Source organism: Silene latifolia, chromosome 4 (genome assembly GCF_048544455.1).
Source record: "Silene latifolia isolate original U9 population chromosome 4, ASM4854445v1, whole genome shotgun sequence".
NCBI lineage: Eukaryota > Viridiplantae > Streptophyta > Magnoliopsida > Caryophyllales > Caryophyllaceae > Silene > Silene latifolia.
Window position 1 is genome coordinate 53218305 of NC_133529.1, and position 72089 is coordinate 53290393.

The window sequence follows — 72089 nt, forward strand, 5'->3', positions numbered from 1 at the left end:
AGTGTTGAGAAGAGAATTGCAACTCCCGAGGGACATGCGCAGATCACGTAGCAAGGAAAAGCATTCTGTAAAACAATTCGCTCGTCCCGAGTGAAAAAACGCACAACCTGAGACTCAACCCGAGCGGGTTGATATTGTCCCGACCGGGTTGAGCTGTAACTCGCTCTACTTGAGCTCGACCCGCGCGGGTTGAGCTGTTGTTCCTCTTTTTCTTGCTTCTAAGCCTATGATTCTTTATATACTCTTTATTCCTACATCCTTGGTCATCACTTTTGCCTCCTCTTCATACTTAGTCCATCCAAGATCGTCAACAAGCTTCCGAATATGCGCGAGACACGGGAATTCCGCCTCATTATCTCCATTCCTATAAGACATATAAAATGCACTAGGAAAGCAAAATAGGAAGGAATTAACGGATAAAATGCCCATGAAATGCTATAATTGTATGCAAAATAAATTCAATTAGGGGACTAAATATGCACAATTAAGAGATACATCACCAGAACAGGTGCGACATCTGCTTCGTCCTCTGGAAGAGGCGCAGCACTTCCTGCGTCTGTTCTTGAGTTGGGTTCTGGCTGTGAAGTCAGAATTGCACATCGTTATCGTTCATTAGTAGATTTAGAATGGATTATAAATATTAGACTCGACTTGAAGTGCTTTAATTGATTACATGCATATGGACAAGTCCTAAAACGAATAAAAAACTAGAATTTACAACGGTTTACATAATTATGATGAACTCGTATCGGAAATACAAAGGAGAAACTTGAAGTTAGATTAACGAAACTGGACAAATAAGAAAACTTATATATCAAATTAGGGCTTTCAGAACCTCGACATGAACAATTCGAAACCCCGAAGAATCGATTTGAATTAGAACGGCGAAAACCCGCAAGTATTGAATTACTTGGAATTAAGGACAAATTAAGCATTGCAATTAAAAAAGGGAATTTGTTAAAGTACAATTTATATACTAGAACAACAACAAAGAGAACGAAATAATAAGAGAAAAGGAAAATTGCAGGAAGTCGAGGAAGAAGAAGAGCAGGAGCAGCAAGCAGCCTCTGGAAGAGGCGTAGCAGCTGCGACCCTTCGAAGAGGCGCAGTTGCTACTGCGTTTCTTCTCGACGTCTGACCTCTGCTGTTTTATAAATACGGTTTTTAAAAAATGGATTTTAAATCGGTTTTTGAACTTGCTCTTGATATAAATCTACATTAACTGATACAAAATAAAAGTACAATAATAAAATGGGATTTTACACCTTCAGACTTACATGTTTGACGAAACGAGATTGACTAAAGTTAAAGTTAGTGATTGCTCGACTCGAATATGCGTTGAAAGTGCCCTCGTTAGAGGATTTAAAGATTGATTAGATTGATTAAAAGTGGAGTTGGTCAAATTGGTCGGTCTATGCAACGTGACTGGGACTCAGAATGATCTAAGCTTACGTGGTCAATTGATCAAGCACGTAGGCCTCGAAAGCAATAGCGTAGTCTAAAATGCAAAGAAAGAGAAAGAAGGGGCGGAACACTCGTGTGCCAAATATGGGGGCCGAAGGTCTCCATTTATACTAAACATACGGAAGAGTTTAGGAATGACACGGATATGCAAACAAATCACGGAAATATTCTGAAAAGCGTGAAAAGAGGGCTTGAGAAGAGGCACAGCAACCGCTGTGATCCTTCGAAGAGGCGCAGCACTTGTTGTGTCATTTCCCCGGAGGTTTCTTCCTCAGCAAGAAAGAGTTCCGCGTTTTATTATGGAATTTCGGTAGATCTATACTTCCTTATTCCACAAAACACAAAATACGAGAGATATTTAGTTAAAAATATTAATTTAAATTAGGAATAAATATCCAGAGAATTCTAGAACATTCCAGAATATTCCGACTCGGTATTTAAACGGTATTTAGAAAATGAAGCGGTTTTTATCCCGGACTTCAAATGAACTCTAATTACTGTCAAAACGACCGTATCAGTGCGTAGATGATGACCAAGGGGTTGACTCGAGTTTTGGAGCTATCACTTGTCGATGAACTTATGGACTGTCATAAAATCGTTCCGCGTATCAAACATGCGGCCCAATCATGACTGGGTGGTTGACGGGAGGTGTAGAAATGAGGTATCTACATATGGATCGACACAGGCCGCCCCAAAAGAGACAGGTAACAAATACACAGACACAACAAACGTCAGTTTCAATAAACAAATAAAGTGCAACACGACTCAGGTGTGTGAATATGCAACATGACTACTAATATGAATACACCACTATCAACAACCACCACCACGGTATCGGGACACGTCCAGACATACCGACAACCACACTGGTACCGGGACACGCCTAGACCTACCGGGTCCGGAAGCCAACCGGATCCCTTGCCAGACGTTGTGTCTCAACCACACGAGTCCCTCCGTAACCTAAGCCATTAATGTGCACATCCCTCTTGGAGTAGGAAGCTCCAAGAGGCGACTTAAGCGCAAGACGGTCTCCCAACCGTCTTACGTCTCCTCAATAACCAAGTAACACCACCAATGATCCCCAGCACAACACAAAAATGACCATACATGGAAAATGCAACATAATACCAATTATATGACTTATCATGAACTCAATCCCAACATGTCATGGATAAAACTTCCTCAAAGACCAACATGGTATCCCAATCGACTCATATATAAAAATGATGATGCAAGACACATAAATATGTACACAACAATATTGAAATCGAGTAGGATAAACCTACCTTTTAGCATACTCCATAAGCTAATCCAAGACAACAAGAATCCATCTCATAAAACCGTCTCATCCAACAATAATCACATAACAACTATCATAATACATCCTAATCTATTATAAAATATAAAACCCCTTATTACTACCCTCTAGTTACCCATGAACACATACTAATTGCTAATTAATCAACCCAATTGAAAAACCCCCAAAAGTTAAGGTTCATAAGACTAGAAAAGGGTAGATCTTAACTTACAAATCAAGAGGAAGGAAGGAAAGGTGAGCAATCCACTAAACCAAGCTTGAATCCCCTAATATGGTGTTTGTGAAGGTTTTAGAGAGAAGGGAAAGAGTTTGGAGAGATAAGGAGGAAGGTGGAAATGATTTTAGGGTTAGGGGAGAAAGGGATTAATACCGTATTTTGAAAACAGCGGCACTCTGTAACAACCCGGATTTTCAAATATGGAAAAACAATATATAAATAAGTGAATAAGTCAATAATATTACTAAAAATTCTTTCGATGGCGGAAACACCGAGACAAAACCGGTTTGTTACTAACTCGAATATAAATCTTTACTACGACTTGGAATGGGAGTAAATACCCACACGATAAACAACTAAATGAAATGTAATTATATCTTAAATTATCATAACTAATTTTTTCCCTAGCTCGGAGTTCTCACTCGATTATCCCAACCAGCAACAGTAAATCATAAACCACTTGCAATCATCACCTAAAAGGGGGGGCGACAATCATTCGGGAGTAACTAGGTGCTCCCCAGTTATATTTTACCCATTAGAACATAAATTGTAAAATATTAAACATGCACAACATAAAAGCACATGTAGGACTGTTTGTAGAAATGTCCCTTCAAGTCCAGAGTCAAAAAGTCAAATAGAACTGTCCGGAGGACTATTTTAATGAGTTCGCAAACATAATTAATAACACATTTGATCAACCAACATGTGATATTAGATAAATAGCATTTATACAAATTATCAACAGAATAACGTTAACAAGTGAATAATGAGTAAATACGGTCAAGTATTACAAATGTAGTAACAAGTGTTAACAGTTAAGTCAAATATGAGAACGGTGGAACGCCCGTGAATCAACAATATGACACACTCAAGATGCTCAGACGATGCTCAGACAATACTGACACCCTATTCCCAATGGTAGGACGGCGATCATAATAAGGTCCTAGTCTATGTTTGGCCAAACTCTCGAGTACCAATTATACCCGATTCAACAACCGGTAAACCTAAACGGTAAACCAATCCCATAGTCTCAAATCAAGTAACTGCGGCTACTCGATGGAGCGACCTCGTGGACCTAGTACCAACAATATGGCACGAGGATCTGCCCACGAAGTGGTAACCCATCAACGGGTGGCACATGTTCCAAAACAAGGGGGGTCAAAACACCCGTCTTGCTACCTCTCAACTAGACTCAAATATAATTACTTGTAACCATACAAGAAAAGAGGTGAATCAATTCATTTTTAAGTTCGTTATTCACAAGTCACCAAAATATTTACAAGTTTGAATCGTCAATTTCACTCGGAAATAATCCATACTATGTGGGTTTATAATTAATACAACAAATGAACACTTAGATAACCGGACACAATTCAAGTCAGACCTCATTCTTACCATATGAGCACACTATTTACGAGTTAATTTCAACACATTCTATGCATTACCACCACAAATGAGTGCACGCATAAGTAGTGGTACGAGTAGCAAAGTTAACAATCAAAGAATAGCTAATCAAGACGAAAACGAGAGGCCCAATTCGGGCAGAATAAGTCAGGCGAGCTGTTGTACTTTCAGATGATCAGACCATGTCTGTAGCAGAAGAACAAAGCCTCTATATTCGTAAGGCTATACCAACAGGAACTCAATTCAAGCAATATTACCGTAACTTACATGATAAAATTTGTCGTACTTAATAGTTCATTATCGACCCACGTTAATGGAAAACTAGCAACTTAAGAGTTCACTGCAAACCTATTACCACACTCGCGTGTATTTAATTTTCCAATAATCCATCAGAACATCAATAAAATTAATCCAGTCAACAACTTTAAATATCAATATACAAACAAGGAGGCATCCAGATCAAGCTAAACACATCCAACATCATACAATCATGGCTTAAAGACTAAAATACAATTAAGGGTTAGCCAAGTTACCTCATCATAATGCTTCCCAAGTCGTCCATAATTATATATGGGTCCGTATCACCGTGCCGTAGTAAACCCAATTAGAATTAAGGAATAAGTGACAAATATGCATGACAGATACACCGAGGGAGGCGCAATGATGATGGCGAGATGCTGATGAGTGTGTCGGGAGGATTAGAAGAAGCAAAACATGGAGGAGGAATGAGGAGGAGCACTAAAGAGGGATAGTCGGACTGGACAAGGCGCAAGGCAAGGCAGAGCAATTTAGTGTTAGGTATAGGTTTAGTCTTATCTCCTTTATTTGGGTTAATGTGGGCTCTTGGGTCTATTATTCCATAATTAGGATGATCCGATCGTAAAACGGGTTAAGCGTTTATCACTTAATAAGAATATCGAGATTGATAAAAATAGTTGTTAGGCTAAAAATAGTAGGATTAATTGATAAGAATACTCTGAACTATGGGGGGTCCTGCTCAAAATACACTAAACTATGTTTTAACTACCAATATACCGTACTATTAGACACCTTCGCCTATATTAGAATAGAGTGACTGGTGATCTGATAAGCAGGTCACCTTTATTTTAAAACCACTTTTAACATCTTGACTGCTTCTTTTAACCTATCTCCCATCTCTTTTTTACCTTTCAACTTCTCCTAATTCAAGCTTCTTCAAGACGCCATTAGGGTTTAATTGATCTTTTATTTGTAGCTTAATCTAATATATTGTTAATTGGTTTTTTTATTTAATTGGTAATTTATGGTGATAAGTTAAACATTGTGACATTGAAATTATGGTATGGTGACTACTTTAAAAGGGATGAATATTCCTTGGTATATACGGGTAGGACTTTTAGGACAGTGAATGTTGATCCTGATGAGATGGGGTGGTTTACCTTGATTGAAGAAGCTGAAAAATCTGGTGAGTTTAAGAGGGATGTAGATGGTATATTCTTCATGAATGAAAGTAAGGGGTTGAGGAGAGCATTTGATGATAGAGATGTACAAATTATATGTAATTTGGCTGGGAGTCCAAAGAGTGGTTAAATGTTATGTTATACCTCTGAAAGATGTTGGTCAGTTAATGGTTTGGATAGAAGAAGTTGGTAATGGTAGTGTTGTTAATAAACCAGCAAAATACACACCTAGAAGAAAGGTAGATGCCAAAAGTGTTCTTAATACTTTTCAAAAGGAGGGACCACCTGAGTCATCCCCTTCATTTATAACCCTAAAACAGCAACCCCAGTCACTCATAAAGCAACTGCTCATAAACCAACCTCAGCTGCTCGTAAAAAAACCACAGCTACTCCTAAAAATTCTAAAAAAACAGCATTCAAATCTCCCAAAAAATGCTCTATTACAAGCTCATCTGTTGTTAGAACCTCACCCAGATTTTCTTCTAAACAAAAAAAGCCTGAAAAAGCCTCTGAAAAAACATCTCCAACTGTTGAAGATCTACAACCACACCAAACATTAGTAATTGACATTCCTGGACCATCTTATGATTTAAATGACATTACAATAGCAGATCTGTTTAATGATTATGAAGAAAGAGCTGATGAAGCAGGTTTGAAATTTAATGAGTGGTTTGATGATTTAAGTGAGGGTGACGAAGAGGATCCAGGTTATGTTCCTAAAGGGGATATAGGAGATAGTGATGATGATGATTTAAGTGAGGGTGTAGAAAAATAATTAGCTGAGGAGGAAGCACTACTTGATGTTTTGAATAATGTGGATGATGATGATGATGATGATGATGAACTGCTTGAAGCAAGAGTAAAACTAAAAGCTTGGAATGCAAATGCCCTAAAGATTGCACATCAACTACAAACTGAAGCTGCATTTGGTAAGCTTATTGGACATAAAACTTTGAATAAAATCAATTCTTCAAACAAATCTGAGGTGCACCTCAGTGATTATGATGATAATGGAGATGAGGAGGACACTCTTGGTGAGAGTGATGAGGAGAGTGTGCCTGGTGAAAGAAAGAGTTGTATTGTCCCTGTGGTTAATGATAGCACTGACTAGCTACTCAAAGCTGAAATGGTGTGTAGGAATTAGATTCCCAACTAGTGATTTGTTCAAGGAATCTGTGACAAGGTATGCAGTAGCTCAAGGTAGGGATCTCACTTTTGATATAAGTGATAAAACACATGGAAAAAAACTTAGGGTTAGATGCAAAAAAGGTTGTCCATTCAAACTATATGGTAGTTGGGATAATAAATCAGCTTGTTTTCTTGTGAAGACAGTGGATTATCACCACACTTGTCGTAGGACAATGGAAAGTAACAGACAACTTAAATCTACTTGGCTAGTAAAACAGTTTCTTGATGTATTTAAACCCAATCCACATTGGTCTGCCAAAGATATCATAGAAACTGTGAGAAAAGCATATAAGGTTATAAGATTATAATTAAGAAAGACTTTGCTTACAAATTGAAGTACTATGCACACAAACTGCTTCATGGTTCAATGAAAGAACATTATAGCAGGAGAGGGAGTTACATAGCAGCTCTTGCACAAGGCAACCCTACTAGTACCTTCCCTTTGTTTATCAACCCTACTATAACATCAAACTCTGCAGTATTTCAGAGATTTTTTGTATGTTTTGATGCTCTCAAAAAAGGGTGGCTACTTAGTTGTAGGAAGATATTATGTGTTGATGCATGTTTTTTGAAGACTTTCTTGGGAGGGCAACTAATATCTGCTATTGGAAGGGATGGTAATGAGCAAATGTACCCTCTAGCTTGGGCAGTTGTTGAGGGTGAGAATAATGAGAGCTATGAGTGGTTTTTTCAACAGTTAAAAGCCAGTTTGGGAGAATAAAATAGTGAGGGGAGGACAATTATTTCAGATCAGCATCAGGTTTGTCCATTAACAGTTACCATTTTGATGTTATTATTTATAGTTTATTAGTACAAATCTAATGATCTCTTTGTTTACATAACAGAGTATTGTGACAATGGTTGCTAAGGAGTTCCCTAGGGCAGAACATAGGCATTGTGCTAGGTATATTTTTGCTAATTGGCACAAAACCTATAGGGGTGAGGAAATGAAGCTCCATTTCTGGAGTTGTGCTAAGGCATACAATGAGGCTGATTTTGAGGATGCATTACAAGCTCTTAAGGAGACTGACCATAAGGCTGCTGAAGCCTTCATAGCATGTAGACCTCAATTGTTTTGTAAGGCATTTATTCAGACACACACAAAAAATGACGTCATAGTAAGCAATATGGCAAAGACATTTAATGCTTTCATCATTGATGCTAGAGTAAAACATGTTATTTACATGCTTGAAGAGATAAGGTCATCCTTGATGAAGAGACTGGTGGAAAAGACAGAAATGGAGAGAAGCACCCATGTTGTTTGTCCAAGGGTGCAAGAAAGACTAGAATTGGTGAAGGACAAAGCTGCACAATGTAAAGTTTTACCATCTAGTCCAACAATCTTTCAGGTAACGTATGGAATAGAAGCCTTCACTGTTGACATAGAGGCAAGGACTTGTACATGTAGAAAATGGGATTTAACAAGTATCCCATGCTTTTATGATGTGGCAGCTATTTTTGATATATCATGTGAGGTAGAGGATTATGTGCATGACAAGTATAAAGAAGAAGCATATCTAAGGTCTTACAATCTGTCAATTAGTCCATGTCTAGGCCAGAGGTATTGGCCAAAGGTTTAGTTGCCACTGAATCCTCCACCCATTAAGATAGGACCTGGTAGACCTAGGAGAAAAAGAAGAAGGGACCCATTTGAGAACCCTAAAAAATCAGGTAAGTTGACCAAACATGGTATAGAGATGACTTGCTCTGTTTGCAAGTCCAAATCTCATAACAAAAGAAAGTGCTCTGACAAGGACAAGCAACTACCACCCCCTCCCAAGAGGCCAATGGGAAGACCTAGGAAATCAGTTGGGCCATATGTGAATGAGACACCACAACCAGCCTCTGAAGATCGCCATAGAGCAACAGCACAACCAACAAGAACTGGTAGAGGAGGAAGAACTATAAGGACAGGAAGAGGTGCTTCTGCAGGAGGAGGAAGAACTGCTGCCAGGGGTGGAGGAAGAACAGGAAGAGGTGGAGGAAGATCAGGAAGAGGTGGAGGGAGAAGGGTAAGTACTTGTATTTGAATAAGATAAGTACTTTTATTTGAATAGGATAATTACTTGTGAATTGAGAGCTTGTTATTTTGTCATTGCAGGCTCCACAAGGACTTGGAGTTCTTATTGATGAATCAGGAAACGCTTATACAAATGTAAGTGGATAATATAGCTATTTTCATTAATAACCATTTGTGAATATATTATGTTAAGAATGGATAATTAGCTTTTTCATTGATTTTTTTGACAGGTTGTGGGCAGTACAACTGGTCCAAGGAGCATTTTGGATGGAATCACTACTCAACAATCAGTGAACCAGTAAAATAAATGAAGAATAGATGTGGTTATGTAACTGATAAGAACAGTAGTCTATGTAATATTACCATGTTTTAGGACTTGATTTTCTTGTGAGGAATGTAGTAGAAAGAGACTTGTTTTGGTGAATGCTATCAGACAAGGATTAAGTAATGTAATCAGACAAGTTGTTTGCCATGAAATGAAATTGCATTACTTCAAGAGATTGTTTTCACTTTCATACATTCATTATTGCTTGAATACATTCAACTCCTAACCAAGGATTATTGCTTGAATACATTCAACTCCTAAACAACCAACTAAATGCAAATATAATCCAAGAAGCTATTAATCCAAACATTACAATTTTCTCTCCTTTGGCATGTTTATCTACTTCAACCTTCAACTTCATCACCTCAAATTTCAATTTTTCATTCTTCTTTTTCAGTTTCTTCAATTTTGCCTCACAAATCTTGATTTCATCTTCAATTTCCAGATGCAATTCCTCCTCCAAGTGAAAAAAACCACAAGTATTCTGCTTCAACAAATTAAATGGCAGAAAAAAATTACCAAAACATAGTCGCACAAAACAGCACCCAAGTTATGAACAATGACAACAAAAGAGATTAAATAATTGAACTTACAGGCCATAATAGACATCCATAAAACTTCTTTCCGGTATTTGGTCCCTTATTTGTCGTCTTCAAAACAGCACCCAAGTTATGATTGCACAAAACGACATTTGAAGTTTTCGAACAAGTTGAATTTGATGAAGAGGATGATGGCCGCTTCATTTGAGCCACAATTCAGAGGGGAAGTAATAAGGGGAGAGATAAATTACCGTTGGCAACAGAGGAGAGAGTAAGAGAGAGACAAAGCTTTGAATTTTATTTTTTTTGTAGTGAATAAGAATAGAAGAGGGGAAAGATGAATTAGATTTAAGGGGCTAATAGTGGGCCCCATGAACAATAACCTGCTACAACAAGTTTTAAAGACGCCAATTATATTCAAAGAGAAGGTGTCTAATAGTACGGTATATTGGTAGTTAAAACATAGTTTAGTGTATTTTGAGCAGGACCCCTATAGTTCAGAGTATTCTTATCAATTAAACCAAATAGTATGATGGTATACACATGTTTCAACCCGTATAAAAAGTACGTAAATTAAGAAAATAAATAAAATTGAGGTCGAAGGCTAAAGTATAAACTTTAAATCACGATATAACATTATAATTTAATATTTAACTATTTAAAAACATGGGGTGTTACATTCTCCCCACCTGTTAAAAAGTTTCGTCCTTAAAACTTAAAAATCCTAAAGCCTGAGAACGAGGACGAACAAATCCAACAATTAAAAACGAAAACAAATTGAAGTTCACAAAATTTTTAATTAAAATTAATGATATAGAAAGTAGTTTAATTTCAAAGCGATAACTTATAAACCGGCTAGTAACTCTTTCGATGTAAAAGTGTCACAAATAACGGTTGAAAGTGAAAGACAAGTTGTTGGTGACTATAGAAGAAAATAGAGGTAGAAATCCGAATACTCTAGAAACCCAAGTACCGGAGATATTAAGCTACAACTCGAAAATTGACCTCAAGTTTAGAGCTCAATGAATGTTAAGACGCAGATAAATAGAAAGAGAAAAAAGGACAAATTTGAATCATTAGAAAGATGAAAAGAAGGGGAGAAACTATCACATACAAATATCAAACTCGGAGAAGAATGTGAACACTAAAACAAAGGTAGAGTTTTACACACGTGTTAAGCCGTTTATAGGTGGGTGAATGAGAAACATAGTAAAGTAAGGTTCAAAGACTAACAATATAAGTTTTACATTTAGATATGATATCATAAATTAATATTTAATTATAGAAAATTACGGTGCGTTATATTCTCCCCGCCTTTTAAAACGTTTGGCCTCAAAAACTTCAGAGTTGAAAAACACTAATTGACAAGGGTTAGTAAGGTAATATATTACACAATAATGTATAGCCAAAGTTAAGGGAAGCGTTCTTTGCACCCATTAACAGTTAATGCACCATTAACCAAGTTCAAGCACGTAAGAACATTTGAGATCAAGAAGAACAAGCTCACTGGCCACAACCCACAACATCATACACGGGTGCATATAATTAGTAAGCTACTCCATGTAAACATCATCAATCATTAAATACTCATGGTCAAACATGTTTATGTTTCATCTATTCACACATGTAAAACCAACTTATTTACAGTTATAAGAGATAAGCCATTTAGTTTCGAATAGTTACAAGGCTTATTCAAGGATTATTCCAAATGAGGTCATGGGGGTATTAATTATCATCAAAACAAACTCAAATTAACCAAGTTTAAGTCATGGTCAATAATCTATTTTTACAATGAACAACTTCAATTGCCGTAGCTAAGTATCATAGAATGTACAGTAAACACATTATCAAGCTAAATAAAAATCCATGTTATATACTTAGCATTGTAACATGTACGAGACCAAGTATGGTAGCTAAATGAACAAACTTACATAAACACAAACTAATGCTAAATAAATCAAATTTCAACCATGGGGTAAAAGAAACACAGGAATGATCATAACATGATTATACACAATTATTAGTCATAAAGAAACAAAGCCAAAGATAACTTTTAACATGTTTAGCATTCATAATAAAAGCTAACACCACTACCTAAGTATAAAGGGGACTAATATAGTAATAAAGATCTGATGAAATAAATGACCTACAAATTTACAAGCTTATCTAACTAAAAAGACAATGCTTAATTCATGCCGTATTCAAATAACACAAACTCTCTTTTAAGAAGGGTGTATCCGTCTTAAACCTAATACGGATGAAGTAGCAGGGATAAGGCAAAAACAGAATGGATAGGGGAGAAGAGTCTATTTGTCTTATATATTCAAGTGAAATGATATTTGATCAGTTTTAGTATTAAAGGGAAACTATTTGTTCAAACAAAGTAAACAATTAAAACAAAACTTCAAGATGCAGCAATCATGGTACTTAAAATTATTACAGTCGTATGGTTTAGCATTACATATTTACATACCAAACCTTTTTTTTTTTTTTTTTTTTTTTTGGCAACGGTAAAAAAAGTGTTTTACATTGTGGTGGTACGGCTCACTAAACCATACCTATAAACAACAGCATAAAACACGAAAATACTACCAATAACATAATCTAAAACAACAAGGTAAATGCATCGGCTGGCAATAATGTGTTGGTGGCGTACGACGGTAGGCAGGCCACAGACTTGGACTTCAAAAACATCCTTTACACTCTTCGATAGACAAGCACCGTTGGCCAAAGGAAGACATCCATCTTTGTTTGTCTTGATTGATGAAGCTTCGGAGAAATACCTACAACAAAACCCAATGAAGAGTCTCGGAGATTCATCTCCTTGGCTGTGATATACTTCCTCAGTAGACCAAAGAGCCCCCATAATCTCGTCTTTACTCGTCTTAAACGGTACAGCTTCAGAGAAATACCTACAACAAGACCCAAAGAAGCGTCTTGGAGATTCATCTCCTTGGCTGTGATAAACGTCATCAAGAAACCAACGAACCCCTTGACCCAACGAGAGAGAACAAAGTGCACTTACGCCCCAAGGACGTAAAAAGAAAAGGCGGGAAACAGACCATGAAAATCTGTCTCCAGAGGAGAACAAACTCCTACACTTTGGAACACCTCCCCCGCTAATCAGAACCTCGTGACCAAGACAAATGAGTAAATAGGTGGGAAATAACTTAGAAACCCACTTGAACTTTTCCATTACCAAAACCCTCCCGTAAAACCGCGGAGAGCTATGTGCAACACAAACCCGATGCAAAGTACCAGAAAGCCTAGTTAACCCGTGGATAAGGGGACAGGACACCCCAAACCATAAGGAGTTTATTATTTGGAAAAACAGAAAAAACGATAAAAAAGACTTAGACATCAGCTTGATGAGGATTCCACCGCATCCGACCCGAACCAACAACACAGCCAAGAAACCCGACATCACCATACCACACACATCTCAAGATATAAAACCCCGAACCATGACCTCAGACACAAAGAATGACGGAACCAACGGACCCACCAAAACCAAGACCGATTAATCAGACCGAGCTGACACAACGACATCAACGACAACACCCGGCACCAAACCCAAAACTCCCCAGGACCATCGGCCCTACATGCAACTAGATCAATCCAACTGAACTCACATAATGCCACAAAAAAACGACACACTTTTAACTGTTTCACTTGAAATCCGTTTTATACAGAAATTAGATGAACCCATTTGATGATACACTTATTAATAAACTCGTTTCACATTTATGCATTAAATTATTTTTAGTTGTTCATTCAGAAACTTTGGAGGTTATAAAAACCTTACTATACCTGTTTCAAATTACAAGTTTATGTAGTTTTCTTTGTATTCCAATTGGATTGGAAGTTTGAACAAAGCAACAAGAAGATTTGGAAAAGGAAAAGTCAAACCGCATCCCCAAAGGCAAAGATTGCAAGCAGGCAATCAAACAACATATCCCACAACACGACAACAAAGACCCCAAAACCAAAACAAGATGAGTTAACTCATCGACACCAAGACGACATAAAAAGGACGATTTCTACCAAGGGTGGGGGGAGGGGCGGAGGGAAGGGGAGACACCCAAGGGTTGCATGCAGGACTTTCGATGACAGGACGGAGAATCGGAGGACCGGAAAAGGCACGAGATCAAACCAGGAAAGCAGCCGGTAGGACAATCGGACGGTCAGCGCAGCAACCGAACGCCGTCAAGGGGGCAAGAGGCCAAATCATAGCGGAAGGGAGTGAACACGGACTGAGATGCGATAAATCGCCGGAGATAGGCCTTGGAATGACCCCATCTCCGGCGATTGGGTAGGGGAGACGGGGAAGGCGATGTGTGGTCAGAGGAGGCGGTGGAGCAGGCGGTTTTGAATTGGGGGTTTTTTTTTGGGGAAATTAGAGAGAGAATATTTTAGTCAGAGAAATTAAAGCATTTATATGAATATGGGTATTAAACTATTAGCCGTCATTGCAACACCACCCTCACAAATCAACCTAACTGCAAAATTAAGTAAGCGTAGGGCTGCACACACTATAGCAGATTTCAGATGTATCACTTCTTGTTTCAGGACAACAATCAATTATAATATGACTGCATTGTTTCCGGCATAGACGAACCATGTTAAGATTATAGAGGGGAGACGATAATAAGGGAGAATGTATTATTGATTGATGTTGTTTTACATCGATATGGTGAGGTATTTATAATACCTCCCAACTTAATGGCAAACCTAATGGTAGCCGGGCCTAGTATAAGCCCAATCTCCTAATTGTTTTGCTTCCAAATGATTGCCCATCATCGAATTGTTAATTACAATAGATCCAAAAATAAAGAAATAATTTCTTTCTTTTTCTTTGAAATTTGTTAATCGTCTTTTACTTCGTTTAAGGTGGTACTTTAATTATTTGTTTGGAGTTCGAAAAGCTTAGCGTTCTCCAAATCTTGACATTGACGGATAATTTTCCGTTTTATTGAAATTTGTCAGGTTCGATTAGGGTTCCTGCAAATTAACTCATACTTTCGACAAGTCCGAAAAAATTAACGTTCTTGTTCGAAAAAATTTCTAGCGAGTCATTATACTCGTTTATCTTACCACTTTTCGAAGACGAAGATGATTGATGAAGATAAAAAAAGATGAAGATTGAAGATTTCATTTTTTTCTTTTTATATTTTCTTTGTATTTCTCCAATCGTAAAGTTCGTACTATTTACTGCCTTTACGATTGCGGGAGGGTATTAGGAGATTGGGCTTATACTAGGCCCGGCTACCATTAGGGTTTGCCATTAGGGTTAGAGTTTGCCATTAAGTTGGGAGGTATTATAAATACCTCACCATATCGATGTAAAACAACATCAATCAATAATACATTCTCCCTTATTATCGTCTCCCCTCTATAATCTTAACAAACCACAACGAAGTTTCATACATACTACTTCATACAACAAATAAATTAACAATACAAGACATAGGTAGCATACAAATCATATCAAACACATTCAACATTTTATAATATATATTCTAAAGGTTATGATGAGTCCCTATCCAACACAACTAGGCTATAACAGAACTTTCATACAAAAGTCACCACTTACCAAAAATAGTATAACAAAGTATAAGTCGCAACTAATAATAAAACTATAAGAGTAGCTATATGGAATAACCAGAGTTAGAATCAACAGAATAATATAATAAACAAAATACTCAAAAATATAGCACGCAATTTCTTAATTGTTTCTACCCATCTCTCGTTTCTTATTAGGGTGATCTAGGTTTCTAATCCATTTTAAATTTTGGGTTATCGAGTGAGCGTTGGGAGCTACAGAGCTCGGATACCAACTGTAACAACCCGGATTTTCAAATATGGAAAAACAATATATAAATAAGTCAATAAGTCAATAACATTACGAAAAATTCTTTCGGTGGCGGAATTATCGAGATAAAACCGGTTTGTTACTAACTCGAATATAAATCTTTACTACAACTTGGAATGGGAGTAAATACCCACCCGATAAACAACTAAATGAAATATAAATATATCTTAAATTATCATAACTAATTTTTCCCTAGGTCGGAGTTCTCACTCGATTATCCCAGCCAGCAACAGTAAATCATAAACCACTTGCAATCATCACCTGAAACGGAGGGCGACAATCAGTCGGGAATAACTAGGTGTTCCCCAGTCATATTTTACCCAATAGAACAGAAATTGTAAAATATTAAACATACCCAACATGAAAGCACATATAGGACTGTTTGTAGAACTGTCCCTTCAAGTCCAGAGTCAAAGAGTCAAATAGAACTGTCCAGAGGACTGTTTTAATGGGTTCTCAAACATAATTAGTAACACATTTGATCAACCAACAAGTGATATCAGATAAATAGCATTTATACAAATTATCAACAGAATAACGTTAACAAGTGATAATGAGTAAATACGGTCAAGTATTACAAATGTTGTAACAAGTGTCAACAGTTAAGTCAAATAAGAGAACGGTGGAACGCACGTGAATCAACAATATGACACACTCAAGATGCTCAGACGATGCTCAGACAATACTGACACCCCATTCCCTATGGTAGGACGACGATCATAATATGGTCATATTCTAAGTTTGGCCAAACTCTCGAGTACCAATTATACCCGATTCAACAACCGGTAAACCTAAACGGTAAACCAATCCCATAGTCTCAAATCAAGTAACCGCGGCTACTCGATGGAGCACCTCGCGACCTAGTACCAACAATATGGCACGAGGATCTGCCCACGAAGTGGTAACCCATCAACGGGTGGCACATGTTCCAAAACAAGAGGGATCAAAACACCCGCCTTGCTACCTCTCAACTAGACTCAAATACAATTACTTGTAACCATACAAGAAAAGAGGTGAATCAATTCATTTTTAAGTTCGTCATTCACAAGTCAACAAAATATTTACAAGTTTGAATCGTCAATTTCTCTCGGAAACAATCCATATTACGTGGCTTTATAATTAATAAAGCAAATGAACACTTAGATAACCGGACACAATACAAGTCAGACCTCATTCTTATCATATGAGCACACTATTTACGAGTTAATTCCAACACATTCCATGCATTACCACCACTAATGAGTGCGCGCATAAGTAGTGGTACAATTAGCTCAGTTAACAATCAAAGAATAGCTAAACAAGACGAAAACGAGAGGCCCAAGTCGGGCAGAATAAGTTAGGCGAGCTGTTGTACCTTCAGATGGTCACACCATGTCTGTAACAGAAGAACAAACCTCTATGTTCATAAGGTTATACCAACCTAGGTTGTACGAAAAATGGAAACGGACACGGATATTAATACGTATATTACACACGACACGGCACTTCAAAATATTTAGGACACGGACACGACAAAAAAAAAATCAATATACATATTAAAATAAAGGGATGAAGAACATTATAACCAACATCTAAACTTTGGTCATCTAAAGGCCACAAAATCTTAAAATGACAACCAATATTAATGTCTTATACGTCAAAATCAACATGTCTTAAAAACTACATATTTTCAAATTACAAACCCAAATTTAAATAAGCATTTAAGTCTTACAAAATTAAATAAAAAGTATCAAAGGCTCCAAATTACAAACCCAAATTCGAGTCTTAAAATAATATTCGCCATAGTTATCAAACCGAATATTTTCCGTAAAATATATTAACATTAAAAGGCACCAAAAATAAGTTGGACAAACAATGCTCACCAAAAGCTGGAAAAAAAAAAGAGTTTACGGATCATCCTTTGCACCACTGTAATTATTCATTAAACTTCTTTCGGTAAGTGGGAAATAACAACTCAGTTATTCGCTTCCGAAAATTACCCCTAAATCAAACAAACCCTAACTTCTGAAAAATCAACAATCTCCAAATTTAAAACCCCTAAATTTAATAACAACAATAATAATCATTATAACGATTTATTTTAATTATTTTAATTATTTAGAAACTTATTATTATGTATAATATATATAGAGATTAATATAGAAATAAAACATAGATTGAGAAATTAGGGGAAAACGAAAAGGCAAGATACGTGGCAAGCAAAGGTTGCCAGCGGCGAAGGGGAGGGTGACGGCGGCCGGACTGAGGCGAGGGGAGGCTGGAAGGCGTCGCAATGCAAGATAAAAAGGGGGAGAAGTGAGATGTAAGGGGAAAATGGAAAACTGAGATGTCGTGATGATTGATAAAGTGAGATTTTGATTTCAAAACTGCTTATTTGGTGTGTCCAGCGGACACGGGCCGTGTCCAACCATGTTGGACCGTGTCCGACACGTTTTCTTTTAACATAAAAACCGAGGACACGGTTCAAGGCGTGTCCAGAACGTTTCCAGGCGTTTACTAGGAGTGTCGGTGTCCGTCACGAATTTCCAGGCGTGTCCTAGGAGTGTCGGTGTCCGACACGGGAACGCTCAAAACTAGGCGTGTCCGTGAAACCTAGATACGAACAGGAACTTGTAGATACCCAGTATCTGCTGAGACTCCAACAAACACCTGATGATTATCGGACTACAACATGTTTTGGGATCGCAGCGTTTGATCGACAGTTCGTGTACAACTTTACGTCGGAAAACTTAAAACGATTTCAAAAACAAAACATTTCAAAACATTTCAAAAATATCTGGAGTGTTTAATGCACAACGACGGGGTCGCGATGACACTAACTAGAGTCAAAACCGACACCGAGCCAAAAACCGACTCGAAAATTCAAAATCCCGACTCCAACAACGAGTCAAACCGAGTCAACCACAAAAACAAAATATCTTCAAGCCTTCTATACTAAGTTTTCCCGGATTCATGAATGGTCAAGTACCAAACATGTGACTACAAAACCTAGGATAGAACAAATCATGATTGCGTTTGTTGTGATAGTGACAACACAACTCGAAGTGCCGCGACTTGGCTCGCGCCTCTTTGACCAGCCCAGGTGGCCACGTCGCTCAAAACTCACACAACCACTAATTCTCCTATAAATACCCCTCAAATGCCACCCATTTGAGACTTACGCGAGTGTCCGCCCCCTCTTTTCTCCCTTAAAATTCTCGACTCGACTTCTAAAGTCATAATCCGACGCGTGTTTACGACCTACCGATCGTAAACACGAGCCTTACACATTGTTTGGTACCGTCATCGTGCATTAAACTACTTGTCCGACCACTTTGACCACTACACCATCACTAAACTCTTAAAACACTCTTTTACTTACCAAAACGGTTTTAAACCGAGTTTTTTCCGATCAAACAAGTTGTTACACTTACGTCGGTCACTCGCCACAACCAAACATGTAAGTATGAGGGTGTAAAAATCCTCTTTTATTATGTTTTCTTTCGTTTCATGACTTTAACATGCTAAAACATGCATAACATGAATCAAAACATGGAATAAACGAGCCAAAACTGATTTTTGGTCTGAGACAGAAGCCCCTTAGGTCGCCAACTGGCTCGCGCCTAAATGGGGTGTTCAGACCAGAGATCAACCGTGTTTGTTCTCGTCATTTCCCTTAATCCATTTTCATATTTGTAATCGGTTTTTACCATTTCAAGTATTTTCGAAACCACTTGTTTCATTTCACATGTTTTAACCATAAAGCATTTTTCACCCTTGGTTCTTCATACCATGACGGTTAAATCCGTGTTTCGGTGATAATATTTGGTTAATGACATTTAAGAGGTATTTTAAAGCCTTTTATTTCATTTCTTTACATTTGCAAAACATGCATATTAGTCACTGATACCCGTCGTTGTGAGTACCAAAAATAAAATTTATAATTCCTATTAAAACTAATCTAGGCTAGTGGTAACAGGGTCGAACAACAAGGAGGCAGACGTAATTTCTAGCTGTCTAATAAAAGTCTAAGGTAACAATTGTGGGGGTTGATTTGATTTGATCTAAGACTAAGAATGAATAAAGACAATAAACTAAAAAGACGGATTTAACAGATAAAGAAGGGGTACTAGGATGGTCGGTTCATTATAGCTTCGGCGGCAGCAAACTAAGTCGGTCTAATTCAAACACATGTGAGGCGGGAAATAAAGAGGTCCTCTCGGTCCACTCTTAACAGACAACATCTTTCGATCTCGCTAAAGGTCCCTAATATCACTAATACTAACTTTCGTCCTGAAAAGTGACTAACGGTCTAAACTATACCTATCTTTCGATCTCAGCACAGTTTAGTCGATTTAATTGATGGTCTAACAACTTCCCCTATCTTTCGATCTAATGGGTCAGTCACAAATTAGGTATCTAACTGGTCGCATGCATTCGATTCGTTAAATACAACATTAAAACAATTAAAACGAGAATAAAACCCCACGGGGTCAGTCGATCGACCAAGAATGTCAGTCGATCGACTGACACGCGAATCAGTCCACGTTCAATCTATTGCCGCCTATGCCATAAATCGCCTACATCCTAATACAAACTATTTAGCTACTCATACCTATGATGATAACAACAATAAAACTCATAAAGATTACTGAATTCATGCTTAAAGTAGATAACAAATAGCGATAAAACGATAATTGGCTTTTGGGATACTAACTAGCAAATCTATTCTAACAGCGAAAATAAAGATGACTAAATAATAGGGCCGAAGAGTACCGAGTTGCAGAGGAAAGATTAGGCAAAAACAAAGATCCAATGCTTAACAATAGTCCCAAACCCTAACTATGATATTCTAAAAACTCAATGTAAACTTCCTGATAATAAAACTTGATGATAAACTAAGTATTCTCAGTTACGTTATATAGAAAGTATACGTAACAATTATTCCAAAACCTAAACTTAATGGGCTTCAAGTTCCTCGGTCTTTTAATTCTCGTCTGGAACAGCAGTGTGGTCGATCGACTAGGCGTGGTGGTCGATCGACTGGCATAGCAATGAACAGTTGCTTCTGTAACCCGATAGTTGGTCGATCGACTAAGGGAGGTGGTCGGTCGACTGCTTGAGCTGCTACTTGACTCTTATAAACTCGTGGATTTATCTTTTGGGCCTTGAAATGCGCACCAAGCTCGTTCCTTAAGCAAATACTTCTCGTCACATGCAATGTAGGATACTCGGGGACGGATTTAGCTCGATTTCCGCTGGATTCTTCACATTTCTGCAATAATGTACAAAACACGGAAGTAGATGGAAATAGGGAGAAATGTAGCATAAACTACATGAATGAGCTCTGAAATGCGTGTAAAATGGGATGTAAAACATCATATAAAAGGCACGCATCAAACTTCCCCAAACCGAACCCTTGCTTGTCCCCAAGCAAGAACTAGACTCGATCTAATTACCTAATGGAACGAGTTCAATCTCAGAGCGAAATGCAACATGTAAAGCCTAAACCAATTTAATGCAATAACCAACAATTAATTAGCAATGTGAATCATGCAAACGAGTTATGGAGTCGTTAAAAACTGCCGAACCGTTAACCATAGAGACTTATCAAATCGGACTCTCACGGGTCGCTCATATCACACATAAGCACAGGTGAATATATAGGAGAATAGGAAGAATTCATTTTGTAAAGACTCTCACATAACTGCGACCTATGAAGACATGCCAGCAATAAAATATGAAAATGATCTCTATGACCGTACATATGCATTCCAACCAAACAGATGACCAATGACGCATGCCGAGGTATATATGGGATATGTGAGGTATGGGTAAGAAGAGGCAAAGATAATTATGGAAAAGTGGAAGTACAGGTGATCAAGCTAGTACCAGAACGGAACCATATGGCAACATCCAACTTCTTGCTCAAAAACAAATGGAACGGTGCTACAACAAGCACAAAACTCACAATCTCCAAAATACTAAATCAATAAACTCCCCATAGGATATGAATGAATCATGGGAGCAAAAATCGCCAAATAAAAAAGACTGAATCATGCGAATTGATTTTTCCTTTTTCTTTCTTTCGAACTCCAGTCGATCGACCTATTGGGGCAGTCGATCGACTGCTGAAACAGTACAAAACTCTTTTTATCTTCTTTTTCGAATCATTTTTCTTTTTTCTTTTTTTTTTCTCTATTTCCTTTCTTTCATTTTCCAATCATCATCTCAACATGAGCGTATGCCACCAAAAACGTAGTAACAATCCCAACAACTAAACTACTAGCTTGACAAAGGACAGGCTAAATGTAGGATGTAGTTAACGGGACAAAAAGGCTATTTTTGGCAGTGTGGAGCTTATGGGTAAAATAAGAAAAGGGAACCTCTACCACATGTGTCAACTAACCACAGACCGAATGCATACAGGTATTTAAGTAGATCAAGTTCATATTTATGCAAATTAAGGAAACATGCCTCGTAAGGAGTACTACTCACATTCCTAGATAAACCGGTCATGAATGTCACCAGTTATAGGCTCTAAATCTCAGAAATATGATGTAGGTTGCCAAAAATCTAAGTCAAGTCTCAAGTTCAGCAAATAATTAACGAAAACTCGTAGATATGCATATAATTCTACTAATAACATGTTAATCAAGCAAGGCTTAGGCAAAACAGGTGCAAAATGCAATATCATCCTTGAAATATTACCATTCCGCCTCGACCTATATGCTAAAATAAACGTGCATTTTTCGAAATTTTTGAAATTTTTCAATTTTTGTATTTTGTATATGTGAGAAATGAAATAAACAATGCAAGGCAGAACTGTAAACGTGAATGCAAGCAAATGATATGCGACGCAAAACCCTTCCCCAAACCAAATTGCACAATGTCCCCATTGTGCAAAATCATGTAATGAAATAAAAGGAAAACGGGAATTTGCGAGAAAATGAAGTAAAATAAAATGACATGAAGTAGAGAAATCAGGAACTCACAAGACTTTAAGCGCAGCAAAGGAAACCTCCCCAAACCAGCGTGAGCTAGGAGGTTTCAGTAGCTAGCAGTGCTACCAATAAGTACCTGAAAGACAGAAAATACCACGCATAAGACTGAGAGAAATAATTTTGAGGCGGTAAAATCGTGCATAAATGAGAAAATTAGAAGAAATAAATAATATGACGGAAAGTAAAGCGGAGTAGAAAACTCCCTTAAGTCCGCATATCGACCAAACACAGCAGGGGAGAGGTCGTGAACAGGTACAGCAGTGTCTTCGGTCGATCGACCACTTAACCCAGTCGATCGACCAGGTAGACATGAACAGTAACGCCTGGAACCTGTAGATCAGTCGATCGACTACTGGAGCCGGTCGATCGACTGGAAACACTGCTGCAACCTCTTATTTCTTCGTATTTACTCAATGATTCGAGCTAACAAGCTCTAAAAACATGCAAGTGCACAATAATACGCGCCTAAAATTGCGCAAAACCCAAAACAAGGTCTAAAGTACTTAAAAATCCTAAACAAATAAAATAAAAGAGAAGTTTCGCGCACACAAAAGCAATAAAAATTGTCTTAACAAAAGCAAATAAAATGAAGTTTATAAAGAGCTCGATCAACTAATAGTTGATCAAGAAGGACCACGGTATGGCCCACTTCGTCGGCTTCTGGCTACTAGAGGTAGCCTCAATGGTGCTTATCTTAGCAGCTGCACCCTTCTCAGCTTCCATGTCTGTATGGCTCAACGGATCAATAGTCTCATCATCTCCCCAATCAATGACCTCTTCGGGCTTGTCAGAATCCAAATCAGACTCTCTGGCTTTAACCGGCTCGTCATCAACTACCTCATCAATTCCATAGCTCAGGCAACCAAGACCTCCTCTTTGAATGATCGGCTTCTTTGCAGCGGAAGCAACAAGCGGCTCGCCCTTCCCCAAACCAGCTCCTGCAATGTCTAAAACAACAGATTCTTCCTCCTTCTTGCTCCCAGTTTGGGGCGGAGGGGTTAACACATAAGTAGTAATAGAGACAGGTAATTCAGGAAGCACAAAGTACGCTTTCTTTTCAGAAACCGTATTACAAGTCACAGGCCACATGGGGTCCTTTTTCTTAGCCGGTTGGGCAAAGACAATAGAATGCTTGCCCACTTTGAAAGTCAAGGTCCCTAGACCGACATCTATGATCGCACCAAGAAGTGTGCGAGAAATGGCCTACCCAAAATAATGGGTATATGAGCATCCTCAGGCATGTCAAGTACAACAAAGTCGACGGGGAAAAAGAACTTCCCTATTTGGACAGGAATGTCCTCTAAGACCCCTATTGGCTGGACCGCAGATCGGTCAGCCATCTGAACTGTCATGTCTGTCACCGCGAACCTAGTCAATTTAAGCTTCCTAGCTAGACTCAAGGGCATGACACTTATGCTGGCTCCTAGATCACATAAGGCTTTCTCAATAGGAAAGGTGCCAATATTACACGGAACAGAAAAACTTCCCGGGTCTTCTAGCTTAGGGGGTGCAGTGTGAGATAAATAGGAGCATGACTCCTCAGTGAGTGCTACAGTGTGCACTGTTTCAAGTGACTTTTTCTTTGACAATAATTGTTTCATGAACTTAGTATATGCAGGCACTTGATTGACCAACTCGAGAAAAGGAACTTGTACATTCAGACTACGAATAACTTTTTCAAATTTACTGAAAGATACCTGTTCCTTCGTCGGCACGAGTCTCTCCGGATATGGGGCTGTAAGAAGTACCTTAGCCCTCTCCTCTAAGTTGCGCATGCCGGCATCCGTGGACTTAGGCTGGAAGTCCGTCACCTTCTCCTTGTTGAAACTTGACCCTTCTTCAGACCGTCTCAAATGTGAGCCATTAACCGTCATTGGGTCAAACTTCGGAACCGGGACTGACCCATCAGCTCTCGGGTCTGGTCCTAACACCTTCGGAGTTGTCGAACCCCGGAACAAATGGTCTCTCAAATTGTCGGGCATTGAAGGACGAAATTCCTCGCTATCAGCAGTGACCTTGGTCGATCGACCACTGTCCTCAGTCGATCGACCGTTATGCACGATTCGAGCTCCTCAGAACCCGTATGTCGGTCGATCGACAAGGGTGTATCAGTCGATCGACTGATATACCTGGTAGACGGCTGTTTCTTTGATTTATTCGTTGAAGCTTTCTTTTGACTTGTTTCCGGCTCATCTTTTTCAACAGCGTCCTCGACCATGGCAGGACCCTCAAGGGTGGACCCGCTCCTCAAAGTGATGGCATTTAAGGTATCCTTTTGGTCAGTTTGGGTCGGCAAGTGTCCCGGAGCTCGAGTGTTACTTTTGCTAGCCAATTGAGCAATTTGGCTTTCTAGTAGCTTCATCCCAGCCTCTCTTGCTTGGGACTCCTTTACCAACAAGTTCTTAAGCTCGGAAAATTTGAACTGCGATTGTTTCGCTTTGCGCACATAGGGAGATTTCTGATATTGTTGTTGCTTTTGATGAGGAGGTACATAAGGTTGCTGCTGCGGCGGAGGTTGAGTTGGATTCAGGACATTTTGGCTCCTCCAACTCAAGTTGGGATGAACATTAGGCTCATAGTAGGTGTTTGTCTGCCTATAATGTTGAAAGGCAGCGCAAGACTCGAAGGGACTAGGACAATTCTTCGAAACATGTCCCTCAGCTCCGCACCTCTCACAGACGAAAGGACCGTCTGAAACAGCATTGACATGGTACATCCCTCCTTTTGAAGCTCCTCCTAGTTCATATTTGTCAAACCTTGCAGTGAGGGCTTCCAGTGCAGCAACAGAGGAAGATTCAGCAGCTCTCCTCTGGTTTCCTCTTGAATTTTCATACTCAGCCTTGTGGGTAGCTAGATCGTCAATGATCTTCCACCCCTTGGTTGCTCCCAAATTCTCAGCAAATCGGCCATTGGCTGCAGCATCCAAAATGGCCCTCTGATCGTCGTACAACCCATTATAGAAATGATTGCACAAGCTCCATTTTTCGAACCCATGGTGCGGTATGGTTCGCACCAACTTCTTAAAACGGACCCATGCTTTGTGGAAATTCTCATCCGGCCCTTGTTTAAAGCCCGTAATTTGAGCTCTAATAGCAATCGTCCTTGAAGCAGAAAAGTACTTCTTGTAGAATGCCAATGCCAAGGAATTCCAGTCGGTGATCCCATGAACGGCTCGGTCCAGATCTCTATACCATTCCCTTGCAGCATCACGAAGGGAGAAGATGAACATGGTCTCCTTGATCTGGTCTTAGGTCACGCCAACTGGTGGGGGTATGGAACAGCAGTAGTCAATAAAGGTCTCCATATGTTTAGCTGCATCTTCATTTGCAGCTCCCCCGAACTGGTTTTTCTCAACCATGCTAATGTATGAAGGCTTTGGTTCGAACTTCCGACAACTCGGTAATTCGAACCCCTTATATAAGTTTTCAATTTGTCGGCTCGCTAATGACTAGCTATACTTGCTTCCTCGGCCATGTCTGGAATTTCTGGAGAAGTAACTGTCTCGGCTGAAGAAGTGGAAACGGGAGAAGACGGTGGATTTTCCTCGAACAGCTCGTTCTCGTAAAAGCTAGAACGAGAACTAGGCTCTTCCTCTGACTGTTGGTCTTGAAATAATCTCCTCTTTGCGTGCAAGCTTCTTTCAATCTCAGGATTGAATGGTAGTAGTGGACCACCCTGCGACCTGCGCATAAGAAGAAACTACAAACAAAATATAAGAAAAGTTTAAGGAACGGATGTTCCTTAAACTAAGAAAGACTAAATTAAAGCAACTAAAAATTAGAACTATTGCGTCCCCGGCAACGGCGCCAAAATTTGATACCCGTCGTTGTGAGTACCAAAAATAAAATTTATAATTCCTATTAAAACTAACCTAGGCTAGTGGTAACAGGGTCGAACCACAAGGAGGCAGACGTAATTTCTAGCTGTCTAATAAAAGTCTAAGGTAACAATTGTGGGGGTTGATTTGATTTGATCTAAGACTAAGAATGAATAAAGACAATAAACTAAAAAGACGGATTTAATAGATAAAGAAGGGGTACTAGGATGGTCAGTTCATTATAGCTTCGGCGGCAGCAAACTAAGTCGGTCTAATTCAAACACATGTGAGGCGGGAAATAAAGAGGTCCTCTCGGTCCACTCTTAACAGACAGCATCTTTCGATCTCGCTAAAGGTCCCTAATATCACTAATACTAACTTTCGTCCTGAAAAGTGACTAACGGTCTAAACTATACCTATCTTTCGATCTCAGCACAGTTTAGTCGATTTAATTGATGGTCTAACAACTTCCCCTATCTTTCGATCTAATGGGTCAGTCACAAATTAGGTATCTAACTGGTCGCATGCATTCGATTCGTTAAATACAACATTAAAACAATTAAAACGAGAATAAAACCCCACGAGGTCAGTCGATCGACCAAGAATGTCAGTCGATCGACTGACACGCGAATCAGTCCACGTTCAATCTATTGCCGCCTATGCCATAAATCGCCTACATCCTAATACAAACTATTTAGCTACTCATACCTATGATGATAACAACAATAAAACTCATAAAGATTACTGAATTCATGCTTAAAGTAGATAACAAATAGCGATAAAACGATAATTGGCTTTTGGGATACTAACTAGCAAATCTATTCTAACAGCGAAAATAAAGATGACTAAATAATAGGGCCGAAGAGTACCGAGTTGCAGAGGAAAGATTAGGCAAAAACAAAGATCCAATGCTTAACAATAGTCCCAAACCCTAACTATGATATTCTAAAAACTCAATGTAAACTTCCTGATAATAAAACTTGATGATAAACTAGGTATTCTCAGTTACGTTATATAGAAAGTATACGTAACAATTATTCCAAAACCTAAACTTAATGGGCTTCAAGTTTCTCGGTCTTTTAATTCTCGTCTGGAACAGCAGTGTGGTCGATCGACTAGGCGTGGTGGTCGATCGACTGGCATAGCAATGAACAGTAGCTTCTGTAACCCGATAGTTGGTCGATCGACTAAGGGAGGTGGTCGGTCGACTGCTTGAGCTGCTACTTGACTCTTATAAACTCGTGGATTTATCTTTTGGGCCTTGAAATGCGCACCAAGCTCGTTCCTTAAGCAAATACTTCTCGTCACATGCAATGCAGGATACTCGGGGACGGATTTAGCTCGATTTCCGCTGGATTCTTCACATTTCTGCAATAATGTACAAAACACGGAAGTGGATGGAAATAGGGAGAAATGTAGCATAAACTACATGAATGAGCTCTGAAATGCGTGTAAAATGGGATGTAAAACATCATATAAAAGGCACGCATCAGTCACCAACACGAAATCATCCTTGGTTCTATATACCATGCCGGATTTTAACCCGGGTACGATGATGAGTAACGACTAATTACATTCAAAATGGACTTAAAACAATTAGTCCATAATCATTTTCAAAACTATTCATGTCAAGCTTGTCAAAATCGAACCCGACATCGAATATTATCAAACAATGATGATTATTCGAGTCTAGTTCCCCAAATCAACAAATGCGGTTTAAACGACCCTTTCAAAATCAAACCGGGTCCAAATACCCATTTTCAACACGTTTTATAACGTTTTCTAAATAGCCAGAACACGGCATACAGCCGTTGGCTAACCCGCGCCTCAAGCAGGCCTTTTCTTTCTCATTTTCAAAACCAGAGGGAGGCCCCTTACACCGCCGGCTGGCTCGCGCCTCTTATAGCCGTCTGGTACAGGGCCTGTTCCCTTCCAGCATTAGTCTCGGACGATCCCGACTCCGGCTAACCCGGATATAGGACGGATCAGATGACTATTCAAACCATATTTGCCAAATGCCTTACTAAGACAAATGGATCATGTTATGCACCCTAAACCTAATACGGTAAATGGATGTTTAATTTCCGTCTTGCATGCAAATCAATCATTAATCCAACTCAACATCTTATACTTGATACTTGGATTAAATCAACCGACTTAGAAAGCTCTCACATGTTAGGTTTAAATTATTGGATGCGCATTCATGCATTTAAACCGTTTTATCAACTTTTACATTCAACCAACCAAGATCGATCAGTAGAGGCCGCTAAACGCGGGCGGGATTAGGTGTCTGATTAAAGGGCTTCCCAATACGTACCTTCACCTCTTACTCAGAAACTTTGGATATTGGACGACCTTATCCAGGGTGTACGAGAGTCATTCTAGAGATAGGATGCTAAAGAGAGACGATTTCCTTATCTTTAGTACCTATGTCAAAACGCTGCTTTGTGCTTCGATTTGACCGAGGTATAAAGTGGAATTCGAACGGGTTCCAGGCATCCCACAAATGCTTGGTGGCGACTCCGAACATCTCTAATCGTTTCGAGACCCTTACCGAGACGAAACCGACCGATCTAAAACGATCCGGTCGAAAGCACCTTTACGCCGCCGAGCGTGGCTTTCAAAAAGACCGCTGCCGTTGTCCACAGATCGGCTGGGCATACGCAGGTGGGCCCATGTCCACAGATTGGCGACTCCGTTGAGGATAACTAGGACACTTACGTCTTTGTGATCCCTAGATGGTGAGACTCGAACGAGGTCTTGGTTGGAATGCATTAATTGATATTACGGTCACGGTCGGGTTCCTTGTCCGGGCCCACAACCTAACCCTTTTCGACCAATTGGCTCCTCTCGTCGGCATGAGTTTTCTCATCCCCGCGGTTCGAATCCCGATTGAGTCAAGCATACCATTGACGTTACACATTTCTGTTTCGTCAAAGAGCTTTCATCACTTTCGAGCACGAGGCTAGGGCACCCTCCTTACAAATTTTGTTTAGATTGGTATCCTTCTCGCAAATCGGGGTTTGATTGCTTGGTGTGTGACCCACCCTTTTAAGCCAAAACCCGTGTCAGCATGATGCATAATATAATGAAACTGTGAGTGCTTATGTGCTACTTGATCATAAGTCCTTCCGTGTCATTTTGCAAACTTTCAAAACACCTTTTTGCGCCGTTATAATGGCCATTTCAAACCTCGGTCTTTTGCCGACCGATGCACGCCTTTCTAGGCCGTCGTAATGACGATTTTCAAACCCGGTTTTGCATAACCATTTCAACACGCCTTTCTAGGCCGTCGTAATGACGATTTTCAAACTCGGTTTTGTATAACCATTCCAACACGCCTTTCTAGGCCATCGTAATGACGATTTTCAAACCCGGTTTTGGATAACCATTTCAAACCACCTTTTTACGCCTTTATAATCGCCGCGTCTAGACACGGATTTTAACCCGTTTCGCGCCGACAATGGCTCTTTCAAAACCCGAGAAAAGCACACACTCTTTTCTCGAGACACTTTCGGGATCCCGAGGACCATGCACCGTCCCCGAGACCTTTTCAAACATTTCAAACTCGATTTTCAAAATATACAATTTTGAATTTCAAAACCGTCTTGGGAAGCAACACACCGTTTTCCGAGCCGGCTCACACTCAAACCGTCTTTTGCAAATAAACTTAAGACAACCATTTTCAACTGATCGACTTGCGGAGATTTCTATCTTCGGAAGCCGCCCTTTAAAGCGACAAATGAATCTTTTTGAAAATTCCTATTTTCGAAAACTTCAGTCCACCATTCCAATTCCGCCTCGTGTCTATCGAGTCAAAGCAAACGTACTTATGGGTCTTTACTTATGAGTCGTCTCGCCACGAGACCCGTCCAATGGCGTCACGCCGTCATGTTGGACTCGTGTCAAAGGTTCGGTCAAACACCGTCACGTCACAAATCGAGTCAGCACCGAGGGACCACACACGGTCACCTCGTCTTGTTGAGTCGATCTTGGTCTCGTCCTCTGTGTTGTCTGCGTTCAGTCTTGGAACCGTGTCGGATTGAGTTGTAATGTGAGCCGTTTTTCTGCCTCAGAGCCATGGCCCCGTCTTCAGCTTCGTCCAACAACAACAATGATAACAACAGAGATGTCACAACTGATCAGCTAGCCAGCCTACTTACCGCTCTTAAGGTCACCCTGGATCGCGTCGAGACTCGTATCGACGCCCTGAAAAATAAGGAAATTGGAGAACATAATACCCCACCTCTGACTGAGACTGAAAAGAGGCTGAAACTCTTGGAAGAGAAACTCCTAGCCCGGGGTAACAACATCCACCTTGAAAATAACCGAAGGTTCGAACCTGTTGGGGACCAGTTACCTGACAACTTCACCCTGACTGATGTGCCTAAATTCAAGGGAGTGGAGGACTCACTCAACCACATCCGTGCTTTCAAAGACTACATGGCCATTAAGGGGGTCAAACAGAAACTTTTTACCAGGATCTTCCCATCCTCTTTGGAGCCGATACCTCGCCAATGGTACTACTCCTTGGACCCGAAGAACCTTACCACTTGGGATGAGATCGCAGTTGAGTTTGCCAAACAGTATGCCGACAATGTCGAGATCCAGGCCAACACCCGTACTCTCGAGGTGTTAACCCAAAACGACAAAGAGGGTTTCACTGAGTTCCTAACCCGTTGGAGGAGGGTGAGTACTCAGTTGGTTAGTAAGCCGAGTGAATCAACTCTGGTGGAAAAATTTGTCAACAACCTCCGCCCGGTTTATGCCAACCTGCTGAGGTATCAGAACATCAAAACTTTTCAAGATCTGCAGATTCTGGGGACACGTATTGAGGACGACCTCCGAAAGGGTGTCTTAGCAAAGACCACAGGCAGGGGTTATCAAGGATCCACCTCAACCGGATCTCACCCTTACGGTCAGACAAACAAGATTGATGAGGTCAACCTCGTCGAACCATCTGCCAAGAAAATTGAACGCCCCTAGAGAGTGTTCACCAACATAGGGTCAACTTATGCAAGTGCCTTGAAAAGGCTCATGGACCAAGGGAAGCTACAACCGATCGGGCCCACCCCGGACCCGGCCGACGCCAAGAAATCCCGATTTTGGAATCCCAATGCCTACTGCCAATATCATCGAGGGAAAGGGCATGATACCGAAAATTGCTTCAAACTCAAGCACCTCATTCAAGACATGATTGAGAAGGGAGATTTGCCTATACCCCCACCAACTAAGCCAAACAACAAGACGAATCCTCTGGGAATTCACGCCATCTCTGACGATCAGCCGACCCTAGACTGCTCTCATCTCATCTTGCCAATTGACGATGAGGTAAATGCTCTGGAAAAGGACCCTTCAGACGGAGTGTTCGTGTTCAGTGCTGCCACTATGCTCACTATGTTTCAGCAAGTTGAGGAGGCCATTGCCAGCCTCTCTGAGAGAATCACCCGACTCGACGACGCCTACCGTTGACTCATCTTCAATCCCCCGGCACCACGCCCGCGGGAGAATTCCCCAAGCATTCAAAACTACCCACCCCAGGATGGATTGCTCCCGCGACCATTCTGGCACATGCCCCACGAAAACCACTTTCACGAGAACTACCCTCAAAATAACTACCCTCACAAAAATCGCCCTCACAAAAATATTCCCCACAAGAACTACCCACCGAGGATTACCCCTCCGAGGTATCCTCGAGACCCTGAAATTAACGGCATATGGCGGGATGATGTTGAGGATGTCTATGTCGTCCCAGGAAAGGAGAAGCGGACAAAGGAAATCGGACATCTCACCCGGTCCGGACGTCCCTATCAGAATCCGAGCAACCCAGCGGTCGTTCCAACAACGAATGACCAAATCGTCCCAGAAGTGGACACTCAACCAAAGGCTCCCGAGAACTCAATCCTGAAACAGCTCAAGAAAGCGAAAGCCGAGATCTCTATCTGGAAACTGATCGCAACGTCTTTTGAGCATCGACAGGCCTTACTGCAGGCCTTGGGAAAATTAACTGTGCCCTCCACCTCTTCCCCAGAAGAAATAGTGGCACACATGACAAGAGACGCCCCTGATCTGAGCAATCCGGTCATCTTCTCCGACGAGGATATCCCCCTGTTCGGAGCCAACCATAACCTGGCCCTATACATCACTGTGCAATGCCTCCAAAAGAACATACCAATGGTCCTCGTGGATGACGGTTCCGCCGTGAATGTCATTCCTCTCAAAACTGCCCACAGGCTGGGTATTAAGGAATCTGATTTAATCCCAACAAATCAAGGAGTACGCGCCTACGACGGCACTCGTCGCAAGGTCGCTGGGCTTATCACTCTAGCCGTCGCAACCGGGCCACTAGAAAGACAAACCAGTTTCCAAGTGGTCGACATCGACGCGTCCTTCAACATGCTCCTCGGACGTCCCTGGATTCACGCCGTCAAGGCAGTCATATCAACGCTTCACCAAAAGATCAGGGTCCCCTTTAACGGGAAAACGATCACGATCCCCGCTTCCCCAATCAAATCAGTCATGAGAAGAGGGGTAGCCTCCGAAGCCATTGAGGAGGACGACAATGAAATGTGGGGTTTCCAAGCCGTGAACGCCATAACTGATGAGCTAACAACCTCTGAATGTGACCCGTTCGCCAGCCTCACGATCAACCGTATCATGATGCGCCAGGGTTATTTCCCGGGTTTGCCGCTCAATCCGCTAAAGGACCCATTGCCTCCCTTGAAACAGGCTAAGGTCCCCAACATTCCCTTTGGGCTGGGATACGAACCTACCAATGAAGACATCCAGGAGATGAACCTCCTAATCCGAAAACGCAAGAAGCACGGAGTCATCCTCCGTCCCTACTACCCGACTCTCAACGGATACTTTGTCCCCGAGGGAGAGTCCGAACTTTACCACGGCTTTCCGAAGCCTATCTATGACTCTGTGGCAAAAGCTAGATACCCGGGAGTGGAAGTCTTCCAGGACTGCTACTTTATTCCCGACAACATCGAAGCTGCATCAACCGAGTCCAAACCGTCACCATGCCTCGACGGACAAGCTGTCACACTACTCTTTGGGGAAGATAACATCAAACGCCTCGACTATGAGGACATCATTAACATCGCCCGAAAGACAATCGTTTGATCCAACCGCCTTGATCTCCGATGCATCGACCGGAGAAAGCCACCCAAGGCCGGAGGAAAACCATCAAGTGGACCGATCGCAAGGCCGCATTCTCAAGATCACAACTGGAGAAGGCCCTATGTTCAAGGAGGAAAGTCTTTGAAGGATCCGAGTCCGAGTCCGAGTCGGAGTCGAGTCCGTTATAGCTCCTAACACTCCGAAGTCCCGGTCAAGGTCCCCTTCCCCTTTGTTTTATCACAAAGTCGTGGGCCGATTCGAGAGGTCTGCGTCTACTAAGGTCACCCCCACTCCCATGAAAGGTGACAACGTGGAGCCTGTTCCGGGGCCACTTCTCTGTCGTGTCGCCCGACCGACCACGAGATGTCTGTCCTTTCCGAGCTTTTCGCTCGTGTCAACTTAATGAACGCTAAGTTTCCTTATGACTCGTCTCATTTTAACTGCAATGCAATTTTGAATGATCATGAGGAATTTGACTTGAGTAACTACCCACCTCACTTAGCCAAAGAACTTGACAAACGGGAAACCAGAACCCCCATCATTGAGGAAACCGAGCCTATTAACGTAGGAACCGATAGTACACCTCAAGAACTTAGGATAGGGACAACCCTGGACCCCTCGGAAAGACAACAGTTCATTGACCTCCCCCACGAATACAAGGACGTGTTCGCCTGGTCTTACAGAGACATGCCTGGGATTGACCGAGAAATTGCGGAGCACCGGATACCCATCAAACCCGGGGCTAAACCTGTGAAACAGAAGCTACGCCGGATGTGTCCTGAGTGGGCCTTAAAAATCAAAGAAGAGGTGGACAAACAGTTCAAGGCTGGGTTCATCAAAGTGTCTGAATACTCGGATTGGGTGGCCAACATTGTGCCGGTACCAAAGAAAGACGGACGAATTCGGGTTTGCGTCGACTTCAGGGATCTGAACAAGGCAAGTCCAAAGGACGACTTCCCTTTTCCGCATGTTGACATTCTGGTAGACAACACCGCCGAACATGCTCTCCTATCATTCATGGACGGGTATGCCGGGTACAACCAGATTAAAATGGCTGAGGAGGACATGAACAAAACTGCGTTCACTACATAGTGGGGTACATATTGCTACACGGTCATGCCTTTCGGCCTCATCAACGCCGGAGCGACCTATCAAAGAACCGCTACCACTCTCCAACATGATATGATGCACAAGGAGGTAGAGGTATATGTCGATGACATGATCGTCAAATCAAAAGAACGGGACGGCCACAACAATGCCCTCCGAAAATTCTTCGCTCGTCTGCGGAAGTATAACATGAGACTAAATCCTCAGAAGTGTGCATTCGGGGTCACCTCCGGAAAACTCTTGGGACATGTCGTCAGCAAAAGAGGCATTGAGATTGATCCAACCAAAATCAAAGCCCTTCAACAAATGCCTCGGCCTAAGAACGAGAAGGAGATTCGGGGATTTCTCAGTCAGGTCCAGTACATCAGCCGGTTCATCGCCAAGCTCACTATGATTTGTGAACCCATATTCAAGAAGCTTCGCGCCTCCGATCACACCGATTGGGACGACGACTGTCAGAAGGCATTCGACAGGATAAAGGAAATCCTATCCAAACCTCCTGTTCTCATGCCACCTCAACCGGGGATTCCTCTGTCCCTATACCTGACTGTAACCAACATAGCCATGGGAGCAATGCTAGCACAAACAATTGGCAACGAGGAGCGAGCCATCTACTACGTCAGCAAAAAGTTCATTGAGTACGAGACAAGGTATACCCAGCTGGAAAAGACATGCCTTGCCCTAGTATGGTCAACAAAGAAGCTGCGGCATTACATGCTCAGCTACTCGGTCCACATCTACTCCAAGATGGAGCCCGTCAAATACATCTTCGAAAAACCCGTACTAAACGGAAGGCTGTCTAGGTGGACACTCATGCTGTCTGAATTCGATCTCAAGTTTGTACCTCTCAAGGTTATCAAGGGAAGAGCGGTCGCCGATTTCCTAGCAGAAAATCCCGTCAACGAGGATCCAACGACCGACACTTGGTCACTTCTTGGCGAAGACATCCTTTGTGCCGACTCCAACGCATGGGACCTATACTTTGATGGCGCATCTAATCTGAGAGGTTTCGGGGTAGGAATCCTTTTAATATCACCAGAAGGAGAACATGTTCCGATCTCGGTCAAGCTAGACTTCGCCGTCACAAACAACGCCGCTGAATATGAAGCATGTCTCATCGGCCTACAAGCAGCCATCACACTTGGCATCAAGAGACTGAGGGTCCATGGCGATTCCTCACTCATCATCAATCAGGTATCCGGATCATGGAAAATCCGATCTGACAGCCTAGCTCCCTACCGAGCAAAGATCAATCAAGAGGCCGAATTCTTCGACCAAATCGACTACTTCCACTTGCCGCGAGAGGAAAATCAATTTGCTGATGCCCTGGCAAAACTTGCCGCGCTCGTCAACATACCTGACAACATGACGTCGATGCCCCTATGTGTCGAGAGAAGGAGCGAGCCAGCTCACATTTGTGCCATTATCGACGACGAGGAAAGCCATGATGAACCGTGGTACCAAGCCATCCTCAATTACAAAACCAAAAACGAATTCCCTCCCAACTCTGATCAAAGAGGACAAAGAGCCATCCGTTTACTTGCATCACAATTCATGATAAACCAAAATCAACTCTACAAAAGAACACCCCAAGGAATTCTCCTCCTTTGCATTGACCATCACAAAGCCAAAAAAGTCATGGGAGAGGTCCACGACGGAGAATGTGGCCCTCACATGAGTGCAATGATGCTTACATGGAAAATCATGCGGCTAGGTTACTACTGGACAACCATGGAAGCCGATTGCCGTAACTACGTCAAACGTTGCCACAATTGCCACATCTTCGCCAACATACAACACATACCACCGTCCCTTTTATACACCATGACATCACCCTGGCCATTCTCAACCTGGGGCATCGACATCATCGGGAAAGTCAATCCGGTAGGCACCAAGGGGCATTGCTTCGTCCTCGTCGCCATCGACTACTTCACCAAATGGGTGGAAGCACAGTCATATGCAGTCTTGACCGCCAAACAAGTAACCAAGTTCATTCAAAACAACATCATCTGCCGATATGGGGTACCCCATGAAATCATCAGCGATCAAGGCTCTCACTTCCGGGCGGAAACTCAAGCTTTGCTGGACAAATACAATATCAAACGACATCGATCATCCCCCTACCGTCCCCAAACCAACGGAGCGGTGGAGGCAGCGAACAAAACTCTTGTTACCATTATCAAGAAAATGCAAGACAACTACCGCGATTGGCCGAGCAAACTCCCATTCGCACTCTGGGGATACCGAACCTCCATTCGAACACCGACAGGCGCCACACCCTTCTACTTAGCATACGGTATGGAGGCGGTTCAACCAAAGAGAGTTAGAGGTCCCTTCTCTACGCATCCTCTCGGAGAGTCAAGTCCCCGAGGCGGAATGGACCCGTCGAAGGTACGAAAACGACTCACTCTTCTAGATGAACGGCGACTCAACGCCTTGCACAACGTCCAGCTATACCAACGACGTATACAACGGGCATTCAACAAGAAGGTCAAACCCAGAAACATCCGGGAGGGCGACTTGGTCCTCAAGTCAGTCCGGGCACCATTACCCGTCGATCCGAGGGGAAAATTCAAACCCAACTGGGCCGGGCCATACCTGGTCAAGAAAATACTTTCGGGGGGCGCAGTGAGACTGAGTGACCTAGATGGGGAGGACTTTACAAACCCGACCAACCAAGACCAACTCAAGAAATACTACCCTTGAACCCTATCAACCAACAACCTAGCCTAGTTTTACAACTAGCATCGACCTCAACCCTTTTCAAGTCAAGTTCCTCAATACATTCTGATTTGAAATTGCATGTTTTATCGAGTCTAAGCTGCGGCACCTTGTCCGTTTCGAATGTCCTTTGATCCGTCAAAGGCAACGTCCATTTGCACTACAAAAAACAAACCCCCTGAACTACGAGCATGGTTTGATTTCACCTCTTCAGGTGAATACGTAGGCAGTCCCTCTTATGCTTGAGGGATACAACCACAAAACCCAATTCAAATCCACAAATCATCCTGAACTACGATCATGGTTTGATTTCACCTCTTCAGGTGGATACGTAGGCAGTCCTTTCTTACACAAGAAGGATACAACCATTCCCACAATCAAAAAACATCCCAAAAAAAAAGGGAAAACCATTCCCTTTCCCATAAAAATACAAAAATGAGCCTTTCTCCCTTTCCACAAAATATCACTTTCCCAAGTGCAATTGTTTAGGACGATTCAAATCGAATTGCCTTTACAAAATGGATGGAAGAAACAAGCGTTCACAATTTTCGACACGAGCAATCCTCTTATTTAATTAATAATGGGAGGGATTACAATTTCGACAACAAATGAAGCACGATGAGTCTACAACTTGTCAAAGCTAAGGTGTCCACTAACGCACCTCACGTAGTAAAACTAGCACAAAACACACAATAACTAGCTAGTACAACATAATAAAAACTCACAACAATATACAACATAATAATAAAGTGGGTAATGGAGGTCTTCACTCTTCCATTCTACCCTTGCCTTTTCCTTCGGGGTACATCTTCCCCTTGTTCTTCTTGTTGGCCCGCCTAGCATGGACTTCCTCCTCGGAACGGATCCTAAACGGATCTAAGACGGCGACGGCCTCCGGTCTAGCACAAGACCCCATGTTCGACCCAAGACGAGCCAATGCACGGCCCACCATACTCTTGGGGCCGGAGTTCCTCCTCTTCGGTGGTCTCATCACATCGGGAGTAGCTCCATCAACATACTATTCAAAGAAGGCACGGTTGGCCTTGCCAACCTCTCGTTACTTCAAGTCGACAACCTCGTCCTTACGGAATTTGGATCTCTCTTCCAAGGACGGAGCACGTGACAACTTGACATAAGCGGGAGTCACCCATGTCGTGGCAACGGGGTTTGGCACCTCCCAAAGTGGCCGAGTGGCCCACCACCTTTCGAAGAATTCCACAAGCTCGGAGTTCCAGAAAACATTCTCTTGGACAAGAGTATCTTGAGCGGGCACCTTTTGTTGATGCCCCATTTGCCTCATGAGCCTTTCGGGATAAATGAAGGAAACAACCTTTAAACCCACCACCATCAAAGAACGAGGACTAGCACCCGAAGTGGGCAACCCCGTGAAGGACCTCAAGTGCCACCACGGCACCACCCAACGGATATGAGGACCACCCTCCTCCGCCAATCTTGCGGCCCAATAGGCCTCGGTGCAAGCAAAACTATCCGGGTACAACTTCTTCCTCATGGTAAGGTGACGGAAGGAGTAAGAAGAAGGATTAACCGGAGGCTCTACATACCTTAGCCTCTCCAATAGCCACACTTGGAGGATCCTTGGCGATCCAAAAGAGGGAGCTTCTCCACAAGAGCCTTCCTTGTCCAAAGCTTGGATAATCTCTCCAAGCACCAACCACGATGGATCTCTACCATGCTCCATTTGCTCAATCACATGGATAAGGGTCATGCTACCATGGCATCTTGGCCCCTCCTTCTTCAAGACATCAACAAAGAGGTACACATGGACAAGGCAAAATGCAAGAGCCCTTCTCCTAGCAACCTCCGAGACATTAGCATCTAACCGATTCGAGAAGATATTGATAAGAGCCAACATATCCACACCATGTGGAGCAAGAAGAAAGTTGACTTGGCTTGTTGATAAGCCCAACATGGAACGGAATTTCTCCTTGTAGCACAACCGAGTCGGAGGAAGCACCGGAGTACAACCCGGCCACCCACCAATGGCTCCAACTTCTTCAACAAGAGGACAAATCTCGCCCTTCGGGAAAACGAAAACATGATGTTTCGAATCCCAAAACCGAGAACATGCTTCAAGAAACAAAGGTTGCACCTTGACTTGACGAAGCACCAACAATTGACCAGAGTTGATACTTCTCGGGAGGTGACAAATCCCGGCACCATTGTCGCAATGCATTCTCAAAAGCATCCATGAAATATTTTTGTGGAAGAGGAGGAGGTTTTGTAGAGATGTTTTTGTGTTTCGGATGCTGAAACAATGAAGAGCAAACGTCTCTATTTATACAAAATGATCAGCGCATTTTTCAGAAAAAGAGGAGAGTCGGCTTCCATCGCCAAGACGCTCGCGCCTCTTTGAGTCTTCCCCAGGATTCCCGCTGTTGACTTGTCTCTTTCAACATGTGTTTTCTCCTGACACCTCAAACCTCCCGCCAGGAACCTCGCGCCTCTTCGGAATGATCCGGGAAATTTTGTGTTTCTTCGCACTCACATTTCCTTGTTTTCGCGTTTTACGAAATCCGACACGGTTTCCATGGCGCAGCTTTAAACATACGGGTTTTTCTTTCTTTTTTTAAAAGGGGGAAGGGCTAGTCGCCCCGATCCGCGGACGGATCGTTTCCATGTCAGTCGAAATTCCGAAAATTTTTCGCTTTTTCGCAAATCAAAAACCAAAAATCGAAAATTGATAACACGACATCAATTTTCCTCCAAAATTCAAGCACTCACAAATTCGAGTCTTGACATCAAAAGCTAAATGATCTCGCAAAAATTCATTTCCAAAATTCTTTCCTGACGGTCTGAGTTTTTTTTTATTTTAGAGTCATTTTCAAATTTTCGATGCAATCTAATTCACGACACGAGTTAATTGCTCAAATTTTCAAATCAATTCCTTTTGAATTCCGAACGTGGCGATTCTGTCACGGAATTTTCAAAATTTCAACTTTAACTTCAAGTCATCTTGCTTAATTTTGATTTACAAATGCTTTACGTGATCAAATGCTTCTATGTGTTTGCGTTCATGCGTATATGCTATCTGTCGCCTGTTTTCTACACTAACGATGCAGGAACTGGTGCAAAGCAAAAGGAGAATCAACAGCCGACAAGCGCTCCTCCGAAACACAACACAAAAAAGCCAAGAATCACAAAACAAACCACAATCCAAAAACACATATATACAAACCGCCTCACGCAAAATGTAAATATGTACAGACAAGAGTCCAAGATACGGACAAACTACAACAACTACTCGACGTCTCCCGTCGGACCAGTCCTGGTCTCGCTAGGAGTCGCCGCCAACGCAGACACCACCACCAATTCAGACTCCCTCTCCGAGGAACTCTCCAGCGTCTCACGCTCCATCTCGACGTGAAGCTCCTTCGCTGCAGCCAACTGAGCCTTCAAAGAGGCAATCTCCGCGTCTCGACTCCGCAGCTCGTCCTCGTGACGCCTCAACTCCTGGTCTCGACGGGTAATCCCCAACCCCGGGCCTCGATCATCGACCTGGCCGCCTCCAACTCAAGACGGACCCGAGCAAGCTCACGGATCCCGTGCAGTGTCTGTCAAACACAATACTAGATCCTCAAGATCTAAAAACGTGAAATACAACACCAAATATACAAAAACAACACACAAAACGTACACGAGAAAGCCGAGCCTCACTCGTAGCAGTGTCACTAGCAGCGCCCTCCGGCGGTTAGCCATCCGCCACAAGTTCGTGACTAACGTCGTCACCTACAACACAAAAATGTCCTTCAAAACAATGTAAGGCAAAGTATAAATGGAGAAACGTTCAATACAGAACTCACCCTCGTAACGATCAACCTCCACTCCATGCCAAGATCGGCCACCTCGGCCACCGCGGGCTCCGAAGCGCAGAATCAAGCTCCTCGCCACTCGGCCCCCGAAAAGTGGTCTCCGTCGGAAAGCGGGGGCCGAGTCCTCATCAGCCGGTCGACTCCCTGCCATTTGGATCCACATCAAAAATGACGAACCCTCCTATCAAGGGAGGCAATGAAAGCAAAGAAAAGAGGAAAACATACCTCGATCGGGTACCAAGCGAGCCTCGACAACCGGAAGGTTTCGTAGTCAGCGTCCCGCAACAGCAGATCCTCACCGCCTCGACCGTGAAGGTGCTCCTCAACCTCATCAGGAGTCGACTCCTGGAACAACACCCCAGGCGGGTCAACCGGCACAACGAAAGTCTCGGTAAGGCACTGGCGAACTAGGCGCTCGCCCAGGTACCAAACCGGCTCACCGCCGTCTCAAGTACGGCGCAGGAGCTGCGAGGTCGCAAACGCTCCGTGACAGTAGCCGACACACCCGTGTAGTGCTCCCAAGGCCGCCCAACAAACTGCACTCGAAACAAAGCTACTCAGCTAACTCGGGGCTTCCTAAGCTGCCTAATCATCCTATCTCTAGCTACTGCTATAAAGGAGAAGGGAAAGCAGAAAACTTACATCAGCAACCCGGAGCTTGTTCACGCGACGCCTGCAGTCCTCGTAAGTCGACTTAGTCGACTTCTTCCGACCAACCGTCTAACCCCTCACAGCAGGGTAAGCCGAGGGAACGCCGTCTGTAGTCCCCGGACGCAGAGGAGTGAAGTAAGCATACAACCAAGCCTGTAATCAGACACAGCAAACACAAATTAGCCAATTTCTCAAAAATTGCCAAAGACAAAATCAAAATCAAAATAAAAAAAAAAAACTATTACAAAAAAAAAAAACGCTCGTACCTCAAAGATGAGACCGGGACCAACCAGAGCAGGAGCACTACCCGCTCCCACTGTCTCCGGACGCACCGCCGCGTGCAAGTACCGGGTAAAACTCGCCAAAGCCGGCGAACCTACCAAACCGACCCAAAGCGTCAAGGTCGGCAAGAAGAGGAAGCACCTTGGTCGACAAGCGCTCGCCCTTGTCGCCAAAGTACGTGGCACCCAGGAAGTACCACAACCACGGCCGCGCCTCCTTCTCATCGGCCTCGGCCCACCGCCTCCGGACTCGCCAACGGCGCCGGAGCAACACCTGCCACCCTCTCGGTGAAGAGGTCCTTCACGTACGAACTCGCAATCAGGTACGGAGTAACGTCGGAAGGCTCCGGCAAACCAGTACCGATCAAAGCAGTGACCGCAAAAGAGGACACTCTCTCCGGAGTCGCGGTAAACTCAATGGGCAGCTCACCACAGGGAAGGCCGGACACCACGGCAAAGTCCTCTAGAGTCACGTCGACCTCCCCAAACTCCATGTGGAACGACGACGTCGTATCCCAGTACCAGTCCAACATGGCGTGGATCAAACACAGGTTCGACCTAATCGAGGACCCGTGAATGTCCCGCCAAGCGGCCACCAACGGCCCAAAAGCCGACCTCTCTATCAACACCTTCGACCCAGCTCGGAGAACGTCGTAGAGGCCCAAGCAGGTAGAAAAGCCCGAGAAAGTCCTCATGGTGCCGATCTCCTGAAATCAAAAACAAACAAACGTCAGAATGCCTCTTTAGGCTCGACACTTCAAAAATGAATGACAAATTTCAACCGGGGAACGTGACTCACCATGCCCTCGTGAGCACGGTAGGAAAGGTGTCGGTCCAGTCGAAGCAACAACTGGCTGCCGTCAAAACCCTCGGCCCACTCTGGCGCCGCCCGTAAAAGCAACCCCCGCGGGGCTGTAACTCGCCTAGCTCTGAAGGCCGCAACGTCGGCGTCATTCTGGACTGTCTCCGCTCTCCACCTCTTATGGCCGCGAGACTCAACGTGGTGGACAAGGCCCAAGTCAACGACCCTCTTGACGTCCCGCAACGTCCGCCTAGTCCCCCGAGGACGTCGCACCCTCGAAGTAACCCTCCTCCCGGAGGTACCTGCCTCAGCCCCAGTCTGAGCTCTACCAGCACTAACAGCCTCAACAACGGGCTCTGCACGCTCCCGAACGACCCCTGAGGCCCCAACTGTCTGCTCAGGGGGTCTCTCCTCCTCAGTAACGTCCTCCACGACCACGGCAGGCGTGCTAACCGGAGTACTACCCGGGGCCGGCCCGAACAACTCCTCGAAAGTCGCAGCCATAAACCCGGCCTGCTCCGAACACTCTCCTACATCAAAAGAGTCAGCCGAAATTTCGGCATTACGACGGCGTGAAATGGACGAACCCAAAAAAAAAAAACAAAAAAAACACAACCTGCAAACAAAAAAACAAGGGGAAATCCCGCCCCAAACCATTCACAACAAAAATACAAAAACGACTCGCCCCTCTTTTCAAGCAAAAGACGAGTCAAAATCACAAAAACGGCATTTCAAGGCCCACACAAGGTCCGCCAACAACCCAAAATACATTCCCGACACAATGGGGATTTTTCTACGGTTCAGAAAGGCAATTCATACGCTAATTTGAGCCCAAACCGGTCAAAAATCCAAAAACGACCGCGAAGAGGCAAACATGATTTTATTACGCCTCAAGGCGACCTAAAATACCAATAAGGTCCATTTCAAGGCAGACTGACTCAATTCAAGCCCAAACAAGCGCTTATTTTATCAGACGTAAGACCGTCGCAAAAGGCAAAAATTCAATTTTGCCCACAAACATCCAATGAAGGTCCTTAAATGGCAAACACGGGTTTTCCCAACTACAATGCAACCTAGTGGGACCCACTACCCAAGCAAATAAACTTGGCATTGTGAAATGAGACGGTTTCTCACCTCAATCACGTTTTTCGAGCATAGGGAGCGGGAACGGGGACCAAAATGCAAACTAAAAGCACCCCTATACTCCTAAACAGGTTTCTAACCTAATGCAAACATCAATTTCACTCGAAATTAGCCCAAGCAAAAACGCCCAATTTGATTTTTAGGGCAAAATCCGCCCTAATTCAATCTAGCTAACAACCAACAAATTTGAAAGGATTCAAGAGGAAATACTTACCTTGAGATGACATTTGTTGACAATGGCACGGATGAAAGCAAGCTTGAAGGTCCGTCAATGGCAATTTTGGGCGAATTTTCGAGGTTGAAGATGAATGTTCATCCGCAACTCAACCTCGCGTCTTTTTAACAAAAAATAGGGAAGCCGGCTTGCATCGCCAGGTGGCTCGCGCCTAAACCAGGCCCCCCCTTTTCTTTTTCAGCGAAATTTGGGCTTTGGCCCAATTTCCCACAACAGACTTCAAAATTTTCGTTGACAATATTAAATATTGTCATTTCCTCGAAAACAAACAAAAACAAATAGTGGAAATTCAAAACTCGCTATTTTCAAGCAAACGGCAATCAAAACCGCCAATTTCAAAATAATGGCGAAAATTCAAAATCGCTATTTCAGACAACGGCGGCACATAAACCGTCACTTCAACCGAATGGTGAAAACTCCAAATTCACCATTTCTTTCAAAATGTCAACGGCGGCACATAAACCGTCACTTCAATCGATAGTGAAGATTCCAAATTCACTATTTCTTTCAAATGACAACGGCGGCACATAAACCGTCACTTCAATCAATAGTGAAGATTCCAAATTCACTATTTCTTTCAAAATGTCAACGGCGGCACATAAACCGTCACTTCAATCAATAGTGAAGATTCCAAATTCACCATTTCTTTCAAAATGTCAACGGCGGCACATAAACCGTCACTTCAAATGCTATAGCAAAACTCAAATTTGCTGTTAGAACAAACGGCGATCAAAACCGCCACTACAAATTCAAACCGAATGGTGAGAAATTCCGAATTCACTATTCCTTCAAATGCCAGCAGGGGGCTTCCTCGCGGAACCCGCTCATTCCAAAAGCAGTGATAGTGAGAATCCATACTCGCTATTCCCCAGCGACATCACAAGTTCGCTACTTTCAAAACAAGCCCATTCGACGCGGCTGTTCCCATGGTCCATTAACCGACCGTCACATTTGGCTGGCGAGCCTTTGTCCGCAACACATCAAGGATACATCCCGAAGATGCCTCGGGTACATTTCCTTACCTCATCAAGGATACATCCCGAAGATGCCTCGGGTACATTTCCTTACCTCATCAAGGATACATCCCGAAGATGCCTCGGGTACATTTCCTTACCCTTTTAAGGACACATCCCGAAGACGCCTCGGGTACATTTCCTTACCGCGGCTGGCGAGCCTTACAACGCACCGCGGCTGGCGAGCCTTACAACGCACCGCGGCTGGCGAGCCTTACAACGCACCGCGGCTGGCGAGCCTTACAACGCCCCGTGGCTGGCGAACCTTACAACGCACCGCGGCTGGCGAGCCCTCCTCACGTACGCACCACGGCTGGCGAGCATTTATCCGCAACCATGCAAGGACATATCCGAAGATGCCTCAGGTATGACTCCTTCTTATGGCTGGCGAGCCTTTGCACGTAGTCTAACGGACTTTAAACGACCCGCACGGACAGTCGACAGACTCTAAACTGTTCCCGACGACAGGTCCTTGACTCGTGCCCTTGAGTCGCCTTGGCGTCGCCCTTCCCGACGGCAGGTCCTTGGCCCGAATCCTTTCGAGCCGCCTCGACGTCGCTTGGGTCTTCAGGTTGTAATCATCGATTGACCTGGGGACTCTACTTTGACTTTCGCCCTGTCCAAGCCTCAGTCAAAGTGGGGGCTCTGTTGATACCCAGTATCTGCTGAGACTCCAACAAACACCCGATGATTATCGGACTACAACATGTTTTGGGATCGCAGCGTTTGATCGACAGTTCGTGTACAACTTTACGTCGGAAAACTTAAAACGATTTCGAAAACAAAACATTTCAAAACATTTCAAAAATACCTGGAGTGTTTAATGCACAACGACGGGGTCGCGATGACACTAACTAGAGTCAAAACCGACACCGAGCCAAAAACCGACTCGAAAATTCAAAATCCCGACTCCAACAACGAGTCAAACCGAGTCAACCACAAAAACAAAATATCTTCAAGCCTTCTATACTAAGTTTTACCGGATTCATGAATGGTCAAGTACCAAACATGTGACTACAAAACCTAGGATAGAACAAATCATGATTGCGTTTGTTGTGATAGTGACAACACAACTCGAAGTGCCGCGACTTGGCTCGCGCCTCTTTGACCAGCCCAGGTGGCCACGTCGCTCAAAACTCACACAACCACTCATTCTCATATAAATACCCCTCAAATGCCACCCATTTGAGACTTACGCGAGTGTCCGCCCCCTCTTTTCTCCCTTAAAATTCTCGACTCGACTTCTAAAGTCATAATCCGACGCGTGTTTACGACTTACCGATCGTAAACACGAGCCTTACACATTTTTTGGTACCGTCATCGTGCATTAAACTACTTGTCCGACCACTTTGACCACTACACCATCACTAAACTTTTAAAACACTCTTTTACTTACCAAAATGGTTTTAAACCGAGTTTTTTCCGATCAAACAAGTTGTTACACTTACGTCGGTCACTCGCCACAACCAAACATGTAAGTATGAGGGTGTAAAAATCCTCTTTTATTATGTTTTCTTTCGTTTCATGACTTTAACATGCTAAAACATGCATAACATGAATCAAAACATGGAATAAACGAGCCAAAACTGATTTTTGGTCTGAGGTAGAAGCCCCTTAGGTCGCCAACTGGCTCGCGCCTAAATGGGGTGTTCAGACTAGAGATCAACCGTGTTTGTTCTCGTCATTTCCCTTAATCCATTTTCATATTTGTAATCGGTTTTTACCATTTCAAGTATTTTCGAAACCTCTTGTTTCATTTCACATGTTTTAACCATAAAGCATTTTTCACCCTTGGTTCTTCATACCATGACGGTTAAATCCGTGTTTCAGTGATAATATTTGGTTAATGACATTTAAGAGGTATTTTAAAGCCTTTTATTTCATTTCTTTACATTTGCAAAACATGCATATTAGTCACCAACACGAAATCATCCTTGGTTCTATATACCATGCCGGATTTTAACCCGGGTACGATGATGAGTAACGACTAATTACATTCAAAATGGACTTAAAACAATTAGTCCATAATCATTTTCAAAACTATTCATGTCAAGCTTGTCAAAATCGAACCCGACATCGAATATTATCAAACAATGATGATTATTCGAGTCTAGTTCCACAAATCAACAAATGCGGTCTAAACGACCCTTTCAAAATCAAACCGGGTCCAAATACCCATTTTCAACACGTTTTATAACGTTTTCTAAACAGCCAGAACACGGCATACAGCCGTTGGCTAACCCGCGCCTCAAGCAGGCCTTTTCTTTCTCATTTTCAAAACCAGAGGGAGGCCCCTTACACCGCCGGCTGGCTCGCGCCTCTTATAGCCTTCTCTCAGTACAGGGCCTGTTCCTTCCAAAGATTAGTCTAGGACGATCCCGACTCCGGCTAACCCGGATATAGGACGGATCAGATGACTATTCAAACCATATTTGCCAAATGCCTTACTAAGACAAATGGATCATGTTATGCACCGTAAACCTAATACGGTAAATGGATGTTTAATTTCCGTCTTGCATGCAAATCAATCATTAATCCAACTCGACATCTTATACTTGATACTTGGATTAAATCAACCGACTTAGAAAGCTCTCACATGTTAGGTTTAAATTATTGGATGCGCATTCATGCATTTAAACCGTTTTATCAACTTTTGCATTCAACCAACCAAGATCGATCAGTAGAGGCCGCTAAACGCGGGCGGGATTGGGTGTCTGATTAAAGGGCTTCCCAATACGTACCTTCACCTCTTACTCAGAAACTTTGGATAGTGGACGACCTTATCCAGGGCGTACGAGAGTCATTCTAGAGATAGGATGCTAAAGAGGGACGATTTCCTTATCTTTAGTACCTATGTCAAAACGCTGCTTTGTGCTTCGATTTGACCGAGGTATAAAGTGGAATTCGAACGGGTTCCAGGCATCCCACAAATTCTTGGTGGCGACTCCGAACATCTCTAATCGTTTCGAGACCCTTACCGAGACGAAACCGACCGATCTAAAACGATCCGGTCGAAAGCACCTTTACGCCGCCGAGCGTGGCTTTCAAAAAGACCGCTGCCGTTGTCCACAGATCGGCGGGGCATACGCAGGTGGGCCCATGTCCACAGAACTCAATTCAAGCAATATTACCGTAACTTACATGAATAATTTGTCGTACTTAATAGTTCATTATCGACCCACGTTAATGGAAAACTAGCAACTTGAGAGTTCACTGCAAACCTATTACCACACTCGCATATATTCAATTTTCCAATAATCCATCAGAACATCAATAAAATTAATCCAGTCAACAACTTTAAACATCAATATACAAACAAGGAGGAATCCAGATCAAGATAAACACATCCAACATCCTACAATCATGGCTTAAAGGCTAAAATACAATTAAGGGTTAGCCTAGTTACCTCATCAGAATGCTTCCCAAGTCGTCCATAATTATATAGGGGTCCGTATCATCGCGCCGTAGTAAACCCAATTAGAATTAAGGACCAAGTGACAAATATGCATGACAGATACGCCGAGGGAGGCGCAATGATGATGGAGAGATGATGATGAGTGTGTCGGGAGGATTAGAAGAAGCAAAACATGGAGGAGGAAGGAGGAGGAGCACTAAAGAGGGACAGTCGGACTGGACAAGGCGCAAGGCAAGGCAGAGCAATTTAGTGTTTGGTATAGGTTTAGTCTTATCTCCTTTATTTAGATTAATATGGGCTCTTGGGTCTATTAGTCCATAATTTGGATGATCCGATCATAAAACAGGTTAAGCTTTTATCACTTAATAAGAATATCGAGATTGATAAAATTAATTGTTAGGCTAAAAATAGTATGATGGTATACACATGTTTTAACCAGTATAAAAAGTACGTAAATTAAGAAAATGAATAAAATTGAGGTCGAAGGCTAAAGTATAAACTTTAAATCACAATATAACATTATAAATTAATATTTAACTATTTAAAAACATGGGCGTTACACAATCGATCGAGTGGCGATCCCACTCGGTCGAGTGTCACTCACTCGGTCGAGTGTCTCTCACTTGGTCGAGTGTCGGTCCACTCGGTCGAGTGAACCTCACTCGGTCGAGTGCGACACAGTTCTCAGGAATGACCAGGTTTCGTAAAACAGTCATATCTCACTCGTTTCTTGGTCATTTTGGGCATGTAACCTACCGTTGGAATCATAAGAGAACAAGCAATCACCTCCCATTGGAATCACATCAATAGCATGTCTAGATCTCAAGTTATGATAGTTTTAAGGCGATCCTTCTATAGGCGGACATTATAACAACTCCACTAAGTCTAGTAATCGTTATACTCGGTCCACTCGGTCTACTCGATCGAGTGAACGCCTTAGAAACTACGAGGTATTACACATAACCCATAATCTAAAAGAATTCTGGTACTCGTCTCAATCCCATTGCGACAACATGACCATCATGCTTGGCCTTCGATAAAGGCTTGGTTAAAGGATCAACAATATTCTCGTCTGTTCAAACCTTACAAATGTCTATTTCCTTTCTATCCACGTAATCTCTTGTTACATGATATTTCTTTTGTACGTGTCTAGATTTATTACTAGACTTGGGCTATTTAGCTTGAAAAATAGCCCCACTGTTATCATAATATATAATGATAGGGTCATCGGTGGTAGGGACTACTCCTAGTCCTTTTATGAATTGTCGAATCTAAACAGCTTTCTTTGCAGCTTCTGACACTACAAGGTACTCTGCATCTGTCGTAGAATCTGCAGTGACAATTTTCTTGAAGCTCTTCTAAAAAATAACTCCTCCGTTCAACATAATGACATAGCCGGATTGGGATTACAAATCATCCCAATCGGTTTGGAAAGTGGCGTCCGTGTAACCCGTTACAAGCAATTCAGTTTCACCTCCAAACATTAAGAATGAATCCTTAGTCCTTCACAAGTACTTAAGGATGTTCTTTATGGCTATCTAGTGACTCTCATCTGGGGTGGTTTGGTAACGACTCAACATACTCAAACCATATGCGACGTCGGGACGAGTGCACATCATATCATACATGATTGATCCAACAGCGGAAGCATAAGGGATTAATTTCACGAGTTCAATCTCCTCAGGATTTGTGGACACTGTGACTTACTCAAAGTAATTCCAGAACCCTTAGGAAGAAAGCCTTTCTTAGAGTCTTTCATATTGAACCGATCAAGAATCTTATCAATATAAACTTCTTGACTTAATGCCAGTATGCTCTTAGATCTATCCCTATAGATCCAAATACCCAAGATGTGTTATGTCTCTCCCAAGTCCTTTATCTGCAAATAATTCCCTAGCCACTCCTTAATGGAAGTGAGCATCATTATATCATTCCCGATGAGCAATATGTCATCCACATATAAAACTAGGAAAGCAACTTTACTCCCACTAAACATTATGTACAAACAAGGTTCCTCAACACTTCGTGTAAAACCGTATTGTTTAATGACATGATCAAAGTGATGGTTCCAACTCCTAGATGTTTGCTTAAGACCATAGATGGATCTCTTAAGCTTACACACCTTCTTAGAGTTAGATGTATTCTTAAAACGTTCAGGTTGTGTCATGTACACTCCCTCTTCTAGAATCTCATTTAAGAAGGCGGTTTTGACATCCACTTGCCAAATCTCATAATTATGAAATGCGACAACCGCTAAGATAATCCTAATGAACCGAAGCATAGCAATTGGGGAGAAGGTTTTGTCATAGTAAAGACCATTAACTTGAGTGAAACCCTTTGCCACCAATCTAGTTTTGTATACATCTATATGTTTATCCATGCCGAGATTGATCTTAAAGAACCATTTACACTGAAGGGGTCGCACTTCCTCAGGTAAATCCACCAAGTCCCATACTTGGTTCTCGTACATGGAATCTATTTCGGATCGCATGACCTCAAGCCAATGCACGAAGTCGGGACTAGAAATGGCCGAGTTGTAAGTATTGCCGTAGTGGGTTCGTCACTTTCTAAAAGTAATAAATCACTGTTTTCCTCTATATTACCGAGGTAACGGTAAGGTTGGTCACTAATTCTACCTGACTTTCTAGGAACAATCACCGTTTCATAAAAGGAGGGAATGTTTTCCTTCACTTCATTCTCAGTTTGTGACTCTTGAACTTCATCAAGTTCAAATTTTCTCCCACTATGTCTTTTAGAAATAAATTCTTTTTCTAAGAAGACAGCATCAGGAGCCACAAACACTTTGTTCTCGTGACTATTGTAGAAGTAATAACCACGTGTTTCTTTCGGATATCCTACAAAAAGACATTTGTCGGATCTGGGTGCAAGTTTGTCGTCAGACGTGTTCTGAACATACGCCTCGCAAACCCACATTCTTATAAACGACAAATAAGGGACCTTCTCTGTCCATATCTCATATAGAGTCTTATTGGCTGCTTTAGTCGGACTTCGATTTAGTGAGAATATTGCATACAAAATGATGAAACACCAAAATGAATCAGGAAGCTATGCTAGACTCATCATAGACCGAACCATATCTAATAAAGTCTTGTTTCTCCTTTCGGCCACGCCATTTAATTGTGGTGTGCTAGGAGGAGTCCATTGTGATACAATACCACAATCTTTCAGGTGTGAATCAAATTCTTTGTTTATGTATTCAACACCACGATCGGATCGTAGGGCTTTAATCATCTTATCTAATTGGTTCTCTACTTCATGTTGAAACTCGTTAAACTTATCAAAGGCTTCACTTTTGTACTTCATTAAGTAGACATACCCATATCTACTTAAATCAACAGTAAAAGTGAAGAAGTAGTGATTACCTCCTCTAGCGGTGATGGTTAATAGACCGCACACATCGGTATGTATGAGGACTAAAACCTCACTAGCTCGTGTTCCTTTTCCCATAAAAGGAGCACGAGTCATATTGCCTAAAATACAAGGCTCGCATACACCATAAAATTCATAATTAAATGGTTTGAGAACTTTAGATGAAACAAATCTCTTTATGCGTCTTTCGTTTATATGACCTAAATGACAATGCCAGAGGTAGGATAGATTAGGTTCACCTGTTTTGAGTTTCTTGTTCTCTACATGATAAACTTCATTAACATTATTAAGAACATAAATACCTCCAATAGAAATGGCTTTACCATAAACTAAAGTACAACAATTGTTCTTGATCATAAAAGAAAAATCTTACGCGTCTAACACGGAGAAGGAGTAATATTCTTAGTTAAAGTTGGTATAAATTAACAATTAATTAAAACAACTCTAAACCACTAGCTAAGGTGAGTATGTATGTCCCCACGCAAATGGCCGCACTCAAGCTCCATTCCCTATGTGTAGGTCCACATCACCTTTGGCTAGTGCTCGCACGTCCTTTAGCCCATGCAAATGATTACAAAGGTGAGATCCACATCCGGTATCTAATACCCAAGTAGAAGTGCAAGCATAATTAATGTTTATCATATAAAGAGTAGAGGAGATTACACCTTTTGGCGTCACACGCCCGACCTTTATGTCCTCCAAGTACTTGGGACAACTTCGCCTCCAATGGGCCTTGCCATTACAATAATAGCATTCAGCATCGAGATGTTTGCCAACCTTTGACTTGGTCTTGCTATCTTAATAGCTTTTCCCTTTCCTTTGTTTTGATTTTTGAATTGGGTCTTTCCCTTCTCCTTTCCCTTCCGAACCCCAAAGTATAAGTTCTTCAATCGCATTGAAAGATAGTCCTTTTTCTCACTCCCACTTGCCTCCATGTCCCTCTTTGCTTGGGCAAGGAGAGCATGAAGCTCATGGAAACTCTTGTCCATGTTGTTCATGTTATAGTTCACCCTAAAATGGGCAAATGTGTTGGTAAGTGAGTGGAGAATGCGGCCCATCACAAGCTTCTTTGGAATACTACACCTTAGATGCTCTAGAGTGTCAACATGCTCAACCATTTTGAGCAGACGTGGACCAACATTTTGGCCCTTTTCAAGCTTTGCTTTGAAGAAACGCACCACAGCCTCATATTGGCGGATTTGCGATGTTTGAGAAAATATCGTTGTTACCCTCGTGAATATCTCGTATTCATTGAGAAAGATACAACGACACTTGAGATAAGAAGCCATGGACCATATCAAGAAATTCTTGACATAGTTTGAGACCTTCATATGGTCATCATAGGCGATCCGTGCCGCCGTAGTAACCCTTGAGCCGGGCTCGGAGGGTCGGGCTTCAACCAAGTAGCGGAGCACGTTTTCGGATACTGCGGCGCTTTTAATGGTTGACTACCATTCGACGAAATTACTTCCGTCGACTTTCAAAATACACTTGTCCATTACGGACCTTAGCCTTGAGACTTTTCCAAGTTGAGTTGTGGAAGATGGTGTTGTCATTGCAAATTAAAAACTACAACAAAATAAGGAAATATAAACATTCATTATTTTAATAATTTACTTGTAAAACGATTTTATCAAGTTTTAACATTTATATAACGATCCCTCACAAAATTATATAAATGACTCCGAGATCCATTTTTAGACAAAAATGGTCATCACATTTCATCTTTATGTAAATAGGGTAAGTTAACTTTTGACTAATTCTATCCTTAGAACTTTCGGTTGATGGATTTCCACTAAATCCATCTCCTAGTCCCGGGACAATGCTTATCCCGTTGAGTCCAACCCAATTTTGGCATGTGATATGATCACCCTACTTACCCGAGGTAAAAAGGGTCCACGAGCGTGGTTGCCCTAATGAACACGGGATTCATAGGTGTTACTAATTGGTAAGGCTTATCTCAATTAATTAAGGGATATTCTACGGTGTACCCCTGAGTTTTTCGGTTTTCTATGTTGTACCCCTCCTTTTTTTATATTCTACATTGTACCCCTAAATTCCTTACCTATTTCTCCATCATGATCTCGTTTAACTCTGAATTAACTTTATCACTATCAAACAACCGTACTTTGACCTTTATTTTGACGTATTAATGTTGTATAACCATTCTACATGAGAAACATCACAAATTATCTTTAATAAGCACAAACTACTATTAAAACATTTGTTATGATACATGACATGATAATGGAGAATTGATGAACTTTTAGTTAGATTCGTATACTATTTGGTGGGATAATGAGTAATTCGGCGAACTAAGAAGTAAATACGTAAGTTATCGAGTAATTGGAATGGTAAATAAACGATTTAATAGGTCAATTAAGAAATTAAGTTAGCAAAGACAATAAATAAGATCATGGTATAGACTAATGTATAGAGTTCGGGGGGTACACCATAGAATTTCAAAAATGTAGGGGTACAACATAGAATACCGAAAAACTCGAGGGTACACCGTAGAATATCCCATTAATTAAATATGTGAGAGATCTTGTCAATTTAGTTATTAATTCTCCTATAAGTGAACTAAGTCGGTGAATTGTCAATAACTATTAATTGACAATCGCAAAATTAAATAAATGCATGTGCGGCGATTTAGGCATGATGGGAAAGCAAAATATAAACATGCAAAAATATTAAATCCTAGTATGGCCACCTAGCTAATCAAATTAACTAGATTATTACAAATTCGTAAACCACCTCCTTGGCCTCTTTCCTCTCCATTAGAACACCTTCCAAAAATAGCACCGTGTTGTGGGATTTGGAACTCCTTCAAAAAATGGCATCGTCTCGAGAAAACGCTGATCTTCATTACAAGTAGTAATAAAAATAGATACAAATGAATACATATCAATACATATTATAGATTTGATGTAATAAAAATAAACTATTGATAATTATAAACCGACGGCACGAGATGACAATTAAATTACAAACGAACCGTTATTCCCTTTCATTACATGTAATAACGATTATAAATAAACTAGGCCATACTAGGTACAAATTGCATAAAAAATTAAATAAATGACATTCATTAATTCAAAAATAAAAATAAAAATAAAATGCTGTAAATTTCATGCCAAAATCGCCGTTAAGCACAATCATAAGTATCTAGCTCGGCTTTGTGGAATTTATCTATTTTTAACCATTAAAAATCAATAATCAACACTTAAACCATATTTAAGCTCAAAATAATTGTCAAAACTGTTTTAGAACTCAAAATTTAGTCCCCACTAATTTGTTGATAATTAATTACTTTGAATTGATATTATATGCTAGTTATATCAGTTTTATCATAGCTTTTATGAAATAATTCAAAAATAATTATAACCATTGCAAAAATTTGAAATAAAATACTTGTATATTATGAAAATTTTATAGGAACCCAAAAATGGCAAAAACAATTGCTCTAAATATTGGAATAAATTTTGAGAACAAAAACATCGACATTTATGGGTTTATATCACATAAAAACCAATAAACATAAAAGAAAGGGGTGAAATTAATTTCTATATTTCACTTTTAACTTTTAAAATACATTTTTGAATATACAAAAATTTCTCATACCCAGAAAATTTCGTTCCATGTTTTTTTTAACATCTTAATCCCTTTTTATCGATTTTTAACCATTAAAAATCAATAAACATGAAAATCTCAATAACAAATTTCAAAATTTTACATACACTATTTAAAACATGCATGCGAGACAATATAAAATTTTCATGGCTAGAATCAATATGCAACTATATTTAGTTAACTCTTAACCAAAATATGGCATTATTGACTCGGTTTTATATAAAAATGATAATAAGTAGCAAATAACTCCATAAATCATCAAATTTGACCGCAAACATTTTGAGTTCAGTAGGTATGCATGCCAAAAATATTTCATGCAAAAACAACTTTTAAAACCCATTTTCGAATTTTCCAAATTATCTCATAACTCGATAAAAAAAACCTAAAATGAACATGCAAAATACAAGTCTAGGCTCTGATACCACATGATAGTCCATAGACCCTAATTAGACTCCTCTAATTAGATTACCAAATTATATTGATTTAGTGATTTAGAGATCTATATAGCATGCATACAAATATAAAGTCATAATAAGAGAAGAATAGAAATTTGCTCACATTGCTTATGGAAATAAGTACAACAACTTATTGTCTTATTGGAATTTTTACAAAATTTGGCAAGATCCTCCAAGTACCCAACCTCCAAAGTAGAAGGTCTCCTTCCTTGTTGCACCCAAGAACTTGCCTCCAATAAAAATATATATATATATATATATATATATATATATATATATATATATATATATATATATATATATATATATATATATATAGAGGCGGGATCTCGTGAGTTTGGTTCACGGTGAGTTGTGAGTTTGTGTACTCACAAATCTCAGCCATTAGATTAAAAGAAATAGATGGCTGAGATTAAAGCTAATAAAAAAAAAAAAAGCAATCAACGACACCACCGACACTGAACATCAATCAATTAAAACCAAAAAATCACTACATTGAAACCAAAAATTAACTATAAATCCTCCCCCTAAACTAAAAAAAAACCCCAAAATCACTACGATTAAAACCTAAAAATTTCCGTAAAAGAGCTACCATAACATCGATTTTGTCTCAATTTCAATATTTTCGTGCTTGATTTTGGTGTCGTACCATGGTTATCATCTCAATTTCACCAATTTCGGTGGTGAACTCCTGCTGTTGGCGGCTTTAATGGTGGTTTTGTGACTGGTTTTTCCAGGTTATAGGTTATAGGTGCGAACTCAAGGAGGAGGCAGAGGAGTCGGGTCTGATTGCTGCATACGATGGTGCAAGACAGCTGGCCAGGGCGGTTCTTGGTCGAAATATGGATGACGAGGTTGAGGTTGAGGGGATTGAATTTCATACGCAGTGTTGTTTTGATCTTTAGATCTGCAAGGCATTGAAAAAATAAATTTGATCTAATGAACTGTGTTTGGTCCGGGTCATTGTAGTTTTTGTCCTCAAACCATTTTGCGTAGTTGTTCTGGTTTGTTCTTCATATGTTGTTGATTAAGGTGAAGATTGATGAATTTAGGGAAATTGATTAGGGAATTCCATGATTTTAATCAAATTTCTGGTCCGTCACTTGGTGCAGTGTTTATGGAAGACAGAGGAAGTTAGACGAAGTGGTTAAGATTTTTGATATGGTGCAGAACTTGGGTGTTCCTATGGACGAGAAAGCATATACTAAATGATCTGATTAGCACGGAATTCTTTATGGCGTTGAATTAACAGGCTAGTTTTCCGACAGTGTGAAGCTTGTTATGCTGTTATAATGTTTGTTCGATTCCCTCTCGCAAATGCGAATCATACATATATCTCAACTCCCTTTCTTTTGGTATACCAGAACATGTTGCAACTCAAATTAAATCTGGGGATGGCATCAAAACTATGATAAAATATCTTGAACACCCCGAAACTCAACATAGAATCTTCACTTTCAAGCTTATGAGGATAATATCTGAAAGATCCGGTGAAGATCTTTTAGTTGAACTCAGGAGTTTGAACAAATTGGCGCTTTTAAGAAACAAACTACAAGACAACCAGTCGACAAACAGTGAGCGATCCGAAGCCTCCTGCGTGCTTTCTAGCCTACCCCTATCATCAGAAGAAGTGAAGACAGTTCTAGGGGTGGCTTTTCTCAAATGGACGATAACGACTCTGAAAGAACAGCCGCGGGTCCCAAACAGAAGAGTATCAAGATCATTGGCAAACATGTCGGAAGGGCTTCTTGGCCTTTTACTTCACTTGGCACAGAGCACAGACCCACAAATACTCGGTTGGGTCAGAGAGCACAGTTTGGTTATTTCGGATATATCCAAAATACAGTTGTTTGCTATGTAGATAAACCTGGTGTGATTTCAAATTAGTTCATTAAGTTATCTCGGAACACAGGAAATTTGCGTGTCTGATATTTTTGGGTCAGCTCAATATTGGATCCAGTAAAGAGACCATATACGGATCAGACTGGTTGACTCACGATCGTGGTCATTTTCGAGTTATTCTGTAAATCTCTAGTGGCATTCAGATTCATGACTTGTGCCGCTGAATTTGCAGATAAGCTACAGTGTTATGATGAATGCATGTCACACCTGACTGGACTTCTCGAGGCGGAGGAATTATTGAAGGAGATGCGTAGAGATGGTTATGCCTAGATATTATCACCTAGATTTCGTAAAAAAAATCAAAGTCCGTAAAAAAAACGAAAAAAAATCAGAATAATAGTAGAATAACAGCACAATAACATCAAAATATTAGTAGAATAACAGCACAATAACATCACAATAATGATGAGAATAACAAAGACAATAACACGTGGTAAAAAAAAAGGAAAAAAATCAAAGTCGTAAAAAAAATCAAAGTGGCACCGGAATAACATCACAATAACACCGAATAACAAAGACAATAACATGCGGTAAAAAAGAGAAAAAAATCAAAGTAGTAAAAAAAATCAAAGTAGTAAAAAATCAAAGTGACACTGGAATAACATCACAATAACAAAGACATTAACATGCGGTAAAAAAAGAGTAAAAAATCAAAGTTACACCGAATAACATCACAATAAACAGAATAACGGTAGAATAAAGACAATAACACGAGGTAAAAAAAAAAAAAAAAAAAAATCAAAGTCGTAAAAAAATTCACAAGAAGAAGAGAATAACATCACAATAAAAATGGAATAACAATAACAAAGACAATAACATATGGTAAAAAAAGAGAAAAAAATCAAAATCGTAAAAAAATCAAAGTAAATGAGAATAACATCACAATAACAATTTGGAATAACAATAACAAAAAGACAATAACATGTGGTAAAAAAAGAGAGAAAAAATCAAAAAAAAAAAAAATCCAGGTAAAAAAAAAAAGCACAATAATAGCATAATAACACGAGGTAAAAAAATAAGAGTAAAAAAATTTCAAGTAAAAAAAAAATCCGGTACAAAAAGAAAAAGAAAAAAGGTAACATAATGAGTAAATTAAAGAAAAACATAAGAGAAAACAAAAATCAAAGTGGTAAAAAAAGCATAATAACACGAGGTAAAAAAAGAGAAAAAAATTAAATTAAAAAAAAAAAAAAAAAGTAACATTAGAAAAAGAGAAAATAAGTAAATGACAATGGTTTTATATGACATGTAAGATTTGATCTTGGCCACTCATCTCTAATATAATCTAGTGGCTGAGATTCCCTCAACTCACAACTCACCATAAGAACCAAAATCACCAAATCCAATCTCTCTCTCTCTCTCTCTCTCTCTCTTTCTCTCTCTCTCTCTATATATATATATATATATATATATATATATATATATATGTATATATATATATATATGTATATATATATATATGTATATATATATATATATATATATATATATATATATATATATATATATATATATATATATATATATATATATATATATATATGTATATATATATATATATATATATATATATATATATATATATATATAAATGGGATCAAGAGAGTCCACCTCCTTACATGAGTCCATAAGTCCTAATTTTAGCCCTTAGATTATAACAAAATGAAGGGCTAAGATTAAATCTAAAAATAAAAAGGCTATATAAAACACAACAAAACCTAATTTCTTTTCATTTCACAGCCTCCCACTTCTCTCTCTTCCTCCCTTTTTCTCTCTCCGTCTCTCTCATCCCTCACTCCCAAACCAACCCTAATCATCCTACCACCACCATAAAACCTTCGTCCTCCGCCAACAACCTGCAGACACCGCCTTTCGTCCGTCCTTCATCGTCGTGGTCGTCCCTCTTCCCCTCCTCAACCGCCGCCACCAGACGCCGCTTCTCCCCTTTTTTTTTTAAGATCTGAAAACGTGTGTTGGTGGTGGCTGGAAATGCGGTGGGTAATGGTGTGGTGGTAGTTCTGCCGCCTTTTCCCTCCTTTATCTTTTTTTTTTTTCAGATGTAGGGGGTGGTGTTGGTGGTGCGCGGTGGCGGTTTACCAATGGTGGTGGTTACGGTGGTTATGGTTACGGTGGTTATGGTTACGGTGGTTATGGCGAAACATAATTAATTTAAATTACGTAATCTCTCGACCATTAAAGTTTCACTCTCGACCATTAAAGTTTCACTCGTATACCGTTGAAGTTTCACTCGTATGGTTGTTGCAGAGGGGTCATTTTGGTGATAATGACGTGGTGATATGGATTACAGTTTCAAAGATATGGACTAAAGTTTCACTAATATTGACTAAAGTTTCACTTGACCTGTACTAAAATTTATTTCACTGATATGGACTAAAGTTTTATTTCACTGATATTGACTAAAGTTTCATATGGATGGACTAAAGTTTCACATGACATGGACTAAAATTACATTCAAATTAGTATAAATTTACAAATTTATAATCCTAAAAAAAAAAAGTTTCAAAAATTATGATTAAAGTTACAATTGTAAAACATTAAAGTTACATTTCATAAAATTACAATATTGACGTAAAATGTATAAATCAGCAAAATTAATTAAATTCAAATTTTTGTATCAAAAATTGTCTAAAAAAATTAAAGTTTCAATTTTTAGCATTAAAGTTTCAATCCTAAAACATTAAAGTTATATTCATAAATCAGTTAAATTAAATAAATTCAAATTTTTATATTAAAAAATGTCTAAAAAAAAATAAAGTTTCAATTTTTAGCATTAAAGTTTCACTCGTAAAACATTAAAGTTACATTTATAAATCAGTAAAATTAAATAAATTCAAATTTTTATATTAGAAATTGTCTAAAAAAAATAAAGTTTCAAATTTTAGCATTAAAGTTTCACTCGTAAAACACTAAAGTTACACTTAAAAATCAATTTTATATATTTAAAATAAAATTTTATAACATAAATTTAAATTTTGATTTATAAAATAACCTTAAATATTAAAGTTATAATTGTAAAGAATTAAAGTTATACTTATAAATTAAAGTTTCATTTATAAAACATTAAAGTTTTATCTTAAAGTTTTAAAATCTCAACCATCAATCTTAGAAGATCAATGGCTAGGATTAGGACTTAGTGGAGTCACCATTTTAGGTGGACTCATTTGAACTCCTCTATATATATATATATATATATATATATATATATATATATATATATATATATATATATATATATATATATATATATATATAGAGAGAGAGAGAGAGAGAGAGAGAGAGAGAGTCGGAATCCGGTGAGAACTCCTAAATATTTGAGGATTGAGTAACGAATAAAATATCACACCATATACAAAACAATATCGCGAGGAAAATTGACAAACAAAACCACCTAAACTCCCAAAATCAGACAATCGTTTCTCTCTCTAAAAAATCCAAAATCAATCTAAAACATTTCAAACAAAAATATATCACAATCCTCTCAAAAATCTCACTGAAAATTTGCGAAAACCTAAAAATTCAAACACGATTTCAACTGTATTTCAACATCCTAAATTTATTCATTCATTAGATTGAATACTCTCACTAAAAATCGCGCAAAAATCGTTGAGGTACATTTGTTTCTCGTTTTCTTTTATTTTTGCGATTTTATTTCAAATTATGTAGTGTTAAATTGATTTTACATGTTAATTTTGTTCGAAATTAGTGTATGTGTGTTGAATTACATGAATTTAATAGGATTAAATCAAAAAAATTGAACTAATCGTCAAGTTATTTAGTGTACTTTCATGTTCTTGCTGTAAATTTCTAAATATTTTACTTATAAATGATTTTAAACGTTTTCCGTTCATAATATCGACACACTGAATCAATTACTATCATCAATTGAGGTTGTAGTTGTTTATAAGATGTCTTTTTTTGTTTTAATCGCCAAAATTAGGGTTTAATATTGATCGATTGTGAAAATTAGGGTTCAACATTGTTTAATTGTGAAAAGTAGGGTTTCATATTGTTTTAATCGCGAAAATTAGGGTTTAACATTGTTTAATTGTGCAAAATTACAGTTTCATATGAAAGAATTGAAGTAATCGTTTGTGTTCAGTAAAATGAGAAATGTCGAATTACATGTTGGCTATGATAACGGAAAACGTGTGATACTGTTGTTTGTATGATGTGATACTGAATGTGAAGATTAGTGGTACTCTATTTTCATACATTTTGGCAGGTTGACTACATAATTTAGTTATAAAATGTCATCAAGGCACTAAAACGCTATAGTATGATGTTTTCGCAGTAAAATGTCACTGATTTGCAGTAAAATAATGTAAAATGTAACTGTAAATGCTGTAATATGGTGTGTTTTTTATATTTGTTGTCTTTTCTTTTGTCTGAAAGATGATACTAAGATGATGTTTTGTACTTTGTTTTCCTTTTTTGCAGATTTCTTCGCTTTTAATTTGGAGGTTACTTAAGAGTATGTCTGCATGCTGGCGGAGTCTATAGTGTATGATAAACTAAACAAATCATGTTTTTTTATTCGTTTCTCTTATAAAGACAAAATCTTTATTCTTAGATATCGTTCCAAGCAGTTGTAAATTTGTATTTTTTTTTCCATTTTTGAGTTGGAATGTAAAATAATGGTAACAAAATTATAGTTGTATCAGGATTTGCCTCTTTTTTTATGTTATTAAATAGAAAATATATGGTTTCTAAAGTATTTCATTTTTTTGGTAAACAATATCACACGTTTTTTTTTTTGGTAAAAGGTAAGTATATTGATATCAAAAAATAATTACATCATGAATGTTCTTATAATATGAGGCGTTCCAATGTACAATTTAAAAGCAAAGAGCAAAGAAAACCTAGGTACTAATCTTCTTGAGCCAATCAACATCTCGAGTAGTGACTACACTAGTATTCCTTGCCCAAAATCTGGCAGTAACTTCCTTAATAACATGATAAACAACCCACTTAGGCCGGCTGACAAAATGATCCACACGTTCTTTGTTCCTTGCTCTCCAAATAGCGTAAATAAGACCCACATGACAAGCCCTAATAATCCTTCTTTGTAGCCGACTCCATCTCCCCCCACGAGCATTCCAGTTAGAGAGATCAAAAACTGGGAACTGCACTCCAAGCTGGTGCTGTAGCAGATCAACACAGCGTATACTGAAAGGACACTGATAGAGCAGATGATTATGATTCTCATCAGCTCCATCACAAAGGTAACAAATAGAATCATGGCCAAAACCCATACGAAGCATACGATCTTTGGTAAGAAGTCTCTGGAGTTGGACTGCCCAAAAGATGAAGGACCATTTAGGGACATTAAGGGAGCTCCAACAAACATGGTGCCAAGGAACCTGAGGATTCACAGGACACTGCCATTGGTAGCCATCAGCAACAGTGTATGCTTTGTCTGATGCTAACCAAGAGTCATTTGTATAGGCTTGCTTGAAAGTGGACATAGTGTGTGCAATCTTCTTCCAGGCCCAGCTGCAATCATTTGGAGGATTGGAGTTGGACCAGTGAATACCCTTCATATAAATATGATTGATCCATCGAACCCATAAGTGATCTTTTTTGTTAGCAAGCTACCAAATATACTTACCCAATAAAGCTTTGTTCCAAAGTTTAGAGGCTCTAATGCCCAGTCCCCCCTCAGCTTTAGGACTGCAACATTTATCCCAGTGAACATTAGGAGATCTTAGGTAAGAATCTTTTCCACACCAAAGGAAATTCCTACATGTATTATCTATTTTCTTCATAATACCATTGGGGATAAGGAAAATGCTAGCCCAGTAAGAATGAAGACTAGTGAGCACAGAGTTGATAAGAGCAAGCCTACCAGAATAAGATAGCTGCCTGGCACCCCAAGCTCTGATTCTCATAGTAATCCTATCCATCAGCTGCATACAATCATTTTTGGACATCTTTTTTGATGAAATAGGAACTCCTAAGTATCCGAAAGGCAAAGTTCCTTTCCTAAAACCAGATACCTGCATAATCTCAGCCATCACATCCCCTGAGACTCCATTAAAGTAAATATCTGATTTATCTCTATTAAGGCAAAGACCACTAGCATCAGAGAAAGTAGAGAAGGCTCTTAGCATTCACATAATTGAGGCAGTATTCCCCTTGGAGAAGAGCAACAAGTCATCAGCAAAAAGGAGATGGTTCAGTTTCATGGGGCCACAAAGAGGATGAAACCTAAAATCATCTTGACCACCCACCACATTCAGTATTCTTGATAGATATTCGATACATAAAGTGAAAAGAAGAGGGGACAGAGGGTCTCCTTGTCTGAGTCCTCTTTTACCATGAAAAACCCAAAGGAATTACCATTTAAAGCCAAATAATAAGTAGTGGAAGTAACACACACCATAATTTTATCAATGAACACCTTAGGGAATTGCAGGGCAGTTAACATGTGATGCAAAAAATTCCATTCAATAGTGTCATATGCTTTTCTGAGGTCAATTTTGATCAAACACCTGGGAGAGGCAGATTTTCTATTATAAAGCCTAATCTGATCTTGACAAATTAACACATTTTCCACAATATTTCTCCCTTTGATAAACCCACCCTGATTAGGACTCCTGTGTCAGGAAGCACCTCACCCAACCTAGTACACAAAAGTTTAGAAATGCATTTGTAGATAAGGTTACAACATGCTATGGGCCTAAACTCAAGTACACTAGTTGGGTTGTCCATCTTAGGTATGAGGGTAACCAGAGTAGCATTCAGTTGTTTGAGAAGCTTACCAGTATGAAAGAAGTCCATTATAACCTCACAAACCACAGTTCCTATAATAGACCAAGAGTCTTTAAAAAATTGACTGGAAAAACCATCAGGTCCTAGTGCTTTAGAGGAAGGAATAGAGAAAATGCACTGTTTAATTTCATCATGAGTGACAGGTTTCACCAAAAGAGGTAAATGATGACTAGAAATGAGACTTCCTGTTCTGACAGTAGGGTAATGTACAGAAACAGTCTCTTTACTAGTCCCCAGTAAGTCATTGTAATACTCAAGAAAGGCAGCTTCAATCTGATCAGGTTCAGTCTGAAGGGATCCATGGATATCCTTAATACTGAGAACTTTATTGTGAACGTTAGCTTTAATATGTCTATGGAAAAAGGTTGTATTCTCATCACCCTCTTTGAGCCACTCCACTTTAGCCTTCTGCTTCAAATAGCTCAACTGAGCTTTATGAAGATGGAAATAATTCTGGGAAGCAGCTTGTTCATGTTCTCTGATGGAAGTATCATGAGGATGGAGATGCATTTTAGTCTGAATCTTGTCTAGGAGGAATTTAGCCAACTCAGCAGCTTTCTCAATATCAGAAAATTTCTGCCTATTAAGTAATTTCAAAGGTTTCTTGAGATATTTTAGCTTGCACACAACCTGATACATTTTAACACCCTTGACTTCCTTTTGCCACTCAGATTGAATAATACTAAGGAAGTCAGGAGCTTGTCCCCACATATTAAAATATCTAAAATGAGATTTCCTGATAGCATTACCAGGCCTCCTGTAACAAATACAGAGATTATGATAAAAAAAGCCCCTCATTCAAGAAATAAGCATAACTATCAGGATAAAGATCCATCCAATCTTGATTGATAAGAAAACGATCTATTCTGGAAAAAACTCTAGTATGGGGTCCTTGCTTATTGTTCCAAGTATAGAAGGAACCTTGAGCTTTTATATCCAGTAGCTCACAATAGTCAACACAGTTCCTAAAATCCACCAATTCCCTCCAAAGAACAGTACTCCTCAAACGTTCATTGAAATGTAAAATGTTGTTGAAATCCCCTCCAACACACCAAGCACCAACACATCTGTCCTTGATACCAGTAAGTTGTTGCCATAAATGTAGTCTATCAGTATCAGAATTTGAACTATAAACCACAGTGAACCAAAACTTCATACCATAGTGAATATCAGTGACCTCTACAGTGATTTGTTGATGAGAGTTATCCAAGAGAATGACATGAAAAAACTGAGGAAGCCAGATTATCCAAAACCTCCCTCCAGGATGATGGACATTATTATTGATACCATACCACCTTTGAGCAAGATTATTCAAAACAGACTGAAAATTAACATATTTAATCTTAGTTTCTACCAAACCAAATAAACCTATTTTATTTTGATGCAAAAACCATTTTATATCTATTTGCTTATTCACATTATTCATGCCTCTGATATTCCAGCATCCTAAATTATCCATGTCATTTATAATGTTTGTGTTTGGATTACCCTTCTCCCTAGACTCCCCAATTGCCACAGTGTCAGTTGCAGTAGGTGTAGGAGATAGAGCCCTTGTTGGAGATTTAATAGGAGAACGAGGAGGAGACCTTGCAGCATCTGCATAAGAGAGATCTGCACTTACTCCCCCTCCTCCTCCAGGTGGGTCAGTGTTCACAGCTGAGACAATAGGAGAATGGTTAACAATCCTGGAGCGAGTCAAAGAATTAACAGGTGCAGGTTGAGGCTGTAGTGGCACTGTGGGAAATATCGGTATACTTCATCAAGAAATTCGGATTATAACGAAATTATAATTATGAAAATACGAGTCATAAATGAAAATACATAAACAAAAGTAGAGATTAGAATCAACCTTTGGTCCTAGCAATTTGGCCTAAGAACAATATCGAGATCGATATTCTCCTAATTGTTGCACCCAAAATGTTATGAGAAATGCCTCTTTTCTTTGCTAGAATAGATCCCTAATTTCTTATGAATATTTTAGGGTTTGTGTGATGTGAGAATTAGGTCAAAAAGAATGAGAGAAAATGATCTCCCTTTGCTCTCTTAAAACCGTCCAAGAGGAGTGAATAGAGGAAGATATTTTCTTCCTCTTTTTACTCTTATTTTCAGTTTCACCAACAACCAAAAATAAGGAGAAAAATCTTCTTATTTTTTGTTGTTCTCAAATTGTATATAATGTGTATCATATTAATTGTCAATTATGTGGACATGTATTAATAAGTCAACACACAACAGTTTGTAGTCGATTTATTAATACCGGTCTTTCAACATTTTATTATGACAATTTCGCATAATATATACATTAACTATAAATATAACATATTTATAATTTGCTAATTAAATATAACTGGTTACGTTTAATTACGAATTAACATCTTAATTCGTTAAAGCTAACATTATATACAATAATTAAATATAACAGTTTATATTCAATTTACGAATTAATAGTTAATTCGTCTCAGCTAATATTATTTAATTGTATTAAATAATCGTCTCATCATCACATTGACTAACTGTTTAGTCAAATACATGAACTAACCTTTTAGTCATATAAGGCATCAATGTGATTATATTTTCATACAATCACATCTCTCAAACACATCCTTTAAGTGTGACTTTTAGGGACCAGTTGATCACCGCCATCAGTATGATAATAACGTCAAACTTCTAGCAAGCCAACCGTTATTAAGTAAACGTTAATCAACTGATATAATACTAAGTATACCCTTGTGAACCTATAAGAGAATTATATACGTTATCACACTAACTGTGGAGGACACAAGCTCCAACAATCTCCCACTTGTCCTCACAAGTGTATGTGCGATAACCAATTCTCATATCCGTAATTTCTCCCACTCAATGTAAAACAATTTGCAAAATCCGTATTCACAAAGGTCGTATTTTACAAGTGATCAATATCAAGAGTGGTTTTCCCGACTAGAGAGTAACTTAACTGATAAACGAATCATCATTCGAGCATGGCCATGCATTTCAGTTACAACTCCTCGAGTGGCCCTGAGAAATGACTAAACCTGATAAAGGTTGGATATTTTCTTCAACTCGAATCCGGCAGATATAAGCACAAGTATGTAATGACCTTAAAGTAAAAATCGCTTAGCCTCATGTTACGGTCGACCATGAGAAAGAAACCAAAGTCACCCAAAAACTGCCTTAATCTCAAGAGACAGTCGATAGTCAAAAGAATCGACTCTAGGAACACAATGGACGTCCAATCCACGACCTGGCACCGAATGTTTTTAAACATTTAGGACTCCATTACGTTGTCACAATTTGTCCTACGAGGTATCGTTATAACTCGCATATGTGATCGATCAGCCAACTGTTTGACTTATGGCTCGTTGAACCTACCATCAATCAACTTCACAAAATAATAGCCAGAGTTATCAGCTCATGTAGGCGATTACGGACCAAAACAAATATAATGTAATTCAGAGCACTTTGTGGCGTTCAAAGTTGTCGTACAATCCACATGAAAAACAAAATATGACATAATACGATGAAGTTATAAATAGCATATGAAAAATATAATGTATCAAATTCATTAGCAACTAGTACAACTCAGGAACACGTTTAATTCCCATGGAAACAACGTGCCCTTCATGCTTATCATATTTCAATGATTTAGTGAGAGGGTCCGCGATGTTGTCATCCGAAGCAATCTTGTCAATCACTATCTCCTCTTGCTCCACGTAATCACGGATCAGGTGAGCCTTCCGATGTACATGTCTAGACTTAGTGCTAGACTTAAGTAGTAGAATCTGCTACAACATCCTGTTTGGAACTCTTCCAGCTGACCGCAGCACCATTAAGAGTGAAGACGAATCCAGACTGAGATTTCGAATCATCTCGATCTGTTTGGAAGCTAGCATCTGCGTAACCAATTGGACATAGCTTAGTATCTCCTCCATAAGTCAATACCCAATCCTTAGTCCTCCGTAGGTACTTAAGGATGTTTTTAACAGCTATCCGGTGTGTTTCACCTGGATTCTTTTGGTACCGACTCGTCATACTCAATGCATATGCCACGTCTGGACGTGTGCATATCATGGCATACATGATTGATCCTATGGTTGATGCATAAGGAACACGACTCATGCGTTCAACCCCTTTAGGCATCGTGGGTAACTGAGACTTGCTCAAATGCATCCCAGAAGTCATTGGAAAGTTTCCCTTCTTAGAGTTGGTCATGCTGAACCTTTCAAGAATCTTATCTAAATAAGACTCCTGACTCAATGATAACATCCATCGTGATCTATCTCGATAGATACGGATTCCCAATATGCGTTGTGCCTCACCCAGATCTTTCATCTGGAAATGGTTCTTCAACCATCCTTTTACCGAAGATAAGAGAGGAATGTCATTCCCAATCAAGAGTATGTCATCGACATACAATATCAAGAAAACAATCTTGGTCCCACTCGACTTGATATATAAGCATGGTTCCTCGACCAATCGAGTGAAACCATACTCTTTTATCACCTGGTCGAAACGATGATTCCAACTCCGAGAAGCTTGCTTAAGTCCATAAATGGAACGCTTTAGCTTGCACACTTTCTTAGGATTTTCAGGATCTATGAAACCTTCGGGTTGCACCATGTACAACTCCTCCTCCAAATAACAGTTTAAGAAGGCGGTTTTCACATCCATTTGCCAAATTTCATAGTCATGAAATGCGGCAATCGCTAAGATTATCCGAATGGAACGCAGCATAACTACGGGTGCAAAAATTTCATCATAATGCAATCCTTGCACTTGAGTGAAACCTTTTGCCACTAGTCGTGCCTTATAGGTATTTGGTTGCCCGTCTACAGAATACTTTATTTTGTAAAGCCATTTGCACTGTAGAGATCGTACCTTGTTAGGTAAATCAACAAGATCCCATACGTCATTTTCATACATGGAGTCCATCTCGGATTGCATGGCTTCAAGCCATAGCTTAGAGTCGGAACAGGTCATGGCACCTTTATTGGTAGCGGGTTCATTACTCTCTAGGAGTAAAACGTCATTTTCCTCGACCATACCAATGTATCTGTCTGGAGGATTAGAGACTCTACCAGATCTCCTAGGTTCCTGAGGAATATTAACCGTATCATCAGTTGAAGGAACAACTTCCTCCATCTGTTCCTCGGTTGTTGGTTCTTGAATCTCCGACAGCTCGAAGGTTCTTTTACTTGACTTGTTCTCGAGAAATTCTTTCTCTAAGAACTTCGCACTAGCCGCAACAAAAACTTGATGTTCGGTAGGCGAGTAGAAGTAATGACCAAACATTCCTTTTGGATAACCAATATGTCTTGAACGATCGCGGGCCGAGCTTATCCTCGCGTCTCCACTAGACATAAGCCTCGCAGCCCCAAACCCGAATAAAGGACAAGTTAGGGACCGTTCCCTTCCACATTTCATATGGAGTCTTGTCGACAGCTTTAGACGGACTTCGGTTAAGTATAAGAGCAGCTGACAAAAGAGCAAAGCCCCATAATGAATCAGGTACTACCGTGTGACTCATCATGGATCGAACCATATCAAGTAGTGTTCGATTTCTCCGTTCGGACATACCATTTAATTAAGGTGTTCCAGGTGGAGTTAACTGTAAAACTATTCCACAGTCTTTAAGGTGTTGATCAAACTCATTTGAAAGATATTTGCCACCCCGATCTGAACGGAGTGCTTTAACCTTTCTTCCCAGTTGGTTCTCAACCTTATTCTGGTATTCCTTGAATTTTTCAAAAAACTCACTTTTATGCTTCATTAAGTAGACATATCCGTATCTACTCAAATCGTCCGTGAAAGTGATAAAATATCTATAGCCATCTCTAGCGGTGATTGACATAGGTCCACATACATCAGTATGTATGAGTCCTAATAGGTCACTAGCGCGCATTCCAACACCTTTGAAGGAAATTCGAGTCATTTTGCCGATAAGACATGATTCACACGTGCCAAATGAAGAGAAATCAAATGTGCGAATAGTCCCATTCTCAATGAGTTTCTTTACACGTGTTTCATTTATGTGTCCCATTCGACAATGCCATTGATAAGTTTGATCTTTGTCACCAACCTTTAATTTCTTATTATTCACATGTAATATCTCTGTGGTTTGATCTAAGATATAAATTCCATTCATGGAAACTGCTTTGCCATAAACCATTTCATTAAAAGAGAAAATACAGCTATTGTCCTTTATTGAAAATGAAAAACCGTCTTTATCAAGTACGGAAACAGAAATAATATTCTTAGATAAACTGGGTACATAGTAATAGTTATATAAATATAACTCAAAACCACTAGGGAGCTGGATTACGTATGTTCCCATTGAGACTGCAGCAACTCGTGCTCCATTCCCGACTCGCAGGTCCACATCACCCTTTGCGAGAGTTGTGATGTTTTTTAGGCCCTGCAAATGATTACACAGATGAGAACCACAACCAGTATCAAGTACCCAAGTTCTGAAACTTGCATGGTTAATCTCAATCATATGAATATAAGGTGACATACCAACAGCAGTGACGTGGCCTGCTTTTATGTCCTCACGGTACACGGGACAGTTCCTCCTCCAATTTCCAGTCTTGTGACAATGGTGGCATTCAACGTTACCGTCCTTGCTCTTTGCCTTGCCTAGTGAGCCACTAGTCTCACCAGGCCCACTCTTACCGTTTCCTGACTTTTTAAACTTTGGCTTTCCTACGGTTAGGTCGCGTGAGCTTTGCCCTTACCCTTATTCTTGTTGGAAATCATGAGAACATCTTGCTTCATGCTCCCACTCAATTTCATATCCTTCTAAAGTGTCATGTACGAGAAGTGAGTGTAGCTCATGAGGACCTTTCTTCATGTCATTCATGTAGTAATTTGCCCTGAAAAGGGCAAAACCATCATGAAGTGAATGAAGCATACGGTCAATGACTATGCTCTCACTGATTTTGCAATCAAGTGCCTCCAGTTTCTCGACATTCTCAATCATGTTAAGAATGTGTGGGCTAACCGGTTGGCCCT

General features: G+C 40.4%; 2 protein-coding genes and 1 long non-coding RNA gene across 3 annotated transcripts in view; all 3 read right to left on the bottom strand.

Annotated features, from left to right (window-relative positions):
* The window catches only part of LOC141653493 (uncharacterized), a 10492-nt gene extending 5268 nt beyond the window's left edge, over positions 1-5224 (bottom strand). The window contains exons 1-2 of the mRNA XM_074461275.1: positions 4937-5224; positions 1-578 (exon numbers count right to left, since the gene is read on the bottom strand). The exon at positions 1-578 is cut by the window's left edge and continues 5268 nt beyond it. The gene's annotated coding sequence lies outside the window, so the exon portion shown is untranslated. The remainder of the gene's footprint in view (positions 579-4936) is intronic.
* Positions 5225-9521: 4297 nt separating this feature from the next.
* Positions 9522-49197, bottom strand: LOC141653494 (uncharacterized). Its single transcript, XR_012547425.1, has 3 exons — positions 48901-49197; positions 9969-10297; positions 9522-9859 (listed from the first exon to the last, which is right to left on the bottom strand). It is a non-coding gene; the product is annotated as an uncharacterized LOC141653494 (long non-coding RNA).
* Positions 49198-64850: 15653 nt separating this feature from the next.
* Positions 64851-72089, bottom strand: part of LOC141651512 (uncharacterized) — an 11884-nt gene continuing 4645 nt past the window's right edge. Inside the window, exons 2-4 of the mRNA XM_074459220.1 lie at positions 66473-66804; positions 66134-66376; positions 64851-65838 (exon numbers count right to left, since the gene is read on the bottom strand). Coding sequence (XP_074315321.1) covers positions 64851-65838; positions 66134-66376; positions 66473-66804 — 1563 coding nt within the window. The remainder of the gene's footprint in view (positions 65839-66133; positions 66377-66472; positions 66805-72089) is intronic.